This window comes from Oncorhynchus masou, chromosome 30, assembly GCF_036934945.1.
Source record: "Oncorhynchus masou masou isolate Uvic2021 chromosome 30, UVic_Omas_1.1, whole genome shotgun sequence".
In the NCBI taxonomy this organism is placed as follows: domain Eukaryota; kingdom Metazoa; phylum Chordata; class Actinopteri; order Salmoniformes; family Salmonidae; genus Oncorhynchus; species Oncorhynchus masou.
Window position 1 is genome coordinate 10319924 of NC_088241.1, and position 60948 is coordinate 10380871.

Consider the following 60948-nt stretch of genomic DNA (forward strand, 5'->3'; position numbering starts at 1 on the left):
GCAAGATAACGCTATTCCTAACGTCGTTTGTCAGTGGATAATAGCGCCAACTAGCGGCTGTCCAGGCTAGCTATAGTGCTGCCAAGAACCTTAAACCTTTAAATTGTCATAAGTTATATTTTTCATGTCAACGACAATGCATGAACATTAGAAATCACCGAGTTTGTAAACCTTTTCATACGAAACAATCTTGGCAGAAACTGCCGAAGTCCTGCCTTGAAATTATTACGGTTAACCATGACTCCGTTCTGTCGTTCCGTCCATTTGCTTTACAAGACCCTATTTGAGTTCCTGTCCTAATGCACAAGCAAACGAGCGGAACGATAGGTTGGGGACATCAAGGAATAGCGGAATCATTTAATGGTAGGGTTTTGGTAGTTTCCGGGTCGTTACTAGTTACCACAGACACAAAGTTATAAACCCCGCCCATTTCTACAATTTATATTCTTAATCTGATTTGGAACCTTAGCAAATCCACACTGCTAACCTTATGCATAACCCTAACCTTAAATTAAGACCAAAAGGCACATTTTTGTTTTCATAAATTTTCTACGATATAGCCAATTTCAACTTTGTGGCTGTGGTAACTACTGGAAAACTAGTTTCCGTCCTTCTACCAACGAGTTCGCAAACTAGCATTAGCATTTTAATAATCTCTCAGTCAACCTGAGTAAGTACAGGTATTTCTAAATTATTCGTGCCGATCTTCATTTAGACGTGTGTTATGTATACGCATTTAACTTATCTAACATATTTAAATTTATAATGGCGGAATAAATAGGTTAGACCTTGCACAGAAGCAACCTTTTGAGCGTGCAGGAAGAGAGGATGCTAGCAAGTAACATTAACGTTACTGTTAGATTATCTGCTTCAATGTTTCTAAAGTAACTAACGTTAGCGAGCTAATATTGTGTCGATAATTGTTGCTAGCTAACAGCATCATATCTTCATTCATTCACAGACTCGTTGGAGGATTCGCCAGTGTTGGACTCCCTGGCAATATGACGCTATTTCATTTCGGGAATTGCTTTGCCTTGGCTTATTTTCCCTACTTTATAACCTACAAATGCAGTGGATTGTAAGTATCAGCACCTCTCATACTATATGAAATGCATTGGATTTTAATTTGTTAGTGTACCCCATACATTTAGCTACTGAACATATCTTTTTTAATGATCTGCTCACTAGCTAGTAACCCTTACTGGGCTCCTGAGTGGCACAGCGGTCTAATGCACTGTATCTCAGTGCAAGAGGCATCACTACAGTCCCTGGTTCGAATCCAGTGTAGGCCGTCATTGTAAATAATATCACTACAGTCCCTGGTTCGAATTCAGTGTAGGCCGTCATTGTAAATAATAATTTGATTTTAACATTTGCCAATTAAAAAAAAATATTGTAGATGGTGAAATGTAATCTATAAGGAAATGTCAGCAGATAGAAAGGAAGTCAGCCAATCCTCCTGCCACTCTAGGCAACCATGTGCCTGTACTAGAATGTTTTAAACAATGTCTCTCTCTTGATCCCTATTGTAGATCAGAATATAATGCTTTCTGGAGATGTGTTCAAGCAGGAGCTACCTACCTATTTGTGCAGCTATGCAAGGTGAACATTGACTGTCCGAACTGTCTGTTTTCTGAAAAGCAATAAAAGTACCATCATTCTGTCAAAGGAACTGATGATCACATTGGGATGCAGACTAAAAACTGCTTGATTACTAATGTAGCCTACTAGTTATTAGTTATTACTAGTTAATATGTATCCTACTAGGGCAGCAGGTAGCCTAGCGGTTAGTAACCGAAAGGTCACTGGTTTGAATACTCGAGCCGACAAGGTGAAAAATCTGTGCTCTTGAGTAAGGCAATTATCCCTAATTTGCTACAAGGGTGCAGTACAACTATGGCTGACCATGTAAAACAGCATGTTTCACTGCACCTATCCGGTATATGTGACAATAAAAAAAAATGTGTTACTGCATTAACAATGTCTCTGCTCCAGATGCTATTTCTGGCCACATTTTTCCCTACGTGGGAGGGAGGAGCTGGCGTGTATGACTTTGTTGGTGAGTTTATGAAGGCCACGGTGGACCTAGCAGACCTTCTGGGCCTGCATCTGGTCATGTCCAGGAACGCAGGGAAGGGAGAGTACAAGATCATGGTGGCCGCGATGGGATGGGCCACAGCAGAGCTCGTTATGTCAAGGTACATTCTCTTTCTCTATCTTTCTCTGTTCCCCTACTGTTTCTCTTTAAATCTCTTTGGGTGCATTCCAGATTCACATTCATTTCAGTGTAGATTATAGTCATTCACTACCCAAGCTCACTAGTGTAGTTGTCAGTATGTTTAATTGCAATGGTGTCTCTTGTATTTAATCCTCTTGCCCTGTCATCCAGGTGTATACCTCTATGGGTGGGTGCCAGAGGCATTGAGTTTGACTGGAAGTACATACAGATGAGCTTCGACTCCAACATCAGCCTGGTAAGTCCCCTTGCACTGACACTTATACTGCTGAATCAAATAGACATTTATTTTGACTTCCAGTAAATACTTGGATAATGAATACTCATCACCATTACATTTCCTGTGGCAGGCTTGGAAGAAGTCTAGTTTTTAAGGAAATTCGGTGTCGTGTTCTATTTCAGGTGCACTATATCGCCATGGCAGCAGTGGTGTGGATGTTCACGCGGTACGACCTCCCGAAGAGCTTCCGTCTGCCTGTGACTGTACTGCTAGGGCTGTGTGTATACAAGGCCTTCCTCATGGAGTGAGTATCACGTACTTCAACGTACCCAGGGAAGGGAACCGTGGAACTGCATACTGTAGAAATGGTCATCCTCACAGAGCTGGTTTTCAGCTCATAGTGCTCATTTGTTCTGGGGAGGGAACTGAAGTTTTTCTCTACACCACTAGAGGTCATTATAAACACTGCTAGCTACAGTTGTGTAATGGTCTGGATAACCAACCCCTATTTTTCAAAAGAAACAATACAGTATTGAAATGGTACTGAAAACAATGACACCTCCAAGTTCATGTCATAATCCATCGTAATTATGATGTTAGCAACAATCAGTTTCATGGTAGCCAACAACTGACATATTGGTATAAAACAAAGCTACACAACCATAATAATAATTGTTCATAGACATCTACTCATTTTCTCCTCTAACTTCTCTCAGGTTATTTGTCCATGTGTTCCTGCTGGGAAGCTGGACAGCCCTCCTGGTGAAGGCGGTGCTCACTGGATCCATCTCCCTCTGTTCTCTCTTCCTCTTCGTCACACTGGTGCACAGTAACTGAGACTGGCTGGAAGCCCAAACAAAGAGGGTCTTTAACACACACACACACACACACACACACACACACACACACACACACACACACACACACACACACAGGGCCTTTCAACCAGACTGCGCCTGTATAGATTCATTTTGTATCGCTCAGAAAGATGGCAGGAATATGAGCATTCATGATTTCAGACTTGTTTTGTTATGATACTTATTTTTTTTAAATGTATGATTTATTATTGTGCTGGAATTAGTACGGTAGATTGAGTATTTATAACAAGTGGATGAAAGTGGATGACTCTTAAGCTTTGTAGTACAATTACTATACTACTTTAACATGTAAGCAGATGGTACAATACTGTTGTTACACTGTGTGTGCTCAGCTGCATTGCTGCAGGTATGAAAGAGATTAACTTAATCTCATTCGACATGATGAAATACAAATGCTGGCACACTTCTTGTCACATGACTGAAGCAGCATAATGGCGTATTTATGTTGTAAGATTACATGACATGGTAACAGTGGGTTATGGTACTCTATGGAAATTTAGTGAGGTGTGTGTGAATGGCCAATAAATGACTTCATATGCTACTTTTGATTTGTGCACAGTGTGCTTATTACACAAGATATACTATACAAAATCTAATTAAGACATCTACAAAAGGGAGGAGATGGAGGTCAAATTTGTACTAAACTTTGAGGTGTAGTTCAGGCTCCTCGTATGAGAGCTTTATGTATGTTGTAAGGAGCAGAAAATCACATTTTCACACCTGACGTGCACGCATACTGTTACTACAAACCACATTATGTACTGTGTGACCCAATTTGGCTGGTTTCCATGGTGACTTGGTGTCTGTACAGTAGTGGGCTTGTCCTTGAATGATGAATACTCTTGTGTCCAGATTCCCACACATATTGCCTTTCCAATCTGAAGGATCGGTGCTCCACATCTACCACTGGAATGTCACTTCTAATTCACTGGAGATTTTTATTTTACTAGGCAAGTCAGTTAAGAACAAATTCTTATTTTCAATGGAACAGTGGGTTAACTGCCTGTTCAGGGGCAGAACAACAGATTTGTACCTTGTCAGCTTGGGGATTTGAACTTGCAACCTTTCGGTTACTAGTCCAACGCTCTAACCACTAGGCTACCCTGCCGCCCCAATAGATTGTTCCCCTTGTAGTTAGCCTTACAATGACCAGTCTAGTCTGTGGAAACCTGTTGACCAGTCTAGTCTGTATAGAACCCTGTTGACCAGAATAGTCTGTGTAGAAACCTATTGACCAATCTGTATTGAAACCTGTTGTCAATGGAAAGGTAGACCTATTTGTAATGGTTGCAACATTAGGTGAGACGTCTCATTGTTTGCATACCCTATAGTGGTGGGGAACAGATAGACAGTGAAAAGGTTTACAAATGCTCCTTCCTTTCTTGAATTGGGTTTACTGCTTCTTGTGGGGGCCATCCATCCCATCTAAAGCCCTCCTCTGGGGGACCTCAGGAGGCTGAAGATATTTGGCTTGTCACCTAAAACTCTCACAAACATTTACAGACGCACAATTGAGAGCATCCCGTTGGGCTGTATCACCCCCTGGTACGGCAACTGCACCGTCCACAACCGCAGGGCTCTCCAGAGGGTGGTGTGGTCTGCACAACGCATCACCGGGGGCAAACTACCTGCCCTCCAGGACACCTACACCACCTGATATCACAAGTCCAAAAAGATCATCAAGGACAACAACTGCCTGTTCATCCCAGCTACCATCCAGAAGGCGAGGTCCGTACAGGTGCATCAAAGCTGGGACCGAGAGACTGAAAAATAGCTTATATTTCAAGGCCATCAGACTGTTAAACAGCCATCAATAACACAGAGAGGTTACTGCCTACATACAGACTTGAAATCATTGGCCACTCAAACAAATGGATCACTAGTCACTTTATTAATGCCACTTTAATAATGATGGTTACATATCTTTCAATACTCTTCCAATATGTATATCCTGTATCTTATACCATCTATTGCATCTTGCCTATGCCGCTTGGTCATTGCTCATCCATATATTTATATGTACATATTCTTATTCCATTCCTTTACTTAGTTTGTGTGTATTAGGTAGTTGTTGTGGAATTGTTAGATTACTTGTTAGATATTGCTGCACTGTCGGAACTAGAAGCACAAGCATTTCGCTACACTCTAAATAACATCTGCAAGCCATGTGTATGTGACCAATACAATTTGAGTTGTTTTCATTTGATTATGCCCTTGACAAAGGCCCCATTGCAATAAAGGGCTACAAGAGAGGGAGGGGTACTTTCCTCTCTGACATTTGCATTGATGTATTAAACATATGCCTCTAGGTCAGGGCTGAACTGGCAGAACCTTACTGCGGGCTATACCTGAGTCTGAAATATGCCAATGATTTAAAAGTTCAGGACAGGGATGTGTTTGCTGTAACTTACCCCAAATCAGGTAATTGATTAAATAGATTTCCATATCTCAGTGTGATCTGCAAGCCTTTAGGCACCTTTTTCAAATTCAAGGCTCAACAGCTTGACATGATCAAACATGACATAACATAACCAATTCTGCATCTTTGGATGGGTCCGAATCTATCTATTCAAAATGTATTATTAGTAGTAGTATTAGTATGAGCAATTCTTATTTTAATTATTATGAATGATTATTATTAGTGTATTATTATAATTGGATTATGCTGCTATCTGCTGAGTGAATTATGTTTTTTTGCATCCGCTTCCCTCCCATTTTACTGACGCACATACGTTGTTTTTGACGAAAAGTAGCATACTTTAACTCTGTAAACTGTGTTTAAGTATGGCGAATTATAGAAATTATATCGTTTATCGCGGACTTTTGTGTCCGAAAGAAACTCACTATTTTGAAAGTTTTAAATACGCGGAGGAAATGAAAGTTGAGGATGAAGATATTTTCACAGTAACACCCGAAGTCTGGTAAGAACATACTGTACTATAACGTTAGTAATAGACTGTATTTAAATAATTTAGGCTAAGAATTGGTTTAGCTTCATGTAATTTACAGTACCCAAATGTCATACTTGAGTAAAAGTATACCTTAATAGAAAGTTACTCAAGTAAAAGTCACCTAGTACAATACTACTTGAGTAAAAGTCTAAAAGTATTCGGTTTTAAATATACTTAAGTATCAAAAGTAAGTCTAATTGCTAAAATATACTTAAGTATCTAAAACGTACGGATAAAATATGCATTTGTGTTCAGTGAGTCAGCCAGACCAGATGCAGTAGGGATGACACGTGTTCTCTTGATAAGTGCATGCATTTCACAATTTTCCTGTCCTGCTGCATTCAAAATGTAGTAAGTACTTCTGGTTGTCAGAGAAAATGTATGGAGTAAAAAGTACAATGTTTTCTTTAGGAATATAATGAAGTAAAAGTTGTCAAAAATATAAATATTAATGGACAGATACACCAAAATACTACTTAAGTATTACTTTATAAAGTATTTTTACTTAAGTAGTTTACACCAATGCAGTTTAGTCGCCCAGGCATTGCAGTTGGACATTTTCTCAAAACTTGGCTCAGTGTACTGGTACACCGTGGATATAGCCAAGTCATCGTTACTCTCTAATCTTACTACATTTGCACACACTATATATAGATTTTTCTATTGTGTTTTTGACTGTACGTTTGTTTATCCCATATGTAACTCTGTTGTTTTTGTCTTACTGCTTTGCTTTATCTTGGCCAGGTCGCAGTTGTAAATGAGAACTTGTTCTCAACTGGCCTACCTGGTTAAATAAAGGTGAAAACAAAAACATTTAATTGTTTATTTAGTCCTCATTATTATTTTTCAATTATTTTTATACATTTTTTACTCTCTGCATTGTTGGGAAGGGACTGTATGTAAGCATTTCAGTGTTAGTCTACACCTGTTGTTTATGAAGCATATGACAAATAACATTTGAATTGAAATGGTCCTAAAGTCCTACTGCCACAGGAATGACTTGTGGTTAACTGGATATTTTGTAACTTTGTTAGTATTTTTATTGAACTTGGTGCTTGTTGATTAGGTCAAAGACCGACTTTCAAATCAAAGTTTATTGGTCGCGTAATACAGATCTGCAGATGTTATCGCAGGTGCAGCGAAATGCTTATGTTTCTAGCTCCAACAGTGCAGTAATATCTAGCAATTCACACATAATCCAAAAAGTTAAAAAACAAGAATTTAATTTCTGAACTATTCTTGTGTAGTACTTATTTCAAATGTATTTTCATATAAACAACTGGTAGTTGAATACATTTAAATTAGCCATAATCTGGTAATAACAGACTTATCATAAATAGTAAAATACTGTAAGTTATATTGCACATTGTATACATCTGACAGTCACATGGTACTGTGTCTTGTTTTTTCTTACTGCTGAGGATTTGGATAAAGGGTTGTGCTCACGTAGTGCTGTATAGTCAGAGGAACATAAAAAGTTTGTTGACTTGCAGGCATAGTCTTCAGATGACAGCAGTCCTAATGTAACCATAAGAAGTTTGTTGTACAAAAACTTGAGGGTCCTCACTGCAACAATTTAATTAACATTTTCATAACAAGGTGCGGGAGACAACACTTTGCGGGTCAGCATTCACTTTCCGGCTCTGTCAGTTAGGAATCTCCTTATTGACTTCACGAACCATTTGGCATTGAACACATGGTCCGCAGAAAGCAGTCACACACCAGTCATCGCAAATGGTTCCCTGTAGAAATCAACATATTATTAGGGTGGCTAAGGTGATATCAACTTCTCAAATTCCTATGTTGTAGGCCTATAATGATCAGTCCCTAAGCCCTGACTAGCGCTGGCCATGACAGGGTGAGGATGAGACAGATAACACAAAGGGCTGATATACTGGACACAGATTACGCATAGTCCTGGACTAAAAAGAATGGCCAAAGGAGAATTCCCATTGAAATAGCATTTTTTTTGTCCAGGATGTAGCTTAACGTTAGTCCAGGACACCGCCCAAAGTACTTTGTGATATAACTGAGTTGATGCTGGACAAAGATAATGTTGATTAGTGTGCATGAGGTAGTGGAGAAACAGGTAATGGAAATGTTCAACAATACATGAAGATGAATTTCTATACAGCTGTACAATCAGCAACATGCCATATGCATACCTCTATGTTATACCTCTCCCGAATGCTGGTTCGCAACATAAAATGTGTCCATGGAACATGAGAGAGTAGGAAACACTCTCCGTATTTCTCTGCCATCTTAATGGCCTGAATGCATGGACAGAAAAACCCACAGAGACCTGTTGGTATGAATGAACAGGCAAGTAAATGATGACTGAAACTGACCCAATTACACTCCTCTGTAAATGTACTGTATTTGGACAGTGAAGCTAAAATGTATAACTTGGCTCTATACACCAGCATTTTGGCTTAGACAACAAATGTTTCATATGAGGCGACAGTACATAATGTCACATTTTATTTTAAGGTGTTTCCATACATATCCATTTGGAAACAAATGCACTTTATGTATTTAGTCCCCCCATTTGACAGTGTCAAATATTTTAGCATATTCACTTAGGCCCAGATTCTGACCAAAGATAAGAAAGCATAAATGGAATGTCATTCTCTTTTTATATTTATGTACTTTTCACTGCATATTCAGACCTTGAATTTAAGTATGAGAATAGCATGCTATTCACCCACTATTCGTTTAAGGTGGAGCTTGAATACATGAAGGTGTGGCAGAGGTGTGTCTACAGATACGCCGTATTCTGACCTTGACTTAATTCTCTAATAATTACACCACCTTTACGTGCGAAGGAACCATGAATAAGGTCTAGCGCACCTACCTGTTCCATGTCTTGGAGGTCTACAGACAATTCCTTAGACCTCATGGCTTGGTTTTTGCTCTGACGTGCACTGTCAACAGTGGGACCTTATACAGACAGGTGTGTGCCTTTCCAAATCATGTCCAATCAATTGAATTTACCCTAGGTGGACTCCAATGAAGTTGTAGAAACATCTCAAGGATGATCAATGGAAACAGGATGCACCTGAGCTCCATTTCGAGTCTCATAGCAAAGGGTCAGAATGATTATGTAAATACTTATGTTTTAATACATTTGCAAACATTTCGAAAAAACATGTTTTCACTTTGTCATTGTGTGGACAGTCGTGGCCAAAAGTTTTGAGAATTACACAAATATTAATTTTCAGTCTGCTGCCTCAGTTTGTATGATGGCAATTTGCATATATTCCAGAATGTTATGAAGAGTGATCAGATGAATTGCAATTAATTGCAAAGTCCCTCTTTGCCATGCAAATGAACTGAATCCCCCAAAAACATTTCCACTGCATTTCAGCCCTGCCACAAAAACACCAGCTGACATCATGTCAGTGATTCTCTCATTAACACAGGTGTGAGTGTTGACGAGGACAAGGCTGGAGATCACTCTGTCATGCTAACAGACTGGAAGCGTCAAAAGGAGGGTGGTGCTTGGAATCATTGTTCTTCCTCTGTCAAACATGGTTACCTGCAAGGAAACATGTGCTGTCATCATTGCTTTGCACAAAAAGGGCTTCACAGGCAAGGATATTGCTTCCAGTAAGATTGCACCTAAATCAACCATTTATCGGATCATCAAGAACTTCAAGGAGAGCGGTTCAATTGTTGTGTAGAAGGCTTCAGGGCCCCCAAGAAAGTCCAGCAAGCGCCAGGACCGTCTCCTAAAGTTGATTAAGCTTCAGGATCAGGGCACCACCAGTATAGAGCTTGCTCAGGAATGGCAGCAGGCAGGTGTGAGTGCATCTGCAGTGAGGAAAAGACTTTTGGAGGATGGCCTGGTGTCAAGAAGGGCAGCAAAGAAGCCACTTCTCTCAGGAAAAACATCAGGGACAGACTGATATTCTGCAAAAGGTACAGGGATTGGACTGCTGAGGACTGGGGTAAAGTCATTTTCTCTGATGAATCCCCTTTCCGATTGTTTGGGGCATCCGGAAAAAAGCTTGTCCGAAGAAGACAAGGTGAGCGCTACCATCAGTCCTGTGTCATGCCAACATTAAAGCATCCTGAGGCCATTCATGTGTGGGGTTGCTTCTCAGCCAAGGGAGTTGGCTCACTCACAATTTTGCCTAAGAACACAGCCATAAAGAATAAAGACATAAAGAATGTGATTGCCATCAAAGGCTATATAACAAAGTATTGAGATAAACTTTTGTTATTGACCAAATACTTATTTTCCACCATAATTTGCAAATTAATTCATTTAAAATCCTACAATGTGATTTTCTGGATTTTTTTCCTCTCATTTTGTCTGTCATAGTTGAAGTGTACCTATGATGAAAATTACAGGCCTCTCTCATCTTTTTAAGTGGGAGAACTTGCACAATTGGTGGCTGACTAAATACTTTTTTGACCCACTGTATTATATTCTTATTTACAATAAAAGAGACTGAAAAATGACACAAATTATTTACCATTCATTTCTATTGTGCAACCAAACCAAACTCCAAATGCATCCACCAAGTTTGTAGAGTCACAAGCATAATGTAGTCATTGTGTGCTCGGTATATGGGACCAAATAAGAAACGTTTCACAAAATGTAATACACTATAAGTGAATTTGTCCAAATACATATGACAGCTTCAAATGGGGGTCTAGATAGGCTACATAAAGTGCTTTCATTTCTAAATGGTAAAACAGATATGTATGAAAATACCCTCATATTGGTGACATTGCGTACTGTTGCCTCATATAAGTTAACATGTTTGATCTCAAATCCAAAATGCTGTAATATAAAGCCAAATTAAACGTTTTAGTTTCACTGTCAACATAAATATGTAGTTGTACATGTTGGCTCGTATTAATCAAATAGTATGCAAACAATCAACATGTGTAGGTACCATTCTAGCCATTACTTACAGACATCTCTGTCGACACAGCAATCCATCACTCCAGAGCTCCATGTCTTTTTCTGGATCCCGGCAAACTGGCCCCCAGCTAAAGTCCTTGGTTGTCTTGTAGTGGCGTCTTGAAATACGTTGCACATATTTCCTGCAACTACCCCGATCAATGAATATAAATTAATACATAATCAATATAGGCCTAGATTTTACTTCTAGCTAGCTCATCATACGAATAGCTAGCTAGCTACCCTAGCAACAGTAGCCAGTTACTTGAGCAAATGTAAATATTATAAAATAAAATGATCTGCAAAGTAATGCATTTACATTCTTAATGTTTACTCTTTGGTAAACTTTTTTTTTTGCGTTTCAAAAACGTACCTAGAGGTTAACAAACAAGCCTAATCTAGCTAGAAAATTAGTTTATGGCACGCTTTGGTGTTTAGGATGTTACTAGGCAACGGTAATTCATAAATTGCATTCCACAGCCACGATCATCCCTACATCCATTGCCATTACTATAAAAATATGTTGAAAATTATGTGAGAGTATTTCCTCATGTACTTTACTTTGTACTTTACTTTGTCATTGTTTTAGCAACAAACAATAATCAAATTGACAGCTGCATGTGCAAGAAAATAAACAAAAACATTTATTATGGTTGTGCACAATATATAAAAGTTGTATAATCGTACTTGCAGGTTTCTGCCTTTTTCTAAATTCCATGCATGACTTATTAAATTGGAATTCATCAGAAACTGTATGTAATATAAATCCATCAATGTTTTTCTTCTTCTTTTATTAGGTATGCACAGACCCCAAAACTCAAATGGATTGATTGCCTTTCAATCTCAACACAGCTGGTGTTTCATCTCTCTTGCCATCTGACATAGAGCACAGGGTCCACAGAACATGTACACTGCCCAGTCATCAATTAAGCTGCCCTAGAAATACAGAGGGATGATAAAATATATAGATATATATATTGCTTATTGGTGACTAATGTACTTTATAAGTACACATAAATCATACAGTCAAACCAAGCTATCAAAATTGACAATGATGTTGTTCAGCAATATCACTGTGATGATAAAAAAAGTATTTATTCATTAATACACAGATGTTTTGTAGGTTTGTTGCACTGTACTAGACAGCTATCTCACCGGGATGTTGTATCTCTCTCTCATTGATGTGCGCATCATCATCATAGTTGTTGGCAGTAGGGGGAGACAGAAGCATTCACCATACCTCTCAGCCATCTGACAGGCTAGGCACATTGAACAGAAGGTACCACACAAACCTGGAAGATACAAATTATTATGAAATTGTCGACATTATAGCTTTTAAATAAGGTTTATGTCTGCTATTATAGCCTACACTTACAGACTCTCCTGTCAATGCAACAGTCCAGAATCCTTGAGTTCCACTTTGCCGGAGTATTGGGTTGACTCATTACTGCTCTATCACACACTCCATATCCAGATTTGCAGGCTGAAATAATAAGAAATGTATAGGTATGTTGAAGAAAATTGGGACCTGCAGCAATCATTAGAACATTTAACCATGCTCTACAGTGTGACCATTTTACTCACATATACGCCTAAATATTTTGCTGTGCAACCTTACATTTCTTTAGGTGCTCCTACATATTTTCATTATTTGTATATAAAAAATAAAAACATTTTTTAAAGATAATCGTAGCCCTGTTTAAATATTCGATTTATTTTTTACAAATATTGTCTGTTTGGGGTCATTTTGAACAGGTTAGGGTAGGGTCGGTTACTGAAGTGATAATGTAATCTGAAATACAGGGCATGATTATCCTATAGCTGCGCTTAATAGTAACTTTACCAATCATACCAATTAGAAAGAAAGGAGGTTTGTAAGTGTGGAGCTCACTTATTTAATTATTATTAGGCCTGGCTATGTTCTCCTCTACCGCCATCTATAGGGAATCTAGCTTACTGCGTTAGGAACAAACTTCTGCAGAGGTCTGATATGTACTTCCTTCCGAGGAAAGGTTTGTTTTGATTTATAATTGGCGAATTTAAAAAAAAAATTGTTAGCTCGCTAGTTACAAACTCAATTCCAGTTGCTAACCACAGAATCATCACAAGCTGAGCTCTAACGTTAGCTTAGTACAACTACAGCATTTGTTCCTAAGGGACCTTAATTTCAACAACCACAAAACTTTACAAACAATTACCGTAAGCACTCAACAGGCTTGGACTCAACAATGCGTTTCCGTTTTACCTTTTTTTTTCTCCATTTGAAATCACTCCATTTGACAACCTCATCCAGCGAAGTTGATAGGCAACGCCAGTGTCAGTGAGTTGTTACTAGAACGGTTGCCAAAATTAAATCTAAACACTAACGTTATTGACTGATTGGCGGGTGACTGGGTGGGAGCTTGAAAAGTATTCTCTGAGATTTTAGCACATGACATGGCTATTTATTTATACATAAATGATTATGTATAAAATCCAATCAAATAAACTGTTTTGATAGTCAAAGGCAAATATTCAAGTTTTAATGTCACATGCACAAGTACAGTGAAATGCCTTTCTTGCACACTCTAAAGTTAACACGTTGAATAATTTGCCAAAAATAGATCAGAATATTTGCAATATAATACTGTATTGTATAGATAATCAAGACGGGTCTATATAAATTCAATGAAAGACAATTAAATAAAAAATATATTTACTTCAGTATGGAGGCTGTCTAAAGTTGAATTATATTTTTTCTCATTTTGAAAATGCACTACCCGTAATTAGTTGAATGGACAATTTTACTGTTTTCAAATGTTTTAATGTATTTAGAAAACCACAATTTAATTTAAATGACTGGGTGCACAAACACTGCAGACGGCCAGCAGTGGTCTGCCAGTTGCTGCCTTGGATTTTCTTGGTTTTCCGTTTAGGATGTTTCTGCAAAACACTTTCCTCATTTTATACACATCATTAAACTGGGTGCCTGTCTGTGATAGTTTTAATTTTCAATTAAATATCTGAGATTATGTGGGGAAATGTATTTTTATTTATTTATTTATTTCACCTTTATTTAACCAGGTATGCAAGTTGAGAACAAGTTCTCATTTACAATTGCGACCTGGAAATAGGGAACAAAAACACTGTTTTATGAATGAAAACATTTGTCCATTTTAGAAACATATTGTGTAATGCCCAGTGTAAAACCTATGTACTTTTAGTGATAATAAAGTAGGCTACCTCTGCAAGGTTTGTATCAAATATACTTTTCCCATTTCTCATATCAAGTACCCACTTGGCACAGACGTCAATTCAACGTCTCTTCCACGTTGGTTCAACGTTATTTAATTGAAACAACATTGATTCAACCAGTGTGTACCCAGTGGGGTATTTCACTTTTCTGAACATATTGCAGAATAGGCAAAGGTGAAGAAGTAATAGGCCTTATTATATGTTTATCAGTTAACTTACCTATTTATTTGGTTGTGTCAAAGACCCATTGCTGTTGAACAATACTTGTTGTACTTTACCTTGAGTCTCAGCAGTAACTTCCATAGGCCATCATCTCTACCATTTATTATCAACCCCAGGAAGAAATATTTTCTCCTAATTGCATAAATAAAATGTATGATAGATGGCCATACTGTTTTGTATTTATTTGTATGACATTTGGTTACATGCCCTACTGCACTCTTGCCTCTCTGGATAATACATATGTGACTTCTATTTTGTGGTAAACTCAACATGGTTTAGTTAGTTACGGGATTTCTTGTGTTTAGTTTGGTTTTCTTTTGTTCCTACTTGATGCTATACACAGAGCCTTGATTCATTTTAGGTGGGTTTCCATGGGCCAATTGTTTCTGTGTCACTTTGTTTCTGTGATTCTATGTTGGAATGAAGATAGGAATTCTGCTTGAGTTATTGTGAGATTATGCTTTATGCTAAAATGCTATCTCTGTGGTGTGGCTTTTAGGTATAAATGGCCACATGCAGACATCATGCATTTCCTTTTTCCCATTTAATCTAAACTAAAAAATAAATGTCCTCTCACTGTCAACTATGTTTATTTTCAGCAAACATAACATGTGTAAATATTTGTATGAACAAAACAAGATTCAACAACTGAGACATAAACTGAACAAGTTCCACAGACATGTGACTAACAGAAATGGAATAATGTGTCCCTGAACAAAGGGGGGTCAAAATCAAAGTAACAGTCAGTATCTGGTGTGGCCATCAGCTGCATTAAGTACTGCAGTGCATCTCCTCCTCATGGACTGCACCAGATTTGCCAATTTTTGCTGTGAGATGTTACCCCACTCTTCCACCAAGGCACCTGCAAGTTCCCGGATATTTCTGGGTGGAATGGCTCTAGCCATCACCCTCTAATCCAACAGGTCCTAGTCGTGCTCAATGGGATTGAGATCCGGGCTCTTCGCTGGCCACGGCAGAACATTGACATTCCTATCTTGCAGGAAATCACACACAGAACGTGCAGTATGGCTGGTGGCATTGTCATGCTGGAGGGTCATGTCAGGATGAGCCTGCAGGAAGGGTACATGAGGGAGGAGGATGTCTTCACTGTAACGCACAGCATTTAGATTGACTGCAATGACAACAAGCTCAGTCCGATGATGCTGTGACACACCGCCCCAGACCATGACGGACCCTCCACCTCCAAATCGATCCTGCTCCAGAGTACAGGCCTCGGTGTAACGCTCATTCCTTCGATGATAAAAACGTGAATCCGACCATCACCCCTGGTGAGACAAAACCGTGAGTGAAGAGCACTTTTTGCCAGTCCTGTCTGGTCCAGCGACGGTGGGTTTGTGCCCATAGGCAACGTTGTTGCCGGTGATGTCTGGTGAGGACCTGCATTACAACAGGCCTACAAGCCCTCAGTCCAGCCTCTCTGCCACTAGCGGACAGTCTGAACACTGATGGAGGGATTGTGTGTTCCTGGTGTAACTCAGGCAGTTGTTGCCATCCCTTACCTTTCCCGCAGGTGTGATGTTCGGATGTACCAATCCTGTGCAGATGTTACACGTGGTCTGCCACTACGAGGATGATCAGCTGTCCGTCCTGTCTCCCTATAGCACTCTCTTAGGCGTCTCACAGTATGGACATTGCAATTTATTGCCCTGGCCACATCTGCAATCCTCATGCCTCCTTGCAGCATGCCTTAGGCACGTTCACGCAGATGAGCAGGGACCCTGGACATCTTTCTTTTGGTGTTTTTCAGAGTCAGTAGAATGGCCTCTTTAGTGTCCTAAGTTTTCATTACTGTGACCTTAATTGCATACTGTCTGTAAGCTGTTACTGTCTTACTGTCTTCCACAGGTACATGTTCATTAATTGTTTATGGTTCATTGAACAAGCATGGGAAACAGTGTTTAAACCCTTTACAATGAAGATCTGTGAAGTTATTTGGATTTGTACTAATTATCTTTGAAAGACAAGGTCCTGAAAAGGGGATGTTTCTTTTTTTGCTGAGTTTATATGCTAGATCTATCAAGTTAGTGCCTACAGGAAGTGTGTATCCCTTACGTAATGGATGAGTGAATTTGTGTGCCCTGATCATAAGCCAACGTGCTTTCTCCCCTCCTATATGGAGCATGCGTCATAACTACCACATTGCCGTGTTTGCGTAGTGTTGAGAGTTCACATGTTTTTATTAATAAGCGATGAGGATACCAATTGTAAGTTTGGCCTTATAACGCATGAGAAATAGCCTACAAATGAATATGTCATCTGCACTGTGAGACTATGGATGTGATAATATAATGTTATTGATATCATGACAAATGTAACTGTTAAAATAAATCAAACACCAACATTAAAGTGTCTTACAGTTTTTTCCAATCACTTTGGCACTAATTTCGGGAACCTTGATGTCATTTTTCAAAACTCTAGACACAAAACTCACAACCAATGATCAAAATGCACATTTTTCAAAACACTTTTTCCAATTGCTTGGATACGATACACATAAAGCTAAGATCATTTGTTCATTGAACTAAAATCACCTGTTCAAAATGACACAACTTAACATCAAAGTATTACCATTTCAAAATGCAATTCACACATTACATCTGAGATGACTGTCTATTCATTTCATTACAATGATCTAACTATCAATTGATACAACTGCTCAAAATGATAAGTAACTGTTGCATTACTCTTAATGCATAGTTCTATGGAAACCGACGACAATATTCCATGTTTAGATCATGAAAGTTTCAGGATAACGAGATCCATTGACACCAATTACCGTGGAACATGAACCGATTGGACTACATTATCTGGATATAATATTTCATCATCATTCTTTATCAGACACGGTTTCTATGGTCCCATGTACCACTTTTCCAGACCATGTTTTCAGATTTGACATTACTGTACACTCACCCGCCACTTTATTAGGTACACTTATCTAGACTGTGTAGGACCCCCTTTTGCCTCCACAACAGCCTGAATTATTCACGGTGTTGTACTTTAAGAGATGCCCTTCTGCACACCACTGTTTTAAACAGCCGTTATTTGAGCATTTGTGGCCTTTCTGTTAGCTTGAATGAGTCTGGACATTCTCCTCTGACCTCTCTCATTAACAAGGTGTTTTTGCCCACAGAACTGCAGCTCACTGAATGTGTTTTGTTTATCGCACCATTCTCTGTAAACTCTAGAGACTGTAGTGCATAAAAATCACAGAAAGGTAGCTGTTTCTGAGATGCTGGAATCACCATGTGTGGCATCAACAATCATTCCACGGTCAAAGTTGCTTAGATTACGCATCTTGCCCGTTCTAATGTTAGATCGAACAACAACTAAACCTCTCTACTCTATATACAGCCACATGATTCGCTGTTCGAATGTATCCCTCCTTGATGGGCTAAATCAGGTCTGTAGAGCTGATGATATGACCTATGTCATTGTGTGGGATAATGTCAGGTTCCACCATGCTCAAATGGTGCAAGCATAGTTTCAGGCCCATACACAATTTACCACCCTGTACTTACCCCCATACTCTCCTTTCCTAAAACCCGATTGAGGAATTGTTCTCCACATGGAGGTGGAAGGTATATGATAGGCGCCCTCACAAACAAGCCATCCTTCTCCAGGCCATGGATGACGCATGCAATGACATCACGGCAGACCAGTGTCAAGCCTGGATTCGCCATGCCTGAAGATTCTTCCCAAGATGTTTGGCTAATGAAAACATCCATCGTGATGTGGATGAGAACCTATGGCCAAATCCACAAGACAGGGTTGAGAGAAATATAGAAGTACAGTAATCAATCCTTTGTTTAGCTTTTTACAGTAAGCCAGGTGAGGAACACTGCAGTTGATGTTTTACTGTAGTTTTTTTCTTGTTTTGTCGCTAAATATTTTTACTTTGATTCAAAGAAGCCTATGAGTGATTTTATTGTATTTCATCAATACATTTCAGGTTTTGTTCAATGATTCCACTGTGTCTGTGGTATTCTCTTTACTTGTCCTTTTACAGTGATATATTTACATGTAGTACCATGATGAAACATGTATCACATATTTTGTACTACAATTTTTAATGATTGAACAAACAACTACACAGTGAAACTATCGGTATCTTGTGTGTGGGTGATCTAAATTAATGTTCCTATGGTATTTCATGATAAATTAGTTATTTGAACCAATGATTCTGCAAGTGCAAGGTTTCTTTAAAGATATAAATGCACAATGTAATGTTTTGAACACTGGACAGCCTGTGATACAAGTGATGACCATTTTGAGTTTTGTGTCTAGAGTTTTGAAAAATAACCACAAGGTTCTGAAATGAGTGCCAACGGGATTGTAAAAAACTGTAATAGTGTGTTGGGCCACTGTGGGGCATAGATTTGACAAGAACTCACTTCTGGATGCGACACCATTCTTTTACAATAAATTCCATCATTTGGTGTTGACAACACTGTCTCAGGCGCCGCTGCAGTGTTCAATTGGGTTGAGATCTGGTGACCATGGATTATCGTGAAACATCAGCAAATTGAGCAGTCTTCATCACTGAAGGTCCTGCCAAATGTACCCCAACTATCACCCCTCTTTCATAGTCACTGACACCTCTTCTTCTAGACATGAGAGCCAAAATAATGGGCAACTGGGCCTGCCCATCATTTTTATACGTGACCCTAAGCTGATGGGATGTTCATTCCACATCTATGAGGAAGCACCTGCTTTCAATATACTTTCTATCCCTCATTTACTCAACTGTTTCCTTTATTTTGGCAGTTACCTGTACATTTTGACAGTATTTTTGGGGAGATAAATCGCACAGCAAATTATTTTTCGAAATGTTCCTCTCTCAGTATGGGTATGCTCATGTCCCTATGTGTGTGTGTGTGTGTGTGTGTGTGTGTGTGTGTGTGTGTGTGTGTGTGTGTGCGTGCGTGCGTGCGTGCGTGCGTGCGTGCGTGCGTGCGTGTGTGCGTGCATGCATGTGAACGTGTGTGCGTGCGTATGAGCGTGCGTGTGTGTGCGTGCGTGTGTGTGTGCGTGCGTGCTCTCCTCCTTGGGCATATCACCCAAAGTTCTCGGCCGTATGTGACTTGAGCAGGGTCCAGCTCTGCCAGCTGTAGCCTCGCCGTCCACTGATTACACTAATTAACTTCCTGTAATTTCCTCTAATTGCTGACCGCCAGGACTGAGACACCCAGGTTGGGTGTGTGTGTGTATGTGTCTGTGTGGGTGTGTGAATGAGAGAGCGAGAGTAGACTGTATACATCCATCCATCATATATGACATATCTTGAGGGCAGTGAAGGTTCATGGGTTACGTCGAAAAGCCTCTTCCTGAGAGTTGCAAAACATCTATGAAGTGCAGTGTTCTTCACATGTACTGTCTCCAAAGTCTTGACAGAAACACAAATGACACTGCCAGTGAACGCAAGTTTGTATTCACCTCAGTTAACCGTAAAAGGGATGAGACATCCTGCCTTTTAGACAACTGCTATCTATATGTGTGTGACTGGATGCTACCAGATAAAACATAACTGTTCAATGGTTGGGCCAGAAGGGAGAAGGATGAGATGAGTGATGAGACATCCTGCCTTTTAGATCACTGCTATCTATGAGCGTGTGACTGAATGCTACCAGATAAAACATAGCTGTTCAATGGGAGAGGGATGAGATGAGTGAGAGAAAAATCAAAGTTAGACTTGTATCCTGTGTAATGCCTTGTGATGAGCCATCAGCCATCCTGTAGTCATGGCGGGGTGGGTGTCCTAGGGTGGGTACAGGTCCCAGAGAGTACAAGGGGTCAATGTTTAATTGAATCAGTGTCTCTGGTCTCGGGAGACAGAGAGGGAGGGCTAATACAGTAACACACAGTACACACGCGCAACATGCACACAAACACACACACACACACACACACATACAACCAGCCCCTTCAATCTTTAACCCCATGGACTGAGAGGCAGACATGAATTCTGTGTAATTCAGGCGGCAAAGTTAAGAAAGCATATTTATAGCAGCAGGTTTTGCGTAAACCGCTGTTTACCGTTGTAAATCCATACTCATTTTACCAGGAAGAAAGACATTTTTCATTCATTTTTTAATATCAGTAATTCGCAAAAGCAACAAAGGGCGCATGGCAGTGCATCTTTCCATAATTAATTGAATGAAGCACTTTCAGGCGTATTTGATCATCAAACCAGTCTGCATAAAACATCATTGTGTAAATGCACGTCTTTACAAAGTGAAAACCCTTTTCAAATCTAATTATACCACTATCTCCAGGATATGGCTCCTCTTTAAACATCCATGTATTGTTGTTCTCCTGTCCTTCAGCTTAAACTGTTGCCCGTTGGGGGTCAGAGAAAGTGCCTTGACGTCTCGAGCCAGAGTAAGAAATTAGATAAATAAATAGTGAAACACAGGTGGGGGGGGTAGTGAGATCTTTTCTGTCCAGTTATCTGTGTTGGCATGTGGTGTAACGCTGCTGCTTCTGGGCCCTGGCCTGATCTGTTTATTTATTTAGGCTATTCTGAGACAGCTCTGTAAAGGTTTACAGCCACAGGAGAAACCCAGGTACAGTAACCCGTGCACAGCACAGAAGACTGCTGTATTTCAACCCTTAACGGTCTTTTAAATCAAATCAAATGTTATTGGTCACATAGACATGGTTATCAGATGTTATTGCAAGTGTACTGAAATGCTTCTGCTTCTAGTTCTGACAGTGCAGCAATTTCTAACACGTAATATCAAACAATTCCACAAAAATACCTAATACACACAAACTAAGTAAAGGAATGGAATAATAATATATAAATATGAATATACAGTGCCTTGCGAAAGTATTCGGCCCCCTTGAACTTTGTGACCTTTTGCCACATTTCAGGCTTCAAACATAAATATATAAAACTGTATTTTTTTTGTGAAGAATCAACAACAAGTGGGACACAATCATGAAGTGGAACGACATTTATTGGATATTTCAAACTTTTTTAACAAATCAACAAAAATCAAAATTATTCTGAAAATACTTTGTAGCGCCACCTTTTGCTGCGAAAATTATTCTCTCTATCAGTTTTGCCCCTGAATAGCAAAACAGCAGTTAACCAGCAGTTTTCAGTTCTTTCCACAGATTCCTATTCAGGTCTGGACTTTGACTTGTTCTATGGATATGAAAATAAGAATTTGTTCTTAACTGACTTGCCTAGTAAAATAAAGGTAAAATAAAAAAAAATTGCTTGTTGGAAAACAAATCTCCATCCCAGTCTCAGGTCTTTTGCAGACTCCATCAGGTTTTCTTCCAGAATGGTCCTGTATTTGGCTCCATCCATCTTCCCATCAATTTTAACCATCTTCCCTGTCCCTGCTGAAGAAAAGCAGGCCCAAACCATGATGCTGCCACCACCATGTTTGACAGTGGGTATGGTGTGTTCAGGGTGATGAGCTGTGTTGCTTTTACGCCAAACATAACGTTTTGCATTGTTGCCAAAAAGTTCAATTTTGGTTTCATCTGACCAGAGCACCTTCTTCCACATGTTTGGTGTGTCTCCCAGGTGGCTTGTGGCAAACTTTAAACGACACTTTTTATGGATATCTTTAAGAAATGGCTTTCTTCTTGCCACTCTTCCATAAAGGCCAGATTTGTGCAATATACAACTGATTGTTGTCCTATGGACAGAGTCTCCCACCTCAGCTGTAGATCTCTGCAGTTCATCCAGTGATCATGGGCTTCTTGGCTGCATCTCTGATCAGTCTTCTCCTTGTATGAGCTGAAAGTTTAGAGGGACGGCCAGGTCTTGGTAGATTTGCAGTGGTCTGATACTCCTTCCATTTCAATATTATCGCTTGCACAGTGCTCCTTGGGATGTTTAAAGCTTGGGAAATCTTTTTGTATCCAAATCCGGCTTTAAACTTCTTCACAACAGTATCTCGGACCTGCCTGGTGTGTTCCTTGTTCTTCATGATTCTCTCTGCGCTTTTAACGGACCTCTGAGACTATCACAGTGCAGGTGCATTTATACGGAGACTTGATTACACACAGGTGGATTGTATTTATCATCATTATTCATTTAGGTCAACATTGGATCATTCAGAGATCCTCACTGAACTTCTGGAGAGAGTTTTCTGCACTGAAAGTAAAGGGGCTGAATAATTTTGCATGCCCAATTTTTCAGTTTTTGATTTGTTAAAAAAGTTTGAAATATCCAATAAATGTCGTTCCACTTCATGATTGTGTCCCACTTGTTGTTGATTCTTCACAAAAAAATACAGTTTTATATCTTTATGTTTGAAGCCTGAAATGTGGCAAAAGGTCGCAAAGTTCAAGGGGGCCGAATACTTTCGCAAGGCACTGTACTATATACTGTAGGTTTGTGCCTTTCCAACTAAATTAACTGCATCTAATCTAGATTTAAATGGAAAATCATATTGTTATTTTCCAAGAGTGATCCTAATGTTTGCTTTAGGATGCTCAGTATTGGCTTCACTGTGTCAATACTGTTGGATTCTAGCTTGAAATACACTTATTCATGTTACCATACTAGAACTTATTGATTACTTTATATGCATAAGGAATGTATATGTTAGGGGTCAAGGAAGGGTCAAGAGGAACTTGGTGTGTGGAAAGTTACTGAGTGATATGGAAAGTTAGTACGTGAGAAAAGAGGAAGTGCAGAAAGTTTGCATTCTGTTCAAATAAATTATTGCTGAATATGAATGTTCCTAAGGAGGGAGGCAAAGTGCAACAGTCGGGTTTCAGCTCTTGATAAGGCAGGCCAGTTGCTGCGGAACCAGGACCATGAGGGATGTAGAACTCAACTCGAGACAAGGTCAACAGTTGAAGAGAGAAGATACTGTTGGAAGGGGGTCCACAGGGGCCCACATTGAAGAACATCCGATTACAGTCCTATCTCACACATACATACTCACTTCCACGATCATGAGGGTCCTCAAGTTAGGCATGGCCATGACAATACCAGTAAGAGGAACCTACTGTATTTCTGCCTAACACCAAAGAAGGATTGGTTATCTTAGGCATGCAAGTAGGTGACTCAAATCAAATCAAATCTTATTTGTCACATACACATGGTTAGCAGATGTTAATGCGAGTGTTGCGAAATGCTTGTGCGTCTAGTTCCGACAATGCAGTAATAACCAACACGTAATCTAACTAACAATTCCAAAACTACTGTCTTATACACACAAGTGTAAGGGGATAAAGAATATGTACATAAAGATATATGAATGAGTGATGGTACAGAGCAGCATAGGCAAGATACAGTAGATGGTCTCGAGGACAGTATATACATATGAGATGAGTATGTAAACAAAGTGGCATAGTTAAAGTGGCTAGTGATACATGTATTACATAAAGATGCAGTAGATGATATAGAGTACAGTATATACGTATACATATGAGATGAATAATGTAGGGCATGTAAACATTATTTTAGGTAGCATTGTTTAAAGTGGCTAGTGATATATTTTACATCATTTCCCATCAATTCCCATTATTAAAGTGGCTGGAGTTGGAAGGTATAAAGATGAGATTGTGTGACTTGTATGTTGTCTTTGCAGCTGTATGACCCATTGGGTTGAATAAACTTGGTTTGAGCTTTTTCTAGTCGTCCGTGAGTTTTTACTCTGTTTGTTCAGAACCTAACTATACAATTCAATAAGACACATGCAAAACCATTATTAAAAGAGTAAACATGTTCTCTGCTGTTCACAATCCACATTAAAAATACTTTGACTCTGTATGGGATGCCGAGTCACATGAAAACGCATCCATTGTTTTGACAGTCGTTCTATAAAGTCATTACGACACCCCCATATTGTGGCACCCTCATACACTCTTTGTCTTTCCTTCTATTAGCAGACCTCCATTACCCGTTTAAAGTCCTTGATTTTTATTTACACGTTTGCTACTGATTACAGGACCCCTTTTCCCCCTATTGACATTGTTAATAGTCTTAAGGCCACATCCCTCTAGTTAATTCATTGCAACGTCCACCTTTGTTTAGGCTAGGAATGGATCATAATCTCTTCAAATCAATAATATAGATGTAATGTAAGTTCAAGGGGGTATAAACTTAATGCCAACACCGGTGAGGTGTTTTTTTTGGTCAAACCTGGACTTCCAGGATCTCTTTTGCGGTTGGTCGGATGATGTGTAGATATAAGATCTTTGCAGCAGTGCTGGCAACCATCCACTACCTAGGATTCTCTCCAAGCTGCTATGTGAACCTAACCATTTAGAAAAGTTATTGTTGCATGTAAACAGTCTTAAAACAAATAGTGTATGTTGTGTCTGTATATTGTATGCACTTGTCTATGGAACAATATAAACACACTCACCCACACAAATAGCATCTAAGAATAAAGAGGAATTATGTTTTGCTTGAATTCAACAGAACAAGATTTAAATTACCTTGTCTATTGTTAACAGTAATGTGGTTGGAGTTGCCAAAGCCTGTTGTCGATCTCAGGGTTCAATCCAGTTTAGTGTTATGGTGCTTGGGCTATAAAATCATTTTCTCCTGGAAAACCTTTTATACAGGTTCATTCATTAACCTCAGTATTAGAGATGTCCCTACTCGTCATATATTTCATGCCCACGTAGGACTGTAACGTACATCCTACCCTCAGCTCACCCTTTCCCCCCCTGTGAATTCAAGTCAAGGCATGATATGCTACACATTTCTATCATTTTATCTGGGTGAAAGGGATCCAATGGGGCAAAACCAACTCCCCATAGCCTCCTTGGATCCTTTCAAAGACTTATTTTACATTGAAATCATTTCAGAGTGCATTCACAGGCTAAGAGACAAGTGAGAGCAAGCAACAAGGGGGGGAAAGGAAAACTACCAGCTGTTATGTTTCTCCAGACTCTCCCAAGTTCCTTAACCCTGACTTAACTTTCTAGTTACAGAATTGTTCATAAGCATAATTCGGACTCTACATGGGAGATATCTTCCACCCCTGCCTCCAACCCCCAATCCAGTCCAGCCATCTACAAGGCAACATGAGGGTGTGTGGCAGAAGAGGCTGGTTGGAGGTGCTATAGGAAGACAGGCTCATTGTAATGGCTGGAATGGAATCAATGGAGCGGAGTCAAACATGTGGTTTCCATTTATTTTATGTGTTTGATTTAGTTTAGTTTATTCATTTGACCATTTTTAAAAACAAGCACACATAAAACTTCAATAAGCCATACATGCACATCAATAAAATAATTGAAGATAACACACAATAAAGTCTGGAACTTATTTCCATTGTGGTCCTCTTGAGACAAGATGGCTATACAAGATCGAACACAGTATGGCAGTGAAATAATAAAACAAAAACAGAGAAGAAGAACATCTATCTCATCATTCCAGTTACATCATAGGGGTTATTCATATGGGCACAGAGGATATCAAACATATTTTACTTTACTTTTAAAGCTGCCCATAGAGGACATTGTTTTTATAGGCAGAGGCAACTTATTCCATTCTGAGGCTCCAGTATACAAGAAAGTACCTTTCCCAGCATTACTCCTGAAACTGTATAAGCACACATCAGCAACACCTGAACTGGTGCTGTGATTGTGTGCATCCCTAACACGAGGAAAGTAATCACTTAGATATCTGGGCGCAGGACCATGAATACTCCTGTACACCAAACCTAGTCTAATCTCGGACACCCTAGCCTCAACAGGCAGCCAGTTTTGTTCCTGAAAGCAGCTCCTGCCTATGTGAGTACGTGGACTCACCTTCAATACTACCCTTATCAGCTTATTCTGGGCTATCTGGAGCTTCCCTTCGTAAGTTTAGATAAGCCCCCAAACCAGGAAGTACTAGCATAGTCAAAATGGCATTGAATGAGGGCAGTAGCTAGCACTTTCATGGAGTCCTTATCAAGCAGCTTGGACTTTCTAGCCAAAAACTTAGTCCCTAGCACCTTCCCTAGCACCTTATTGGCCATGCTCACACCTCCCAAGCATCCATCAAGGATACATCCCAAGTAGCTAACAGAGGATTTAGTAGTCAGCACCTCACCCCCTAAGACACCAGAAGTGTAGAGTCATCCGCATAAAGAAAGACACGGCAAGAACAAGCATCTTTCATATTGTTAATATACTGCAAGAACAAGCATCTTTCATATTGTTAAACTATACAAAATAAAAAACAGCAGAAGGCCCAAAGGTGGAGCCAACCCACAGATAAAGGGTCAAGAAAAACCAGGAAGAGGAGAAGAGAGTGCTGGAAGGATCTATGAACAATAGAGAAAGAGACAATAGAGATTGGCTGGATTTACACAAGTTGGACTCATTGGTTTTGGACCTGGACCTAAGACCCGAGTGAACCATTAACCTCTACTACTTGCTGTCCTGTTCTTCCTTGATAAATAGGACAAACGCTTTTGACCCAGCCTAGAGGTGGTTTTGCTTAAGACAGTGAACCATTAACCTCTACTACTTGCTTAACCCCAGTGCCTCGAGTTTTGAGATTAGGAGACAGTAGTTAACTGTATCAAAGGCCTTCTGTAGGTCAAGCAGTACCATTCCACATAGATTTCCCTCATCAATCGCTTTCCTGATGAAGTCAGTCAAGTAAAGTAGACATGAATCAGTGGAGTATGTTTTTTCTAAAACCCGACTGAAAATCATAAATTAGACCCTGTTTGTTAACATATTCATACATTTGCTCATGTAAAACTCTCTCCAGGATCTTTGATGTTACACAGAGGATAGATACAGGCCTATAATTCCCATGGTCAGACTTTATCCCCTTCTTATACAGAGGTATAACTTTAGCTTGTTTCAGGACCCTGGGAAAGGTATCTTGTTCAAGAGAGAGATTAACAATATGCGTAATACAAGGGCCAATTTGCTCAGCAGATAATGTTATATGTATTCCATCCCAGCACTACAATGAGCCCGTCCTCCAATAGTTCCTCCCACCAGCCTCCTCTGGTGTGTAGCCCTTAAATGTCATGAGAGCCCTTTGACGTCTGTCCCAATTTCCTGCAGTGTCTCCTCACATCCGGGGTTTCTATTAAGAATGTGTGTGTGCGCACAATGTACAGTATGTGAGTGGTGGTATTTGTGTTTTTATTATCTAAACCAGCGTTGCAATTCTGGCACCAAAACGACACCCCATTGGTTATCTGGCTGTTGTTTGTTTACCAGTAGGAGAGGATGACAAAGAGGGAAACCGTGACTAGTCTACACTTTGGGGACTGTGGCATCCATAAAACATGAGGGTGTGGGGTCCTTGTTTTGAGGAGTGTGCCTTGACTAGCCATTGTCACCTGAGACTAATGGTATTTGACTTACTCATCAACTAAGATCTGGACCCAAGATAATTCAGCTAAACATATTTACATTTGTATATATTTGTCTTCTCAGTCAGCGCTAGTTCATATCCTTTTCACCTAAAAGGATAGTGGTTTTGGTAGCTAGCTGCATTTGCCAAATGTCCCTGTACTTCTCTGAATCAAGGGATGAACATGACAAGAAGGAGGAGTGAGAAAAGAAGAGAGGGGAGGAGGGAATAAAGATAATCACAGCTGGGACCGCCACTTTTACCCCGTTGTGTGCCAACTTTCATAAAGAGCACGCTCCCCTATAATGAGAGAAAATGAGAGGCTGTTGATAATCGCTGTGATAGTTGGCCCTGATGGAAGGGCTGGGTCTCCAATGGCTGAGTGGACCACGGTCCGGAGCCTGCGATTGATTCACTATCAGCATCGAGGTGCTGGGAAGGGCTGGCTGGCACTGGGGCCCCATGGCTGATATGATGATATGGCTTCAGAGGTGTGGCGGCCTGGTTGAGAACACTGGAGTGATACTGAGCTCCTACTGGGTGGCGGGCCAGATAAAAGGAGGGTGACGATGCTGTTGGAGTGTGTGTGTGTGTGTGTGTGTGTGTGTGTGTGTGTGTGTGTGTGTGTGTGTGTGTGTGTGTGTGTGTGTGTGTGTGTGTGTGTGTGTGTGACGCTCAGATATTGGTTGCTAAGCTGTGATTACATCACCTACCACAGTTTTTGTTAGATAGCTGTCATGCCAGAGTGACAGGTCCATGCTTAACCTATATGAGTATGTGAGTGTGCACCTTAAATAGACAAGTCTTGTACCAAGACGAAGAGCACGTAGGTGTCCTGCTTGGCTTGAAACTGAACTGTGTTTTCATAGGATTTTGTGGAAAAATACTTAATTTGCGTCCCAAATGACCTTCATGCTCATTTTACGATAAACACCATGCCCTAGTTTCCAGGATGTTCACAATCAAAGGGGAAGATGCGGTGCAAGATTTATACTGGAAATGTGTGTACATAATCTCCTTTTAACTCTACATTTGAAGTGAATGATTCTACTGGGCACAGAAGTCAGTTCAAAGTCTAGTTTTAATTTACATTTAGTTGATTTGTCAACTAATGTGAATTCAACATGAAACAAAAAATGTCACCATGTCATTGGATTTAAGTTCAAAGTTAGATTTAAAAAATATGAAATGCCCTCACATTGATGGCTTTTTATTTGGAAATTTAGTCGATTTTTAAACAAATTAAAAACATGTTTTCATTTTTTTAACTTCATCATGAGTAAAAAAATATATATATTCTTGTAATTTTTCTGTATTTAAAGGATGGGCGTCCATAGATTATACGCCACTATCAGTTGTTTGACATTCCATCAATTGTTTAACTCAGCTGTTCTGGCAGAGGACCTGGTTAACGAAGCACAATATCTCATTGGCTGGGTATGCCCCCGGAGAATATATCCTGATGAAGACAGGTTGTCTGTCGAAACGTTGGATATTAGGTTATTAAATTATTACATCTTAGCTCATAGAGTGTGCGGCTCTCCTTTAATTTTTCATGTCCCCATAGAAATCTTATTGTTGCGCTCCCTAAAAAAAATAAAAAAAATAAGGCCTATGGTCAATTTATCACGTCTCATACTGCACCTCTCAGCTATGTCAGAATTACTGTAGTGTGAAACGAATCTATACCTTGTGCAGCGCACAAGTAACAGTTTATTTTGGAGTTGGATAATTAAATAAGTGCTCTCCATAAAATAAGTGCAACTATGTACAATCGCTGCATCTGGAATATTTTTTATTCTGACACATTATTTTTCCATTCATGGCACACTGTAATTTCGGCTACTTTGATTGTATTGCTTTCTCTTTTTTACCTAGTGTTATTTATGCTGAGAACATAAATTATTAACATTTTGCATGAGCTTTCCAGAGAAATCGGACAAAACGTGTGACATTTTCTACCAACAGCAATTATGGGAACAGAAAAATGTAGTCAATAAACGAAAAAGATTTACTAAATCAAGAATACATGTTTTATTTGAATAGCTTAATTTCATCCCATTTGGAATTCAGATGAACTTGCTCCTTAACTAAAACTGATGGAGTCGAGTGATAAAAATATCTTCTTCCATCTCGTCCCTGGGGGAGTGCGGAGTTCCTTTTATACGGTGTTTTGGAGGGGAGGCAGCGGGCTGCGGTGGCGCCTGATAGGGTAGGGAAGGCTACTTTCGAGCATTCGTTTTCCCCGGTGGATGATCTGAATCAAAAATGTTAAGGGGTGTGGATAGGCAGCAGGGGAGGGGGGCGTGCAGAGATTTAAGAGATTGTGGGGTCCCTGTCTGTCTCCCTGGTTCTCACCTCTTGCCTATAAAAGCATGAAACACATGTTTCCACCACTGTTGTATTTCGCGCGCAATTGCATGCAGCAGGTGTCAAGGACGACATCGATCCACTCATTGAGGATAGTGACAACGTTGAGGTAGAAATGGCTGAATCGATGCTCATCTTGAGAATGTGTTCCATAATATTGGTCCTTGGTTTTTCAGGTAAGAATACAATATCCTAAACACTTCTTCAAGGCTTGAATATTTCTATAAATAACCATATTAATTAGGCCTACTTTTATATTTGTTGGAAGTTGGACTATTTTTTGTTTTTAATTGTATTTATTCGATTATTTATTTGTTTATTTGTTCATTAGTTGTCTATATGGATTTGCCTACAATTTAAATAATGTTGACATATATAGACAAAAAATGTCACTGTTGGAGTTAATTTCTTTGAATATGTGGTATTTATGCTTCAGCGTAATTACTTTCTTCATTAAAACCCTTGGCAGCAATTTAATTTATCCATATACAATATATTAATATATATATATCAAAAATTTGTATATCAGAGCTGGTATAGCTTATATCTGATGATCTATCACTGCTACAAATGTAGGATCTTAATTTGATCAACCTGATGCAGGAGAACTTTCCTGTGATGTAGGACATTTAAAACTTGGTGTTTGTTTAAAAAAGCTTCTGAAGTTTGTATTTTCCACTTTGAAATTTCAGACTTGATTTCCCTTAAGATACATTTATCAACCCCCACAAAAATGTAAATTCATTATAATCCACATAATAATGCACATTTCTTGTTGCTGCAGGATTATTTTCCTGCTCTAGCAAACTGGCTCAAATTAAGATCCTACATCTGTATGGTTCTGTCACGCCCTGGTCGAAGTATTTTGTGTTTGTCTTCGTTTATTTGGTCAGGCCAGGGTGTGGCATGGGTTTTTGTATGTGATGTGTTTGTATCGGGATTGTAGCTTAGTGGGAGGTTCTAGTTAAGTCTATGGTTGTCTGAAGTGGTTCTCAATCAGAGGCAGGTGTTTATTGTTGTCTCTGATTGGGAACCATATTTAGGCAGCCAGATTCTTTGAGTGTTTCGTGGGTGATTGTCCTTAGTGTCCTAATGTCCTTGTTCTGTGTTAGTTTACACAAGTATAGGCTGTTTCGGTTTTTGTTATGTTCATTACGTTTATTGTTTTGTAGTGTTTGTGTTTAGTGTGTTTGTCATTAAACATGAATCGTAATCTACACGTCGCATTTTGGTCCGCTTCTCCTTCACCAGAGGAAAACCGTAACAGGTTCTCCTCATAGGGAACATGGTTCACAGTTTGTGTTCTGTCATGAGATGCACTGAACTTGTTTGTCTTACTTGTCATTGACATGTTTTTTAATCTTATCTAAAGGATTCAGAGCTAACTAAAGTGAACATTTTCCTTGCCAATTTTCCCTACATGTACAATATATAGCTCTTTCAACACATTCCACATATACATGAATGTGGTACTACAACTATACAGTATCCCGAATGCTAGGACATAGGAGAGAATACTGAGTTTGGTCATCTCATATGTTAAAAAAATAGAATAAAGAGAGAGAATAAAAATCTATCTCTACTGAGTTTCATCAGTGTGAGGTGTACCCAGAGCAATGTCCAAGCTCATCTGTTCCTGGGGCTGAATTGTAATAGGAGATACATGCTTTCTGAATCCATCCCAGCCCATCATTTGGCAGTGCTCTTTAAAATGTCGAAAAAGAGATGCCAACTAACTACTTTTATTATAATTCCACGACATCCAAAGTCAACCTAAATAACCTAAATAACCCAGCTGTGATTAAGGCTATATCTTCCCTCTACTGTAATTTAGTTTTGGCTCCAAGAGCCCCCCGACCTTGTTTTCCACCCAAATTGATGATAGGGGAAAGGAAAGCAAATGGTTGGAAATCTATCCAACCATTTCACTTTTCAGTGGCCAACAGACAAAGGACAGAAAGAAAATAAGTTATGAGGGGAAGGAGATGTGGCCATATAAGAGAATTGGGGCGCAGACATAGAGCCTGTCTCATCCACAGCCATAGAGCCTGTCTCATCCACAGCCATAGAGCCTGTCTCATCCACAGCCATAGAGCCTGTCTCATCCACAGACATAGAGCCTGTCTCAGCCACAGCCATAGAGCCTGTCTCAGCCACAGCCATAGAGCCTGTCTCCGCCACAGCCATAGAGCCTGTCTCAGCCACAGACATAGAGCCTGTCTCATCCACAGACATAGAGCCTGTCTCAGCCACAGCCATAGAGCCTGTCTCAGCCACAGCCATAGAGCCTGTCTCCGCCACAGCCATAGAGCCTGTCTCAGCCACAGACATAGAGCCTGTCTCATCCACAGACATAGAGCCTGTCTCGTCCACAGCCATAGAGCCTGTCTCAGCCACAGACATAGAGCCTGTCTCAGCCACAGCCATAGAGCCTGTCTCAGCCACAGACATAGAGCCTGTCTCAGCCACAGACATAGAGCCTGTCTCAGCCACAGACATAGAGCCTGTCTCATCCACAGACATAGAGCCTGTCTCATCCACAGCCATAGAGCCTGTCTCAGCCACAGACATAGAGCCTGTCTCAGCCACAGCCATAGAGCCTGTCTCAGCCACAGCCATAGAGCCTGTCTCAGCCACAGACATAGAGCCTGTCTCAGCCACAGACATAGAGCCTGTCTCAGCCACAGACATAGAGCCTGTCTCAGCCACAGACATAGAGCCTGTCTCAGCCACAGACATAGAGCCTGTCTCAGCCACAGACATAGAGCCTGTCTCAGCCACAGACATAGAGCCTGTCTCAGCCACAGACATAGAGCCTGTCTCAGCCACAGACATAGAGCCTGTCTCATCCACAGCCATAGAGCCTGTCTCATCCACAGCCATAGAGCCTGTCTCATCCACAGCCATAGAGCCTGTCTCAGCCACAGACATAGAGCCTGTCTCATCCACAGACATAGAGCCTGTCTCATCCACAGCCATAGAGCCTGTCTCAGCCACAGACATAGAGCCTGTCTCAGCCACAGACATAGAGCCTGTCTCAGCCACAGACATAGAGCCTGTCTCATCCACAGCCATAGAGCCTGTCTCATCCACAGCCATAGAGCCTGTCTCATCCACAGCCATAGAGCCTGTCTCATCCACAGCCATAGAGCCTGTCTCAGCCACAGACATAGAGCCTGTCTCAGCCACAGACATAGAGCCTGTCTCATCCACAGCCATAGAGCCTGTCTCAGCCACAGACATAGAGCCTGTCTCAGCCACAGACATAGAGCCTGTCTCATCCACAGCCATAGAGCCTGTCTCAGCCACAGCCATAGAGCCTGTCTCAGCCACAGCCATAGAGCCTGTCTCAGCCACAGACATAGAGCCTGTCTCATCCACAGCCATAGAGCCTGTCTCATCCACAGACATAGAGCCTGTCTCAGCCACAGCCATAGAGCCATTCTCAGCCACAGCCATGCAGCCTGTCTCAGCCACAGACATAGAGCCTGTCTCAGCCACAGACATAGAGCCTGTCTCAGCCACAGACATAGAGCCTGTCTCAGCCACAGCCATGCAGCCTGTCTCTGCCTCAGTACAGGAAGGAATAGTGTGCTGCTCAGGAAGCCCAGCACTACCAAGTTCCCTGCTGGTCTTTTCCTGGTCGCCAGTCAGCGTGCTGCAATTAGTTCCTAGGAGCCTATTTATTAGGCCTAACTTACTATCTCCAGTAAAAGAGTAGGACAATACGGTACACACATGCTCTGTCTGATGGCTGATGGCAGTCTGCAGGGCTTCAGCGTTGACATGAGCAATTGAGCCCTCTCTCCTTCTGCAGGTGTCCCAGGTCAAATCAATCAACTGATCTCTCTTGCAAATGTATAGTGTTGATGAGTGCATCGTCACAGTTTAGCTGAGATACAGTGTAGAACATACACGACAGGTGTGATTTGGTGGTATTTGATTAATCACACTAATGTATTTATTCTTAGTCAATTCGATAGGCAGGCCCAAATGTTTGGCTCTAGGTTCTCCATTTCAATAGTTATTCCAGAATATAGAAGTTTCAAGTGGTGTTACTGTTAGGTGCCTGAAAGGTTGTTCTAATATTGCTCTTCTTCACTGTGTCAGAGGCCAAAATGGAAATCATCACCAGCAAACCAGATGTGTTGCTGGGTGAGAATGCCATGCTCCTCTGCAAAGGTTGGTACAATGTCCTGGCATTTCCATAAGAGCAACATCTTACCATGGTTGAACAAATACAATATAATGCAGAAAATGTAAAGGGTAGAGTGTCTTCTGCATATTGAAGTACACTGGCATATGCAGTTTATGAATGTATATATCCTTAACTAAATATTAATATATGATTCACACAATTACACATAAACCCTCTTAGCTGGTGGGGAAGGAGACATCACCTGGCAGAAAGATGGAGAGGATACTGAAGATGACCAGGTTGAGAAAGTGGATGAAACATCGTCAAAACTGTTCATCAGGAATGCCAAGATAGAGGATGCAGGACGGTACACATGCCTCTGTGAATTTGACACAGGCCACAGAGATGATGTATCTTATGCCATCTTTGTCTACGGTAAGATGTTTAAAGTAAAACTTTTCACCTGGATAATATGACCAAGAGTCAGTGTTGAAGGGTATTTCTCGTATTGTTTGAGTATTGAGCTAATTAGTGTTGTCTTGTAAGATCAAAGACACCACATAGCTCATATCCCTGTCACACACACACACACGTTTGTTTAAGTATCCTTGTTTTCCCTGACCCCTAACCCTAACCCTTAACCCTAACCTTAACCCCAAACCCCCAACTCAATTCCTAACCCTAAACCCTAACCCTAATTCTAACCCTAACCCGAAACCTAACCCCTAAGCCTAAAATAGCCTTTTTCCTTGTGGGGAACGGTGAAATGTTCCTTAATCCTAACCTTAACCCCAACCTCAAACCCCCAACCCAACTCCTAACCCCAACCCATAACCCTATTTCTAACCCTAAACCCTAAGCCTGAAAAATCATTTTTCCTTGTGGGGACCGGTGAAATTTTCCTTGAGGATAGGAAAAACAAACACACACACACAATGACACTTTCACACTCTCCATCCCTCTCTCAATTCACCCAGAGCCGCCATCCTTTGGGCAAACACCGACCAACCATGAGTTCCTGGAGGGTCAAGATGTGGTCATCACCTGCATGGTCACTGGCAAGCCGGCGGTGGAAGTCAACTGGGAGAGGGACCATGAGAAACTGCACTCTGACGGTAGCAGGGGTACCCTCGCTTCTGATTGTTCATGTGGTATGGGGGTCTCTTAGCTTCCCAGCTCCTCACACTAACTGCTGCCTGCCTGCCTGTGACCGACGGAGAGGTGGCGGTGGTGAACACGCGGTTGAGGGGCAGAAGGGGTCACGTAGCTCATAGGCTAATCCGAATTGCCATCAAATCGAGGGATGTTTTCCAGACTCTTCCCCCGGGAAACATCTGATTCAATCTGTCTTCTTTTTCCAGAGGGACAAAACACACTGAAAATAACCATCATACAATCCCTGACCCTGCTTCATGTACACGTCACCATTGACAACCTTAGAGAGCGTGATTGCTTTTTGAAGCTTGGTTATATTGATGATTAAGCAGACAGAACGTGTTCCTGACGCTGATCTTTCTTTTCCCTGTTGCTGTCTTTTGCTCCCAGCAGGTCGGATCATAAGATTGAAAGACAACTCCCTACAGATCAACAACATCAGCAGGAAGGATCGCGGATCATATACCTGTGAGGCTAAAATCAAGGACCGGCCCATTTTCAAAAAGCACGTCATCTCCATCTTCGTCAATGGTGGGGTTACTCAAAGTAAAGGAGGGAATAAGGGATATTTTAGGATCTTTATTTCGTACAAACTCTGTATAGACCAGAGGATTAGGTGTGTGTTGTTGTTGACTATAATAAATAATGTCTCCTCTGACCCTCCTGCTGTAGTTCCTCCGACAGTGAAGATCCATGAGGAGGTGAAGAAAGTCATGGCCGGACCAGAGACCAATGTCTCCCTCAGCTGCCTGGTCGAGGGAGTCCCCCAACCGAACATCATCTGGACAATGTGAGAGAGTGTGAGTGTGTGTGGGCATGTGTGTGTGTGGGCGTGTGTGTGTGTGTGTGTGCTTCCTTGCACTGATGTGCATGTGTGTAAAGCCAGAGTTTCCTGCTTGAAACCTTTTGCAGTAACACAGAGAGTGTTACGTACACCTCTTGGAGGAGGGAACGCAACACCCTGCTACACTCAACTCCCAGTGGAGTGAATGAGGTATGTAATTGTAGATGCGGGTAAGGATGACAGAGGCAGAGAATATTACCGTTTACAGGGAATTTATTTCCTTAACACGGTAATGTGTAAAAATCCTCTAAGAGGGGGGGATCCAAAATTTGATGACGGGGCACCCATCTACGCTCCTCTGGCCCGTATCCCTCCCAGTCCACCAAATACTGCCACCCGTGGCCCTGACGGCGCACATCCAACAGCCGCCGGACCGTATCGGCAGGATGGTTATCGATCAGACGAGGGGGTGGAGGAGCAACTGCAGGAGGGAACAAAGGACTGGAGCAGACTGGTTGATTAGTGACACATGAAAGGTGGGGTGAATCTTGAGAGAGTCAGGGAGTTTAAGATGGACAGCAGAGGGGTTTATGACATGATCAATCTCGTAGGGACCAATGAATCGGGGAGCTAGTTTCTTCGACACCACTTTAAGAGGCAAGTCCTTCAAAGAAAGCCATACCCTTTGGCCTGGAGTGTAGACTGGAGCCGCAGCACGATGGTGGAGTCACGAAGAAGGGCAGCCCGGGCCCTCCTCCAAGTGCGATGACAGCGGCGCATGTGGTCCTGGACTGAGGGCACCGCTACCTCAACCTCCTGATCAGGGAACAAGGGAGATTGGTAACCCAGAGCACACTCAAATGGAGACATACCTGATGAGGCGTTGATGAGGGTGTTGTGGGCATATTCCACCCAGGGTAGCTGGGCACTCCAGGAGGAAGGGTTAGTTGACGTAACACAGCGTATAGCAGTTTCCAACTCCTGGTTGGCCTGCTCAGTCTGACCGTTGGTCTGGGGGTGATAACCAGATGAAAGGCTGACCTTACTGCCCAGAGCTGTGCAGAAGGCTCTCCAAACCTGGGAAGTGAACTGGGGACCTCTGTCAGAAACAATGTTGCTAGGGATGCCATGCAGTCGTAAAACATGGGAAACCAGCAGCTTGGAAAGGGGAATGAAGTGAGCTGCTTTAGAAAATCGGTCAATAATAGTGAGGATGACTGAGTTACCATTAGATGGGGGAAGCCCAGTGACGAAGTCCAACGCTATGTGTGACCAGGGTCAACTAGGTATGGGAAGAGGACGAAGAAGACCAGATGTAGGTTTGGTGGAGGTTTTATTCCAGGCACAGACTGTACAGGCTGATATGAATTCCCGAGTGTCTCTCTCCATGGTGGGCCACCAGAATCGCTGACGCAGGAAGGCGATAGTTTGGTTCATGCCAGGGTGACAGGTGAGGTGAGTAGAATGGTACAAACAGATCCGTACAAGGGCTGTTTCTAGGATCAGGCTGGTTTAGCTGAGCCTGACGAACATGGGACTCAATCTCCCAGGGACTGCAGCAACGATGCAGGAGGATGGCATGATGGTCTCAGGCTCTGAACTTTTCTTGTCTGTGGTGAACTGATGAGAGAGAGCATCAGGCTTAGTATTCTTAGATCCAGGGCGATAAATGAGTTTGAAGTTGAAACTTCCAAAAAATAATGCCCATCTGGCCTGCCGAGAGTTGAGACGTTTGGCGGTCTGGATTTTTATGATCACACATAAAAGGGAAGAACTGAACCCTTTAACAACCAAGAGTTCCCGGTTGCCAACATCAAAATTTCTCTCTGCCGGTGAGAGCTTGCGGGAAAAGAAGGCACAAGGATGGAGTTTCTGATCCACGGGAGAACGTTGTGACAGAAGTGCACCTACCCCAGAGTTGGAAGCGTCCACCTCGTGGACAAACTGGAGTTCTGGGTCTGGCTGGGTCAGGATTGGAGCAGAAGTGAAGCGGTACTTGAGTTTCTGGAAAGCTGCCTCTGCCTCAGGGAACCAGTGGAATGTAGTGGAGGTTGAGGTGAGAGCGGTGTGAGGAGCTGCCAAACGACTGTACTCACGGATTAATCGTCTATAAAAATTGGCAAACCCCAGAAAACGCTGTAACTGCTTCAGATTCGTGGGCACAGGCCACTCTGTGACTGCCCTAACCTTGGCAGGGTTAATTCGTAGCTCACCTTGAGCAATAATGTAACCTAAGAAGGACACTGAGGAAACATGAAACTCACATTTCTCAGCCTTGACAAATTGCTTATTCTCCAATAGCCTTTGGAGAACTTGGTGGACGTGTTGCTTGTGAGCCTCCATGTCCTTTGAAAAAATAAGAATGTCATCCACGTAGACAAAAACAAAACACCCAATGACATCCCTCAGGACATCATTCACCAGGCCCTGAAAAACAGCCGGGGTGTTAGTGAGACTAAAAGGCATAACAAGATACTCAAAACGTCCAAGTGGTGTGTTGAAAGCCGATTTCCACTCGTCTCCCTCTCTGATGCAGACAAGGTGGTAGGCATTCCAGAGGTCCAGTTTAGTAAATACTGTGGCACCATGGAGGGGACAAAAGCAGAACTGATGAATGGCAAGGGATACTTATTCCTGACGGTGATGCTATTCAACCCACGGAAGTCTATGCATGGCCTCAGTGATTCGTCCTTCTTCTTGACGAAGAAAAATCCAGCTCCCACCGGAGAGGAAGAAGGCCTGACATGTCCGACAGCCAGGGATTCCTGGATGTATTCCTCCATGGCTTCTTGCTCGGGGCGAGAGAGGTTAAACAACCTGCTACTAGGAAGAGGAGCTCCAGGCTGAAGCTCGATAGTACAATAGTTAGGCCTAGGAAGAGGAGCTCCAGGCTGAAGCTCGATAGTACAATAGTTAGGCCGATGAGGTGGCAGGGATGGGGTGTGTTGCTTGCTGAGTACAGGAGCTAGACCATGATATTCTGGAGGTACAGAAGACAGGTCTGGGGGTTCTGGAATGGATTGGGGTGCAGACAAGTCAGGAGAAAGGGCAGAATGTAGACAATTAGAATGGCAAAATGTACTTCAATTAATAACCCTTCCGGTAGACCAGTCAATCTGTGGGTTGTGTAGCTTTAACCATGGATGGCCCAGAACCAGAGGTGAGTGAGCACAGTCGATAATATGGAAACTGACCTTTTCCTGGTGATTGCCAGAAACTGTTTAACAACCCCTTGGTCCAGAAAACTATCGTCGCGCCTGAATCAATGAGAGCAGGCAGAGGAAAAGCCTGACTCTGCCACACAAGGTTGGCCTCAAGCAGGGGTCTGGGAGATGATGGGCAGGCAATTTGGCTAAACAGTATATCCCCCACTACTGCTGAGCCCTCTCTTTTGCTGGACACCGGGTACAAGTGGAGACCAGGTGGCCAACCTGACCCCAATACAGACAGCTCCTAGTACTGATACATCGCTGCCTCTCCTCTGGAGATAGAAGAGTCGTGCCGAGCTGCATGGATTCAGGATTGGAACCTGCCTGGTGATGTGATGCAGTGGGAGAAATTGAGCAAGACAACGAAGCAGACGTTATGGGACTTCCAACCCTGCCTCCCCTCTACCTCCGACGCTCACAGAGACGGTTGTCAATGCGGATAGTGAGAGAAATGAGTTTGTCCAGTCCATCAGGCTCCTCTCTGGATACCAACTCATCCTTGAGGGTCTAAGTGAGTGCGTTCCGGAATGCTCCCTGAAGGGCCATTCCAGCCGCTCTCTGCGGCGAGGGTGCGGAACTCACATGCCATCTCAGCCACACTCTGAGAACCTTGACGAAGGGACAGAAGTTGTTTAGCAGCATCCCTTCCACAGACTGGGTGGTCGGAGACCTTCCTCATCTCCTCTGGAAATCCACTGTAGAAAAAGCAAATAGATGACTGTCTCTTCCAAACCGCAGTGGCCCAGGAGAGCGCTGCTCCCCGAAGGCATCCAATCAAAAAATAAATATTGCCGCGTTCACTGGCATAAGAGTAGGGCTGTTGCTCAAACACTATAGAAGGCTCTGCAATGCCCAAGATTGCCATCATAACGCTCAGGAGTCGGAACAAAAGGCTCTCGGAGTGGAGCAGAGGAACTGGAGACCGGTTGTGATTTCTGGACGGAGGTTCGGACCTGTAATTCAGATAAGCTCCGTGAAAACTCCTTAAAGTTCTCCAGCAGGGTCTTTAGTGCTTGGTCGTGTTGATCCAGTAGGGTGCATTGACCAACAAGAATTTGGTGAAGCGTTGAGGAGTCTGCTGTGTTCAGCATTGGCCAGATCGTACTGTTACTATGAGTGAAGGGGGGGACCCAAGATTGGACTCTGGCTGGAACCAATGCTAAGAAAGTTAAAGAGTCCCCTCTCCTACCTTACCTGCCTACCCACTGCTTACGTTACGATGAGCGAAGGGGGAAACCCAAGAGTGGACTCAGCAGAGGAAACCGAGATGAATGTACAAAATGTTTATTGAACACAGCCAATGGGGAGTGCAGAACCGGGACAGCTCAAATGAGTGGCAATAACCAGGGGTGTAGAGTGAGGTTGTAGTTGGCAGCATGGAACTCGGGAACAAGTCCAGAGGGGAATCCAAGGTGATGGTGGTGAGTAATATCCAGAGCAGGTGGTGAAATGAGGAACAGGAGACAGGAGCCGGAGACAGAGCAGTATGATCAGAGATTACGACCTGGAAGCGTGGAGATGGCAGAAATTAGTTTAAGTAGAAGTCTTGATTATGGGACGATATGCAGCTGGTGGGGATTTGCTCTGACTCCAGCACACCTGTCTCCAACCACACAATCACATGAGAGCGAGAGAGAGAGAGAGAGAGAGAGAAAAAAACAGGGGGAGAACTGAAGGTTATGACACCACCAGATGGACACCAGAGGGCGTAGTGGGAGCAGATGTGACAACTTACCTAACCTTTTAGCACCTCCTGGCGTGCTAACCAAAATACAAGGGGTGGTCCGCTCAGGTCTTACCTAGTGTGCATAGACAGTAAATACTACAGGTTATGTATGCCCACAGGCCTCTTGCCAAAGCACTCCCAAGGTGCCCCCCCCCCGTCGAGAGGTTGGTAAGTTGGAAAGTTGGTAATTAAAAACAGCTGTTTCCCCTGTCGAGAGGGAGTGTACAGAGCTCCAATCATCGATGGGGCCGACCGATCAGCTGCTTAGAATCCAGGAAGCAATTTCCTGAAATACACACATACAAACACATACAGACCCAAAACACAGAAACTGGGGAATGTAACAGAGAGCGAGAGAGAGCAAGAGAGAGAGAGAGAGAGAGAGAGAGAGAGAGAGAGAGAAAAAAAACTAGTGTGTATTGGAAATTGTATGTTTGGGTGAAGGCCTCCAGTGTGTCTATATTTATGTGGTAATTTATGTCTCAGTGCACCGCTAATATGGCGTGCCATCCTGTCGGTGTGGTTGACTGTGTGTCTCTCTTCCTGTCTGCTTCCTTATCAGCAGTGTGCTAATGTTCTGTAGCACCAGGCCTCACTTCTGTCTGTCTGTCTGTTGGCACTTCCCTCCTCAGCCCAGACTCTTCAGATGAGTCCCGCTACAAGTACAACTCAGACAAGAGCGAGCTGATTATCTCGTCCGTTGTCAGGAGCGACTACGGAGAGTACATCTGCACGGCCAAGAATAAGATCGCAGAGAGCAGTGCCATGATCATGCTGGATGTCTCAGGTGTGGTTTGTTAGAGAACATCAGGAAACACACTCCTCCAGGAAACAAACAGCTGTAGCTTTGTAAGACCAAGCTTTCTCCAAAATAACAGGATTTGAATACTTCCTTCCAGATGTTTATGTTCCTGATATACAGAGATATCATGGAGAATTTGATTCTGTGTAAGCAACCATTTTCTGTCAGACAGTCTAGTGAGCCTGAGCCAACAGAAGCTGTCTCAGAAAACAATTCAAACAATTCCCATTCAAACCCATTACCCGTGTAACATTTTCAACCAGGGAAAAGTAGCAGTTTGTGTCTCCCATCAGATAATTTTAAAAAAATGTAATCTTCAGGTGTTTTCAGAAAGATTAATGAACAGAGTGGGTACCTTTGAAGAAAATGGGGAAGGTTTATGCTTTTTCAATTTCAGCCAAGTTGAAGGTTTAGTAAAAAGAAATAAAACAAATCTAGTTCTGGGGGCCATGTCATTTGTAATTGATGGAATTCCAATATTTCTTAGTGTTTTAAAATTAGTTGCTTAGAAGGCTATATGTCGATGTGTGCCTGATGCCACCCCTCATCTCTGATTCTCCACTGGTCACACAATATCAGGTGTGCCTATAGGCTATTTAGTGTGGTCTCAATCAAATTACCCATAGCCTATAGGCTATGAAATGCAGGCTTGCAGAAGCACAGAGCAAAGTTATATTTCCAAGATAGCTGCTGGGATGGTGTAAATAAAACTAGACTGCATTACACACTGTAATGGATATTCCAACCCTGAGCTCTGGCCTGCTCTGCTCTTGCTGATCAAAACCTTTTTGTGTACTGCTTAACCAATGGCTGTGCTGTGTAGGCCTAAGGTGGCAGTTCAGGGGGAGAGTCAAAGTTGTTGAGTTGGCCTTGCGTGTAGTCCAGCCTGTAGACTAGGTCAAAATAAGCCATATTTGAGTAACTTACGTTGTGGTGCTAAAACTTGAAGCAGGAGCTGCGGTACAATCGAAAATGGACAGCTTATGGTGCTGGGAGTAGGCACAGTCTTCATTTTAATTAGACTTTACTAACAACAAGAGGGCTTTGTGTTGGAGCATATTTCTTCCTATTTAAGAAATAGGTAGGCCTACCTGTTTGACAGACAGAATAGGCTGCTATATCCATATATGTGTCAGTCAATTCCTCCACCCACCATGTACTCTTTAAACAGCCTACCTCCATGTCAGTGAAAGGCTGTTAAGTTAAAACCAAGATTCAAATTGAGGGGGTAAGAGAGAGTATGCCCTAAGTCTACCTTTTATTAAAGAAAATGGCAAAAATCACAGGCCTACCCCTTGTTAGCTTAAGATTTTGAAGAAAATAAAACGGATCCTATTATGTAAAGGGATCTACACTAAATGTACAAAACACCTCCTATTTTGATGACATAGACTGACCAGGTTAATCCAGGTGAACACTATGATCCCTTATTGATGTCACCTGTTATTCAATCAGTGTAGATGAAGGGGAGAATACAGGTTAAGGTTTTAAGCCTTGAGACAATTGAGACATGTATTATGTGTGCCATTCAGAACTTTAATGGGAAAGACAAAAGATTTAAGTGCCTTTGAACAGGGTATTGTAGTAGATGCCAGGTGTACCGGTATGAGTCTGTCTAGAACTACAATGCTGTTGGGTTTTTCAAGCTCAATAGTTTCCCATGTGTATAGAGAATGGTCCACCAACCAAATGACATCCAGCCAACTTGACACAACTGTGGGAGCATTGGAGTTCGACACTTTGTAGTCCATGCCCTGACAAATTGAGGGTGTGGTGCAAAAGGTGGTGCAACTCAGTATTAGGAAAGCTGAAAAACCTGACTTTGCTTGGGAAGTCATCTAAACGCAACATGTAAAGTGTATTTCATGAGCTGAAATAGAAGATCCCAGAAATGTTCCATTCACACAGAATGCTTATTTCTCTTAAATGTTGTGCACAAATTTGTTTGCATTTCTCCTTTGCCAAAATATTCCATCCACCTGACAGGTGTGGCATATCAAGAAGCTGATTAAACAGCATGATCATTAAACAGGTGCAACTTGTGCTGGGGACAATAAAGACAACTCTAAAATGTGCAGTTTTGTCACACAACACAATGCCACAGATGTTTCAAGTTTTGAGGGAGTGTACAATTGGCATGCTGACTGTATGAATGTCCAACAGAGCTGTTGCTAGAGAATTGAACGTTAATTTCTCTACCATAAGCCGCCTCGAATGTCATTTTAGAGAATTTGGCAGTACATCCAACAGGCCTCATAACCGCACACCATGTGTAACCACGCCAGCCCAGGACCTCCACATCCGGCTTCTTCACCTGCGTGATAGTCTAAGGAGGGGAAGGGTTGGTGCTGAGAAGTATTTCTGTCTTTAATAATGCCATTTTGTGGGGGAAAACAAATTCTGATTTAGTGGGCCTAGCTACCCAGTGGGTGAACCTGGCTCCCAAGTGGGTGGGCCTATTCCCTCCCAGGCCAACCCATGGCTGCTCCCCTGCAAAGTCATATGAAATCCATAGATTAGGGCCTAATTTATTTCAATTGACTGATTTCCTTCTATGAACTGTAACTCAGTAAAATTGTTGCATGTTGCGATTATATTTTTGTTTACCATACTTCTATCACTATCAATTGATTAATCTATTCACGTTTTGTGCCATAGAAGATGGTTAAACCCGGACAGCTTTTAGGGAAACACTTGTGACCTTCTCTCATTGGGTTAAGCCATTGAAGAAGAGTAACCGGCAGCTAAAGCATACATTTTTCTGTGTCGGTAGGCCTATTCTGTCTGGGGCGGGAAAAGTAGGCCGAACTTCAAGATTCCTCATGATGTAGAAGATTGAATTATTTACAAACAGGGACAGTTTCATTTAAAACAATACGCACTGATTTTGCATTAGAGGAATATGATAAGATGAACACATAGGAACAACTCTCTGTCCATTCTTAGCCTGTAAATTTGGTAGTTTGTGTGTTATTAAAACATATTCTACTAATATGTAAAATTATTTAGAATTGCATGAAAGGTTTATAGAAGGCTATTTTTTCTCGTACCTGCAAATATGATTATAGATTTATGTAATGCTTTTACTATAAAGAAAATCCTTCCACCTTTACTCTTGTCCACGGTGGTCTGCGAACCCACAAACTTCTGGCCCGGGCCGCAGCCCTGTGAGCGATCAAAATTCATGTGCTGCCATGTATGGCTTACAGGACAAATAACAGTTTCTAAAACTTCATATCTAAGGCTCTGGTTTGTCCAAGAAGTCAGTGCAAATGTTAGACATGTTCTCTGCTATCCACTTTATGTTGTAATTATTATTTTGGTTAAAGGGGAGGGTCACTTTTTCAAGCGTTCAGGGAGGGTTTAGGTAGAACATTCCAAGACAGTCGTGAAGAGGGCACAACAAAACCTTTTCCCCCCCCCAGGAGACTGAAAAGATTTGGCATGGGTCACCAGATCCTCAAAAGGTATCAAGGCACAAGGTGAGACCCAGATGCAGACACAGGAGGCAGATGGTTGTAGTCTTACAATGTTTAATAATCCAAAGGGGTAGGCAGGAGAATGGTCGTGGACAGGCAAAAAGGTCAAAACCAGATCAGAGTCCAGGTAGACAGGCTCGTGGTCAAGAAAGGCAGAATGGTCAGGCAGGCGGGTACAGAGTCCAGAAACAGGCAAGGGTCAAAACCGGGAGGACTAGAAAAAGGGGAATAGCAAAAGGAGTACGGGAAAAACACGCTGTTGATTTGACTAAACATACAAGACGAACTGGCACAGAAAGACAGGAAACACAGGAATAAATACCCTGGGGAAAATAAGCAACACCTGGAGGGGGTGAAGACAATCACCAGGCCAGGTGAAACAGATCAGGGCGTGACAGTACCCCCCCCGCCCCCCCCCTCCAATACCAATATCTTGCTGGCTTAACCATACATAATACCAATATCTTGCTGATCTTCGAAGCCATCTGAACACACAACTCACAATCATTTTTCCTATTTAACAGAAGAGGCACATATATTGTTAATAATTTATACATATTTTTATCTATTATAATTTGTTTATTGTTACGCAAAGCACTCAGTTTGTCCTGTCTCAGGTTCTGTACGTGTTTACAGAGCATCCTGTAGCAGTGCTGAGCCAGGAGAAGATGGAGCTGGAGCCAGGCCAGACTCTCTCAGTGTCCTGTAACGTCTCAGGACACCCTATGCCCGCGCTGCAGTGGGTCATGAAGACCAACAATGACCACCTGCTAACAGTGGTAAGACAGACGATGCATTCACACAGTGGCATTAATTACTACAAATATTGGGGAAGAATCAGGCAGAGAATTGTATTGTTATATTTCTCTCCTCTGAGTTCCTGTCTGGTTGTGTTTGTGTGGATACAGGACACTGGTGGAGGTCGAGTGAGAATGGAGGATGGCTATGTCCTGGTTGTTGATAATGTGACTCCCTCAGATGGAGGGCTGTACAGCTGCATGGCTATCAGTCCTGCTGGCAACGCCTCCACAGACTTCAGCCTGCAGAGTAAGAAATAATAGTAAAAATCTGAAATTCATTTACGTTGATAAATTTTTTCAAATCCAATCAGTTTTCCCACAATGATTCAATGTCATCGCATACATTTTTTGGGTTTAAATGACATGGAAACAATGTTGATTCAATCGGTTTTTACCTTTCTATAAACGGACAAGCAGCCACAAACCACTATAAAATTCTAAAACAACTGAAAACATTGGGAGATTTTAGCTGAAGTGTCGGTACTCGATTTACATTTGCAGTGTTCGCCGTTTTTTGTTTCCAATGGCAATGTTCTTATTCTTTCATCTCAGACATGCTCATTCCCTCTTCACATCTCTGTCTTTGAACTGCTCTTCATCTCCGTCCTTTCTCCCTATTTCCCTCTCCTTCCTCCCTCTTATTCTCCATCTTTCTCTAATCTCTCCTCCCCCAGCCTGGCCAGGCAAAGCATCCCAGGTAAGTGGCACCCCAGGGCCCACATCAGTCCACTTCACCCTGGGGGCTTCCCTGGTGGACGGGGGCTCTCCCATCACCCACTTCACCCTCCAGTGGAAGACAGGACGTGAGAACAATTGGCAGGAGAGAGTCATCCAGTCCACAGGTAAATACCTGGCTCTCAGTGACCAATCTATTTAATGAAATACTGTAGATGATGTTTGAGACAGGATGAAGCCAATGAATACGCTGAGGACTAGAAGTCGTATCTGAACACTGATTTCCCTAAAACCAAGGGAGGCCTCTGATGACCATTTTAGTGATATGACTAGTTATGAGTAGTTTGATTAGTTTGAGTGTATATATATATATATATATATAATATAAATACATAAAAGTGATGTGTGTGTTCATGCACTCTGTTGTGTGTGTGCAGACCCCCTGGTTATCACAGATCTGATTCCCTACACCTCCTACTCTGTCCGGTTTGCCCCTCGGAACCACCTGGGTCAGGGAGGCTTCTCAGACGAGCTCACAGTCCGCACACAAGGCATACGTGAGTGTCACCCTCCTCTTCCTCCTCTCTCCTCACTCCCAATCGCATCATATCTAGGCAAATGCAGTATAGTTATTATTAAATGTCACCAACTCTCATTGTTCAAATTGCATTACTTGTGTTAACAAGCTATATCCATATTGCTTACTGTTTTGAGTGTCTGTCTATATTGGCTGGAAGAAATGTTCATCTGCCATCATTCACTCATTCCACTGTCACATGATCATCCATATGACATCCTCACCTCCTCGCTGACGGCCATTCATGCTCCATTATTTTCCCGCTTCTGATGACATCATCCCATTCCATCGGCATTCGGCCCCGCAGGAGGTAAAGTACTGACACGTGTTGTGAAACTGTGAAAAGTCAGTTTTTCACGGATAACCAACCTCCCTGACATGACAGTAGATTTTACTACAACAGTTTCACACACTGTGTAGTTATAAGCTGGCTGATGCATGAGCACCCCTAACCTCTGTACCTACTGTACCAACACATTGCCTCTACCTGCCTGCCTCCCCAGGGGAACCAGACAGCCCGGTCCTGGTGGCCAGCGAGGGGAGGTTTGAGGGCAATATGTTCTCAATCCCTTTAACACAGTTGGACAGCGGAGGCTCCCCCATTATCCACTACATTGTCCGTTACAGAGTGGTGAGTATGCATGCGACAAAAGATCAAGACATTACAGAGTGTGCAAGACCTTACACCCCCCCCTCTGTCTTTCTCTTAGAATAAGATGGACGAGGACTGGAGGGTGAAGGACCTGCCATCCAACATGACAGTGATCAACCTCCATGACCTGCAGTGTAAATCAGACTACCACATGGAGGTGCTAGCCGTCAACTCCTACGGCTCCTCCAGCCCAGCCAAGCTGAACTTCAATGTCCCACAACCTGGTAAGCTGCTATAACATACTGTAGTAGTGAAATAAAGCTTGAAACCTTCTGAGAGGAGGGACAAATACTGGATTGAGCAGGGGAGGGTAGTGCTGCCACCACCTTTTGATGAACCGGTTTGTCTGAGTGAAGGAAACACCAGAACTCAACAACAATATAGCAAACAATTATATATTTTATAAAACATTTAAATTCGTAAAACAGCGTGGATTATCTCAGAGAGATGCCCTACTATATTTCTGCGGTCTATGCAACTGAGCCTGAGTAGGAAGAAGAAAACTGTGGTGTAAGGCACACATAGGCTATGAGCTTAATTACACACCAGGAGGTGACACTGCATACAAAGGTGGAAACATGCAGTTACACGACAAACTGGACATCAAATACTCTTAAAGCATGCGACTTCATTGCAGACAGGTGCTTGGACCAATACAAACAGTCAAAAGACCCACATGTTAGTGATGAAGGCACAAAGAGGACCCAGCCCTCTTAAGCTACAATAACTGTTCTGTCCTCCCTTCATAACCCACCCTGTAATTTAAAAAGCTACTCCTAACAACTAAACACATTTACCACGACTCTGCCAACAGAATAGGACACGGACTTGACACTAAACATTGAAAACATGTAAAAACATTTAGCTTCTCTAGCTGACGAGACACTCCCGTGGGGTCTGAGTGTGTGCAGCCTTTCTGCGCTCCCACTTTATAATAGTTTTTCCAGAGTCCCGGGCAGAGCTGGAAAACAGGCACTGGTGTCAGCAATTAGTTCATTATTTGGTGATGTCATTCCTTATGAGCTGTTTCACAGCTTTACCACGGTCACATTCTGGAAAACTGACTATTGCCCAATAGAGAGGAAAATATCTCTGAAATAAAACAGTTACAGAACAGAGCAGTCAGAGCAGGATAAATTGTTTTACTAAGTTTAAATATGATTCTCTTCCTCTCTCCCTCCCATTCATCCCCTCCCTTCTTCCCCTTCAGTAGCCAAGATGAATAAGGGTGGGATGGGGAAAGGGGCCGTGGCAGGTATTGTCATGCTCATCTTTTTGGTGCTACTGATTGCTGTGGACGCCACCTGTTGCTATACCAACCGCTGCGGCATTCTGATGTTCCTGGCTGTCAAGCTGTTTGGGCAGAAGGTCCCTGGGATGAAGACTGTGGAGGAGGGTGACGGCACCTGTAATGGGTAACACTGTTCTCTAGCCTACTGTCTGCCTGTTCCTCAATGTAACATATTCATAGGGTTGTAGTGTGGTTATGTGTGTTTCTCTATGTGAACCCTCCTGAGCCTCAGTTTATGTGTCTCCTTCAATGCAGAGACTTGAAGTTGAATAGGCTAGGAACACCGAGGGATAGCATCCCAAAACTGCAGACACAAAATGGAGCAAATAATGGGTTGCAGGTTGAGGTCACGGGCGACAAAGCACCCCTCACTAAATTCGAGTAGGTGGCCGATGACGATGTCAGAGGGGTGGACACAGCCCACCCTCCCCTAAACGGGCTGTGATCCATAAAAAATGTCAAAAAGAGGCACCTCCACACTTATAAGTCAGCAATTGTGTTTGATCACAGACTAATTAAATTATAACTAATATACCCATGTGCAAAGTGACACCCTTAGCCATTTTTTGATACCCATTTTAATTGTTATGTAGCCAACACCCACTTGCCACTGCTAGAGTCTTTCATGACGAACACGGGAATGAATAGGCTTATTAGTCTTGTTTTCCTGTATTTGCATGTGCATATTTAGTTACTGAGCTAATGACTCATTAAATATTTACATGGCTAGTTGTATTGAGTTGTATTTTATTTCTAACCTGACCTATCATTTCTTATCAGGAAAAGGTCCCCCATTGGAGATCCTGCCACAGAGGCCTGAGTTACTGAACAGGAAGTGACATCCTAATATCTGAAGAACGGAACCTGTAAATGCCAAAGTAGAAAGGAGGAAGTATTGTGAGTAGGGGGACTTAGTTAAACATTTTTGGAGAGTTCCCAGGACAGTCCAAGTTGAGAAAGGATAAGGATTCGGAAAGTTATCTGTGAATTGTAAAGTCTAACATCAACAGATGGTTGTAATTTCATCCAGCCCTGTGGAATCTCATGTTAAGTGTTACATTTCCTTTATATTTCAGTACATTAAGGCGGCTGTAATTTGTCAGGGAGACCTTCGTAGTTCATTAATTGAATCATAACTCATTATTTATTGAAGTTTATATTCACTTTAATCTGCAAACAATCTGTAAGTGACATATCATTATTTGATAAGGACAGTTTATACTAACATATTAACATGTTTCCACATTGGATATACAGCATAATCACATTAACAAATAACAACGTGTCAAAATTACATCTCTTCAAGTGTTGTAATCATGAGAAATATACAGAGCTCTTATATATTACAGAGCAATATGATATGCTTATGTTTTAATAATCTGTTGTTAAATGGCATACCCTGTGTGCTCATGTAATCATTTTATGTTTGTATTTGTATAATTATCCACTTTTTTACTGTTTATTTTGTACATTGTACACTGTACATGGTTTGTACATACACATACAGTATAACAGCCTGTATTTAGCTATTTAAAAAACGTGACTTAAACATACTTTTTGTCATTCACTTTTCTTGAGTTTACCATACTGTAGGCCTTGAGGTCCAGATATCAAAGTTCTCTGACCACCTCAGTGTGTTTGCAGTTGTCTGTAGATTACTGCATCGTCATCCTCTACCTTGTTATTCCGCTGCATCCTTTTAAAGGGGACAGGTTTTAGTGCAGATCTATATTTGTATTTACCTAGTAGTTATTACTATATTACAGATACTACGTAATGTAAGCCTGTTGTTGCATTGTTGGGGACACGTTTTTTTGCAAGTTATTATGCAATGGTTTTGATACACATTATTTTCCTTGTGCAATTTACTTTGAGTGTCTCACTCACTCTGTGTTTATTTACCTGGGTGAAGGAGCAGGTCTGATATTGAGCTCTGCGTAGTTCATGTCATCAGGATCAGTGATCGGCTTGGCTGACCATTTCATGTTTTCATAGATGTCCTCTGGTCTAGACAAGGTTGCTTTCTGTATCTAACAGTCAGAATACAGTCAAAATACTGAGCACTGGCCCCTGACATAGAATGACTCTTTCTACTCATTGGCATATTTTAATAAACTCAAAGTTCAATGGGATTAATTTCCACATTTACCATTCAACTTTCATACAAGCTGTTTTTTATTTAAGAAAAACAGAACAATAAATTCCATGTGTAAGGTTTGTTTCACAATGACAACATAGCCCATTCGCAATGACAACCACATTTGCAATGACAACCACAGTAAGGCCACTGTTCGTACTTTCCTTTCCTCTGATCACCTACCTGGGGGACTGGTTTGGTTGGAAGCTTCTTCTCGGCCGTATTCAACTTCTGTCTGTGGATGATACAACAAAGTGAGAATTCAGCCATAAAGCCCAACTAAATAGCCTGTCATGCTTTTCAGTAACTTTCCACTGTGGGCCAACCAAACCAACAGTTGGTGGTTGTCGATGCCAGTATGGTAAATCTTTTCGAAAGAACATTGGAAATAAAGAAGTTGTGAAAGTCTCAGTTGTGACATGATTACGACATCAAGCCTGTAGACAGTGTATTTTCATTTGTGTACACAGCTGAAGAGGGAGGGGAATGGGGCGAATATAATTCTATACATTTCTAAAGAAGAGATAGGGGAGAGAGGACCCTTCGGTGCACTATAATATATGTTTAGTACTTTATAAGACATTTTCAAACCACTCACCTTTTTATGTAAATTAAGAGCACCACAATCACTGCTGTGACAAGGAAGAGAGCCCCAAATGCTGCCAGGACCACCATTAAATGGGCTGATTCTGGAACACAAGAAAAAATACACAATTAAAACTGATTAGACCATTGTTTTGAATATAAAATATTTCCTCAGAAATATTCCACAGATGACATGCAACATCATATATTGTAACTTCATATCCCTGTCTGCCTTTGTTTTGTTGAGATACACAGGGCAGACATCACAACAGCGTGACATACAAGAATTGCAGAAGTGTTGCAGTACCTTTAACTTTCACCTCATGTTCTGTAGAGTTCTGTGATCCAACGGCATTCTGGGCCATACAGAAGTACAGTCCACTGTCATCAGAATCTATTTCGAGGAAGGTGTGTTCTTTCCCCATCTCTAATCTTAGGGAAGTTAGCGTTCCTGTCCTCTGGAACCAGGTGTAGGTCTCTGCTGCAGGGTTGGCGTTATTGCTGCAGGTCAGAGTCAGACGACTGCCTATCACTACCTCGTGGCTCGGGCTGACCTCAACAGAAACGTTCCTTGGAGCATCTGGAAGCAGACGTACAGAAAAGAACATTGTATTGTGTGTATTCATTTGACGTTAAAGTCACCCCCCTTGGCATTTCTCCTATTTTGTTGCATTGCAACCTGTAATTTAAATGGATTTTTATTTGGATTTCACGTAATGGACATGCACAAAATAGTCCAAATTGGTGAAGTGAAATGAAAAAATAACTTGTTTTAAAAAATTTAAAAAAATTTAAAACAGAAAAGTGGTGTGTGCATATGTATTCGCCCACTTTCCTATGAAGCCCCTAAATAAGATCTGGTGCAACCAATTACCTTCAGAGGTCACATTAGTTAAATAAAATCCACCTGTGTGCAATATACGTGTCATATAATCTGTCACATGATCTCAGTATACAGTTGAAGTCGGAAGTTTACATACACTTGGCGTCATTAAAACTTGTTTTTCAACCACTCCACAAATTTCTTGTTAACAAACTATAGTTTTAGCAAGTCGGTCAGGACATCTACTTTGTGCATGGCACAAGTAATTTTTCCAACAATTGTTTACAGACAGATTATTTCACTTATAATTGTCACGCCCTGGTCTATATTTATTATGTTATCTTCATTTATTGAGTCAGGCCAGGATGTGACATGGGTTTATTTGTAGTGTGTTTCGTCTTGGGGTTGTGTGGGGTGTACAGATTGGTCTATGGCTGCCTGAGGCGGTTCTCAATCAGAGTCAGGTGATTATCGTTGTCTCTGATTGAGAACCATATTTAGGTAGCCTGGGTTTCACTGTGTGTTTGTGGGTGATTGTTCCTGTCTCTGTGTTTGTTGCACCAGTCAGGGCTGTTTCGGTTTTCGACGTTTGTTGTTTTGTATTGTTTGTGTTTTTTCATCATTAAAGATGTATCGAACGAACCACGCTGCATTTTGGTCCGATCCTTGTTCCACCTCTTCGTCAGAGAAGGAGGTAGAAGAAACCCGTTACAGAATCACCCACCACAAACGGACCAAGCAACGTGTCAACAGGCAGGTGCAGCAAAAGGAGGAATTGACATGGGAGGACGAATTATTCGAAGAAGGACCTTGGGATCAGCCTGGAGAATATCACCGCCCCAAAGAAGAACTGGAGGCGGCGAGAGCTGAGAGACACTGGTATGAGGAGGCAGCGCGGTGACGCGGATGGAAGCCCGAGAGTCAGCCCCAAAAATTTCTTGGGGGGGGGGGGCTCAGGGAGAGTGTGGCAGAGTCAGGAGTCAGACCTGAGCCCACTCTCCCTGTTTATCGTGAGGAGCCAAGGAGGAGACCAAAACCGGTGTTGGAGGTGAGTGAAGCAGAGACTGTGAAGGAGTTAATGGGGAAATTGGAGGAGAGAGAAATGAGGGAGTTGCTGTGTTGGTGCTTTTTGCATGGAATTCACCGGACGGAACGTGTCAGGGATTTGATGGCACCTGAGTCAGCGCTCCATACTCGTCCTGAGGTGCGTGTTAGTCGGCTGGTGAAGTTGGTGCCAGCCTCACGCACCAGGCCTCCTGTGCACATCCCTAGACTTGCACGTCCTGTGCCAACACTGCTCTCAAGATCTCCAGTACGCCTTCACGGTCTAGCCCATCCTGTGCCACCTCCACACACCAGTCCTCCGGTGGCAGCTCCCCGCACCAGGCTTCCTGTGCGTGTCCTCGGCCCAGTACCACCAGTGCCAGCACCACGCATCAGGCCTACAGTGCGCCTCGCCTCTCCTGCGCTGCCGGAGCTTCCTGCCTGTTCAGCGCTGTCGAAGCCTTCCTCCTCTACAGCGCTGCTGGAGTCTCCCGCCTGTTCAGCGCTGCCGGAGCCTTCCTCCTCTCCTGTGCTGCTGGAGCCTCCCGCCTGTTTAGCGCTGCCAGAGCCTTACGCCTCTCCTGTGCTGATGGAGCCTCCTGCCCGTTTAGCGCAGCCAGAGCTGCCAGTCTGCATAGAGCAGCCAGAGCTGTCAGTCTGCATAGAGCAGCCAGAGCTGTCAGTCTGCATAGAGCAGCCAGAGCTGTCAGTCTGCTTGGAGCAGCCAGAGCTGCCTGTCTGCATGGAGCAGCCAGAGCTGTCAGTCTGCATGGAGCAGCCAGAGCTGTCAGTCTGCTTGGAGCAGCCAGAGCTGTCAGTCTGCTTGGAGCAGCCAGAGCTGTCAGTCTGCAAGGAGCTGCCAGTCTGCAAGGAGCTGCCAGTCTGCAAGGAGCTGCCAGTCTGCAAGGAGCTGTCAGTCTGCAAAGAGCAGCCAGAGCTGTCAGTCTGCATAGAGCAGCCAGAGCTGTCAGTCTGCATAGAGCAGCCAGAGCTGTCAGTCTGCTTGGAGCAGCCAGAGCTGGCTGTCTGCATGGAGCAGCCAGAGCTGTCAGTCTGCATGGAGCAGCCAGAGCTGTCAGTCTGCTTGGAGCAGCCAGAGCTGTCAGTCTGCTTGGAGCAGCCAGAGCTGTCAGTCTGCAAGGAGCTGCCAGTCTGCAAGGAGCTGCCAGTCTGCAAGGAGCTGCCAGTCTGCAAGGAGCTGTCAGTCTGCAAAGAGCAGCCAGAGCCGCCAGTCAGTGTGAAGCAGCAAGAGCTGCCAGTCAGCGTGGAGCAGCCAGAGCCGTCAGTCTGCCAGAACTGCCAGCCAGCCAGGATCTGCCGGATTCAACAACCTGGCTGGGCTTCCTCTCAGTGCTGGGCTTCCTCTCAGTGCTGGGCTTCCTCTCAGTGCTGGGCTTCCTCTGTCCTGAGCTGCCCCTCTGTCCCGAGCTGCCTCTCTGTCCCGAGCTGCCTCTCTGTCCCGAGCTGCCCCTCTGTCCCGAGCTGCCCCTCTGTCCCGAGCTGCCCCTCTGTACCGAGCTGCCCCTCAGTCCAGTGGGGTTCTGGGTGAGGACTACTAGGCCATGGTCGGCGGCGAGGGTGGACAAGGACGCGAGGAGGGGGGACTAAGACATTCATAGAGTGGGTTCCACGTCCCGAGCCGGAGCCGCCACCATGGACAGACGCCCACCCGGACCCTCCCTATTGTTTTGATGTGCGTCCGGGAGTCCACACCTTTGGGGGGGATTCTGTCACGCCCTGGTCTATATTTATTATGTTATCTTCATTTATTGAGTCAGGCCAGGGTGTGACATGGGTTTATTTGTAGTGTGTTTCGTCTTGGGGTTGTGTGGGGTGTACAGATTATTCTATGGCTGCCTGAGGCGGTTCTCAATCAGAGTCAGGTGATTATCGTTGTCTCTGATTGAGAACCATATTTAGGTAGCCTGGGTTTCACTGTGTGTTTGTGGGTGATTGTTCCTGTCTCTGTGTTTGTTGCACCAGTCAGGGCTGTTTCGGTTTTCGACGTTTGTTGTTTTGTATTGTTCGTGTTTTTTCATCATTAAATATGTATCGAACGGACCACGCTGCATTTTGGTCCAATCCTTGTTCCACCTCTTCGTCAGAGAAGGAGGTAGAAGAAACCCGTTACAATAATTCACTGTATCATAATTCCAGTGGGTCAGAAGTACATACATTAAGTTGACTGTGCCTTTAAACAGCTTGGGAAATTCCAGAAAATTATGTCATGGCATTAGAAGATTCTGATAGGCTAATTCACATAATTTGAGTCAATTGGAGGTGTACCTGTAGATGAATTTCAAGGCCTACCTTCAAACTCAGTGTCTCTCTTCTTGACATCATGGGAAAATGAAAAAAAAATCAGCCAAGACCTCAGAAAAAAATTGTAGACCTCCACAAGTCTGATTCATCCTTGGGAGCAATTTCCAAACGCCTGAAGGTACCACTTTCATCCGTACAAACAATAGTACACAAGTATAAACTCCATGGGACCACACAGCCATCATACCGCTCAGGAAGGAGATGCGCTCTGTCTCCTAGAGATGAACGTACTTTGGTGCGAAAAGTACAAATCAATCCCAGAACAACAGCAAGACTATGGATTGCAACTGTACATGGGGACAAAGATTGTACTTTCTGGAGAAATGTCCTCTGGTCTGATGAAACAAAAATAGAACTGTTTGGAAGAAGAAGCTGAAGAACACCATCCCAACTGTGAAGCACGGGGGTGGCAGCATCTTGTTGTAGGGGTCTTTTGCTGCAGGAGGGACTGGTGCACTCCACAAAATACATGGCGTCATGAGAAAGGAAAATGATGGGAATTTATTGAAGCAACATCTCAAGACATCAGTCAGGAAGTTAAAGTTTGGTCGCAAATGGGTCTTCCAAATGGACAATGACCTCAAGCATACTTCCAAAGTTGTGGCAAAATGGCTTTAAGGACAACAAAGTCAAGGTATTGGAGTGGTCATCACAAAGCCCCGACCTCAATCCTATCAAAAATGTGTGGGCAGAACTGAAAAACCGTGTGCAAGCAAGGAGGCCTACAAATCAGACTCAGTTATACCAGCTCTGTCAGGAGGAATGGGCCAATATTCACCCAACTTATTGTGGGAAGCTTGTGGAAGGCTACCCGAAACGTTTCACCCAAGTTAAACAAGTTAAAGGCAATGCTAACAAATATTAATTGAGAGTATGTAAACTTCTGACCCACTGGGAATGTGATGAAAGAAATAAAAGCTGAAATAAATAATTCTCTCTACTATTATTCTGACATTTCACATTCTTAAAATAAAGTGGTGATCCTAACTGACTTAAGACAGGGCATTTTTTTACTAGGATTAAATGTCAGGAAATGTGAAAAACTGAGTTTAAATGTATTTGGCTAAGGTGTATGTTAACTTCCTACTTCAACTGTATATACTGTACAGCTGTTCTGAAAGGCCCCAGAGTCTGCAACACCACTAAGCAAGTGGCACAACCAAGCAAGCGACACCATGAAGACCAAGGAGCTCTCCAAACTGGTCAGGGACAAAGTTGTAGAGAAGTAGAGATCAGGGTTGGGTTATAAAAAAAATCTGAAACTTTGAACATCCAACCGAGCACCATTAAATCCATTATTAAAAAATGGAAAGAATATGGCACCACAATGAACCTGCCTAGAGTGGGCTGCCTACCAAAACTCACAGACCAGGCAAGGAGGCTGGGAAGGAGAGTCACCTTCCAGCAGGACAATGACCCTAAGCACACTGCTAAAGTAACACTCAAGTGATTTAAGGGGAAACATTTAAATGTCTTGGAATGGCCTAGTCAAAGCCCAGACCTCAATCCAATTGAGAATCTGTGGTATGACTTAAAGATTGCTGTACACCAGCGGAACCCATCCAACTTGAAGGAGCTCGAGCAGTTTTGCCTTGAAGAACGGGGCAAAAATCCCAGTGGCTAGATTTGCCAAGCTTATAGAGGCATACCCCAAGAGACTTGCAGCTGTAATTGCTGCAAAAGGTGACTCTACAAAGGATTGACTTTGAGGGGGGGTGAATAGTTATGCAAGCTCAGGTTCTGTTTTGTGTGTCTTTTTTCTTGTTTGTTTCACAATAAAGAATATTTTTCATCTTCAAAGTGTAAATCAAATGATAGAAACCCCCCAAAATCAATTTTTATTCCAAATTGTAAGGCAACAAAATTGGAAAAATGTCAATCGGGCTGAATACTTTCGCAAGCCACTGTATGTTTGTAGTACTGCATTTATACATTAATACAGACAATGAACAAAGCCATCTAAAATGTACATTGGCCACTGTGAAGAGAAAACAACCCACTGAAGATAACTGACTACATCATAAATCGTATCAAACCAACATTTATTGCTGACTTACATCTCACATCCAGCAGTATAGGTGTAGATGTGCCTTGCCCCAGACCACAGGAGTAGCTCCCAGTGTCATTAGGGGAAAGTGGACCTAGGGGATACTGCCCACCATGGACACCAGAGACACCAGGAAGTGGGCGGCCATCTTTAAACCAGAGGAACTCCATTTGAGGAGGGTTACAGGTGGAGTTGCAGGCCAAGGTGACGTGGTCTCGCTCCTTAACGGGGCCATTTTCATTTAACTTTAGGGATAAGACTGACATAAAGAAGATACATGTATAACAAATATAGGACATGTTGAAGGGTTAATGACTGACCATCCTAGGTTTTGTAATACCTTAATTGTTTAGTGTGATGACATGTACACAAATCTAGATTTACCTGGTATTGTCAGGGCCACACCCAACGATCCTGTAAATCCCTGAGGGGGCTGATTATGTGTATTTGCCTCAAATCTGAAGAAGAATCTGCCACTGTCATCTTCAGTCACATTGTTGAGTTTCAGTGTGCAGTTTTTGTCTTGGTCATAAAACTCTGTTCTTCCACTGTATCTTGTTTTAATCAGTCCAGATGTGTTAAACACTCCATCTCCTAGCTGTGAGCCATCTAGTTTTGTATTGCCTCTCGGAGTGAACCATATCTTTCTTCCAACTTTATTGGTAACTGGGTAGCTGTATATACAGTCAAATACCACTGATGAGCCTTTTGATGCACAGATAACGGTAATCGTGTCCCTGTCACGGTACCAAACAGACCAGGTGGCCAGTGTTCCTGAAAACAGCGATTGAAACATCAATACATTGATTTATTAATTTTCCACTGATGGATATAATTGACTGAAAACAAGATAAAACGTACCTGGCAGGGAGAGTAGAGTTAACAGAGATAACTGTAGAATATATTGACAGTGCATAGTGGCTTTAGCCCTGTAGGAAAAAGAGTGGTATTCCAGAACATATATAATCAATACAAGAACGTAGTACCAACAACTGTGTGTTATCTGACCAGCAGTGGCCAGGCAAATTCTTGTTATTGAAGACTGGGTGGTTGTGGAGAAGTACTGATGTCATCATAAAACATCTATTTCGCTGAAATTACTGTCACATACTTCTGCTTTTTAGTGAGAAAAAAAAGTCACAACAATACCACAATACCATTTTGCAATAACACCCACTGGGCAAAACTGGTTGAATCAACATTGTTCCATGTCATTTCAACCCCCCAAAAATCTATGTTATGACATTGAATAAACGTGAAAAACTGATTGGATTTGCAATCCAATAGTGGAGTGGAGTGTGACTGTTTGAGGTTGTGGACAGGTGTCTTTTATACTGATAACAAGTTACTGTTCGCTAAGATACTGTAGTTGTTATGGGGTTGCAAGCCTACATCTCTCCAAATGGTGAAGTTAGAGCAGCTCTTACCATCTAAAATATGTGAGACTGATAGTGGGAGAGTGTGGGTGTGGTACTTAGTGCACACAGTTATAGTAATTCCCTTGTCCCATCATGCAAATCATATCAGAAAAGTAATACTTTCAGTGGGTATCGTAAGTATTCACCCCCCTTGGATTTTTTCTAATTTTGTTGTGTTACAAAGTGGGATTGAAATAGATTTAATTTAGAAATGTTTCATTGATCCACACAAAATTAGCCATAATGTCAAAATAAAGAAAATTCAACAAATTTGTACAAATTAGTCAAACCTAAGTAACAAAAGTATATACTGAACAAAAATCTAAACTCAACATGCAACCACATCAACGATTGTAGTGAGTACAGTTCATATAAGGAAATCAGTCAATTGAACATAACCCTAACCCTAATCTATGGATTTCACATGACTAGGCATGGGCACACCTGTCAGGTGAAAGGATTATCTTGACAAAGGAGAAATGTTCACTAACAGGGATGTAAATAAATTAGGTTTTTGTGCTTATGGAAAAATTCTGGACCTTTTATGAAACATGGTGTCACGTCTGGTCAAGGTGGGTGGAATCAGGCGCAGAGAGCAGAAATGCGAATAATAAAGTTTATTCTCCGGTGTACAAAACAACAGTCAACCCAAAAGCAAGACAGGGTGAAAAACTCCAAAACAGGGAAAAGAATAACCGGGAGAAAAACAAACAGCAAACACCGACAGACAAAACGAAATGACAAAATAACAATCCCGCACAAAACACAAGGGCGGGACAACCTACATAAATACAGATACTAATTAACTAAACAACACACAGGTGAAACCAATTAGACAAAACCAACAGATACACGAAAAAAGGATCAGTAGTGGCTAATAGGACGGTGACGACGACCGCCGAGCACCACCCGAATGGGCAGGAGAGCCAACTTCGGCGGA

The 60948-nt window shown here is 42.3% G+C and overlaps 3 protein-coding genes across 14 annotated transcripts in view; 2 read left to right on the forward strand and 1 right to left on the reverse strand.

Moving 5' to 3' along the window:
- The window catches only part of LOC135522036 (BOS complex subunit TMEM147), a 4836-nt gene extending 961 nt beyond the window's left edge, over positions 1-3875 (forward strand). Inside the window, exons 1-7 of one of the 3 annotated variants that reach the window (XM_064947930.1) lie at positions 415-680; positions 962-1078; positions 1533-1602; positions 1996-2198; positions 2390-2474; positions 2639-2760; positions 3173-3875. In XM_064947930.1, the coding sequence (XP_064804002.1) occupies positions 1002-1078; positions 1533-1602; positions 1996-2198; positions 2390-2474; positions 2639-2760; positions 3173-3293 (678 nt within the window). In that variant the 5' untranslated portion in view covers positions 415-680; positions 962-1001 and the 3' untranslated portion in view covers positions 3294-3875. Of the gene's footprint in view, positions 1-414; positions 681-961; positions 1079-1532; positions 1603-1995; positions 2199-2389; positions 2475-2638; positions 2761-3172 lie in introns of those variants that run through there. The other 2 variants (XM_064947929.1, XM_064947931.1) reach the window with 2 other exon arrangements.
- Positions 3876-30354: 26479 nt separating this feature from the next.
- Positions 30355-52177, forward strand: LOC135522038 (neural cell adhesion molecule 1-like). Of its 9 annotated transcripts, none has more exons than XM_064947934.1 (15): positions 30355-30520; positions 34455-34526; positions 34723-34917; positions 35460-35633; positions 36031-36183; positions 36310-36427; positions 41989-42143; positions 46274-46416; positions 46546-46684; positions 47112-47279; positions 47550-47670; positions 48191-48320; positions 48400-48565; positions 49552-49756; positions 50413-52177. In XM_064947934.1, exons 1-15 carry the CDS (start codon positions 30460-30462, stop codon positions 50450-50452), a joined length of 2040 nt encoding a protein of 679 aa, XP_064804006.1. In that variant the 5' UTR covers positions 30355-30459; the 3' UTR covers positions 50453-52177. The 9 variants fall into 9 exon arrangements, with proteins under 9 accessions (XP_064804006.1, XP_064804008.1, XP_064804009.1 ...); XM_064947936.1 differs by having other exon boundaries at positions 35460-35606; positions 36028-36183; XM_064947937.1 differs by having other exon boundaries at positions 35460-35606.
- On the reverse strand, positions 50758-59651 carry LOC135522039 (B-cell receptor CD22-like). Of its 2 annotated transcripts, none has more exons than XM_064947943.1 (8): positions 59452-59651; positions 58975-59364; positions 58601-58849; positions 52662-52934; positions 52368-52458; positions 51953-52004; positions 51535-51656; positions 50758-51328 (listed from the first exon to the last, which is right to left on the reverse strand). In XM_064947943.1, the coding sequence occupies exons 1-8, from the start codon at positions 59504-59506 to the stop codon at positions 51262-51264; spliced, it is 1299 nt and encodes a 432-aa protein (XP_064804015.1). In that variant the 5' UTR covers positions 59507-59651; the 3' UTR covers positions 50758-51261. The 2 variants fall into 2 exon arrangements, with proteins under 2 accessions (XP_064804015.1, XP_064804016.1); XM_064947944.1 differs by having other exon boundaries at positions 51535-51662; positions 59452-59637.
- Between the last annotated feature and the right edge of the window lie 1297 nt (positions 59652-60948).

What these genes read in the sequence shown, in the direction of transcription:
- LOC135522039 (XM_064947944.1), bottom strand. Translation starts at nt 59,506, where the DNA reads ATGCACTGTCAATATATTCTACAGTTATCTCTGTTAACTCTACTCTCC. An exon ending in AACTCTACTCTCCCTGCCAG is followed by an intron (nt 59,365 to 59,451) that starts GTACGTTTTATC and finishes CGCTGTTTTCAG; the next exon opens with GAACACTGGCCACCTGGTCT. An exon ending in AGACCTGCTCCTTCACCCAG is followed by an intron (nt 51,329 to 51,534) that starts GTAAATAAACAC and finishes CCCCTTTAAAAG; the next exon opens with GATGCAGCGGAATAACAAGG.
- LOC135522038 (XM_064947942.1), top strand. Translation starts at nt 30,460, where the DNA reads ATGGCTGAATCGATGCTCATCTTGAGAATGTGTTCCATAATATTGGTC. An exon ending in TGCCATGCTCCTCTGCAAAG is followed by an intron (nt 34,527 to 34,722) that starts GTTGGTACAATG and finishes AAACCCTCTTAG; the next exon opens with CTGGTGGGGAAGGAGACATC. An exon ending in ACATTGTCCGTTACAGAGTG is followed by an intron (nt 48,321 to 48,399) that starts GTGAGTATGCAT and finishes TCTTTCTCTTAG; the next exon opens with AATAAGATGGACGAGGACTG.